Source organism: Poromitra crassiceps (genome assembly GCF_964638095.1).
Source record: "Poromitra crassiceps genome assembly, chromosome: 5".
NCBI lineage: Eukaryota > Metazoa > Chordata > Actinopteri > Beryciformes > Melamphaidae > Poromitra > Poromitra crassiceps.
The window spans coordinates 40,375,938-40,448,026 of record NC_139642.1 but is presented as its reverse complement, the minus strand read 5'-3'; the positions used below and the strand labels follow the sequence as shown (position 1 = coordinate 40,448,026).

The window sequence follows — 72,089 nt, the reverse complement described above, 5'->3', positions numbered from 1 at the left end:
TCACAGAGGCCAGCTTCCAGGACGGTGAGCTGAAATTTCGAGACAGGCTTCAGTTCGAGTGTGCTCTTTTTATGTTAGCACCACAAAATAGAGGCCCACGATCAAAACCCTCCACTCTAAAAACACATCTGGGTCAGCGCCAAGGCCCATTTTGACTCCAATATTAATGAGTAGGGAATAGTTTTGGGCTATGTTGAAAAAGGGCAGGAGGACAAAGAGGCCTTGAGTGAAGGTATTGAAGAAGGTGGAGTGTGCTGGCAGACTGCCCTCTCTCAGACGATGAGATGAGAAACACAGCAGTGTTCCTATACACACTCGTCCTGGACGTGAGAACAAAGTTTCCAAATAACACAAAGTTTCCAAAGAGTGACTGCCCACCACCCCCCACCCCCCACCCCCACCCTCTCCCTTGCTGCATTTGGTTTTTCATTAGTTGATGCTCCCACCATTCAAAATTCATTCAGGAGATTTGTTGAAAATCATATCTGCAGATTGAGCCAGGAGAGAAGTCATCCCTGAGCGCCATCTCAACCATAACAGTCCAGGAGCTCCCGGCTTCCCGGTGCGGTGCCTTGTGCACCGAAGCAGAACCAAGCTGGATCCTGACACACATGACTACACAAAGCTGGGCAGGAAATGTGTGCGCTCGCTCCGAGCAGTTTGGATCTGAGTTTTCAGCACGGGCTTCTTCTACTGCCCTGTAGGAATATGTCACCGATGATGTCACATATATACGCTACCTTTAACAATTTAACATTTCGGAGGCTAGCATGTGTAGTGACTGAGACAGATTTGTGCATCGGTATTTTGACAGGTAGATGTTCGAATACTCCCTAGCACTCCCTAGGCACTCCCTAGGATTGTGCCATGGGTTAATATAATTTAATTAATTTAATTAAGGTGGTCACAACAACTGTGGTTATGGTTAGTGCTAATACTTGTGTTGTTTGTGTGTCTTACAGTAGGAGAGCCGAGCAAATGTAGTTCTGTTCTGATGTACCGCTCGGTCACAATGACTCAAGCCTGTCACTGTAGCAATGATTATTTTAATGGAGATAAGGTTACATTTACTGGTAGTAACTGTAACTGATATGCCAAACTACCAGGAAGATCAAACTTTGTACGTACGTGTTTAAAAGTTCAGTCTCGTACTCATTCATTGTAAACAGAGAAGGTCATGGCTGTTGGGCGATGGGTGTTCATGTTCTCTTCTTTGAAACTTTTAGAAGTTTCCAGGAGGAATGCATTACTTAATCTCCCTATCAATACAGTTTATGGGGTAAATGGAATGGCTTTCATGTAATGGTGGGAGAAATTGTTTAATTCCAAATTCAATTTGTTCAACCCTTGAGAAGAGGAGGTTCAGGTCAACGTATTTGAAGAAAACACTTCTATCAGATCTTACCCAAAGTCCCAAAAAAGGAGCTCGATTAGAGATCAATTGGAAAGCCTTGGAAAAATACTGAACATTCCCATTAAATACTGATTGGACGTTCCTCAGCCATCGAAAAAGCATTCACCAATTGCCTTTGGTCGTTTCACATGCAACACAAAACATTAATGCATTTATTTTCTGGTCTTACATCAAAGCAGAATCCTCAAGGGGAAAACAAAATTCAACATTTTTTGTGAAGGTATATAAAATAATAAACGACAACTGAAGGCTTTGAACAATATTTGCCTTTCAAAATTGTTCCAATGTGGCTTCTCTCACTTGTCAATTGTGAGAATTGGCCTCTGAAAAATGTATTCCTAAGCAAATGGTCAGTGAAAGACAGGACGCCATCATAACTCCAGGTCGACCACGGCAGAACAGACTTTTCCTGACTGATGACCAAATCATAGCACAACTGCCAACAAAAACAAAATGTGGCAGCATAGCTCAGCTCCACATGTTTGCAGTGCGTAAAGTGCATTCAGAGGAAAACAAATTAGCATGTAACCTTAGCAATGATCAGTAAAATGTTCCACATGTGAGCATGTACAAGAGAGGCTGTGTGATTAATTTGTAAGTCATCAAAGAGCGTTTGAAAGTAAGACTGCCAGCCTGATTGTTAATTAATCATCTCTCTCTCTATGCTCCAGTGTCCTAGGTGCTTGAGATAACTGTTCCTTTCATAGATCACACTGCTGCTTTGGGTGTAGCCATGTTGAAATAACCGCGTAATACAACATATCTTACAGGTGAAGTTTTGCACTTACAAACATGAGATATTTTTAAACCAGAACAAAATTAAGCCAGGTGCAGTGGTGTCGCGTGTGAGCGGAAAATAACATGAAACGCTTCTCTGTGTTGCTGCATGTGCTGTCATGCTGAATCTGCCCATAAGTAACTTCTTTATAATAAGCCTAGTATCTGAAAAGACCACCTGATCTCAGATCAACTCCCCTGACTTGCAAAATCGACAATAAAACCTTTGTCAACTCGCAGTGCCTTTTAATTAAGTCAAGCTTATAGAAGACCGTACAAATCAATCTGTGATTAAAAAATAGTCCCTCCTCAGGAGAATAATTTTTTATTAGGTCAATTTGAAACTGGCGACAACATTACCATTGCATGTGATTTTCATGTAACACGTTGGGACAGATTTTTTTTTAACCAGCTTGCTTTTCTGTAGTCATGAGAGCAGCATTGTCGTCAAGCTTTAAAAGCCTGAAAACTGAAGCCAGTGACCTCCAGTCCTGGTAAGCCTATAGGCCGGTCAATACATTTCCATAACTATCACACCAGATGACCATTTCTCACCCTTCTCCCCAACGCGGGCAGACTCCCAACAGGCTTCCAACACAAAGCCCAGATTTTAAATGAACTCGCACATCATATAGTCCCCACCCCCCCCCCCCCCCCCCCCTCTCTCCCCCCTCAGGACATGCTCTGGGAATTCTGCTTGACTTTGACCATCTTTCACATTTGCAATTCATCAATCCCCCTTTCGAGCACCGCAATACCGCCAGCGCCACCACACCGCTGCTTTGTCATTACAACGATGCAGACACAAGCGGTATTGTTTGCGTCTGCCGCTGAATAGCGAGCACTACAATAGCCTCATTGGCCTGCAGTGGTAGGTGAAGTTGTACCATACACAGTGTTACAGGTACCAGCGTGAGGTAGAAACCCCACCCCAAACACGGGGCTGTGAAGACCCCCAGGACATGGTCAGGAGTCACATACACAAAGCATGGAATCATGGGATGAGGGCCAGGAAAATCTAATGGAAATTCATGGGAATGCTGTGTTCATTAAAATAATGAGTTTGTGGGTAAATCCAGAATAAAAGCACAAGAGCTTTAGTTCCATCTTACAGAACTTTTGAAATGTGAAAACTCTACTGCAGCCTGTGCTTGAGGGCCACACATTCCCACTCTGGCCAGTTTGCCTGTTTGGAAGAGACAACATGTGTGAACTGGTCTCATTTAGCACCTCTTTTGGAAGCTAGGCGGTTTCAGTCTGCAGTGGCGAGCCATTTGTCTGCTGCCTCGAACAACACACACAAACAGCCCCAATACACACACAATGTGGCAAACAAGACAAAATACACAGCAGCACACACAATGACTTACCTTACTGGTTAGTGGTTACAACCAAAAAAGACTGTCACTTCTGTTTTGTTTGGTTGTCTTTTTGCAAATAGCCCAGAGAAATTCCAAACAACACTGATGGGGAAAATTGAAGCTCCATACGAAGGGATTATTGATACTCCTCTTTCAAGTCCACAGCAGACTGACTCCTATAGGCAAGGATGAGTTGAGGAACTGAGGGGAGGGAGGGAGGGAGGAGTGTCTGTTTGTAAATCCCCCCTCCCCCTGCTGACTCTCTCACACACTCTGCTCCCTCCCTCCCCTCTTGCTCCCTCCTCCGTTCTCTAATTCCACCCCCCCCCACTAAAAAACCTAGTGCCAGCAGGAATGCGTGTTCCCTCCCTCGTCCCCTCTTTAAATTACATCTTCACTCCCCTATGAGGAGCATCATGTTTACACTACATCTGGCAACCTCTCTACCATTCAAAAAAAGAGAGAAAAAACAGATAAGATCAATGAGTAGTACCTCAATGTTCAGACTCAAGCTGCCTTATCTCAGTTTTCTCTAAATTGATAAAATAATCTTTGTCGCTTTAATATAAACATCACTTTATATTTGGCTTAGAAATAAATTTGTGAGGGGGAAAAAGCATCTCGCAGTTTCCATCTAATTTAGCTTTCTTCATGGTTTTAAAAGAATGGGATTTGCAACAACAATATGATCAAACAAAAAACAAAACAAATATATTCTTCGTCTCAACAGCATGAGGGCGGCAGAAAAGGCAGCCGTTTTAAATGCGCTGCATCTGTAATTGGGAACATTCAGCGATGGTCCAAAATGGACCTGTGAGCGGAGGCGAGGCTGGAGTGTTGTTGTCATAGCACCAGTGATGTCGTGTGGCGATCACGTCAGCAGCTGACAGCAGCAGCGCTGGATTCATTTTGAGATGATGGAGCGTCAGAGGGTGCAGAGAGGAGAGAGGGTGCAGAGAGGAGAGGACAGGACAGAGGGCACCGCGCTGAGTCTGAGTGCTGCAGCCCACATCATGTGCTCCACAAGCAGCTTTGCATACATGCTGCTGACAACGAACACGCCCCGGGCCAGACTGGGATGACACCCTGATAACCAAACAGAGAGGGGGAGACAGCCTGAGCTTAGTCTGTCTGAAAGGAGGCCAGAGATTGTAAGGGTGAATTGCCAACGTCTAGACTTTGTGATTACTACGAGCAATATAAAAAAAGCACTCGGCGCTGTGGTCAGGCTGGCTTCCTTTCAACGTGACTTCATGTGCAGCCAAGGTTGCGACCCCGATGTTAAACTAAACCAGTGGGTTTTTACAGTAAACGTTCGCTTTTCAGTGGCAACCAGGCAATCTGTGTCCTCGTCAACGTACTGGGCTGGATTTCAGACAGGTAAACTGATTGCATAATGTGTATTTTGAGGTTTCTTGGGATGTGTGCCAAATTGACTAGAAACTCCACACACTGTGCCAATCTCTGCTTTTCAGTGAAGGCAACAGTTTGTTGGAACAAGATCCAAGGAAAACAAAAGCATTGGAACTTGGAAGCACTTAGCACATAATACAATTTGAGCACATGGATTACAAAATATCATCATTTACACTGGCTATCCAACACAAGCGTAGAATAAAAACAATGATGTACTTCCTACATGTGTGGGTTGCGATAAGACTGCAGCTGCTGACATTTCATAGCTAAGCTAACCAAATATTAACTTAAAACGGATATGACTGATGTGTGCACAGTCTTCTCACAGGCTTAAGCAGCAGTCTATAAAAAATAAATAAAATAAAATATATATACACCGTATATATATATATATCTCACACAAGTTTATGTTACACGTGATGAGATCTCCTTATCTGTTCCTCTCCTTGAGAATAGTGGGGGAGACACACACAGAGATCAGGCAGCAGCACAATAAAACTGCCTATCAATGAAATGTGGGCTGAATCCACGTCTGCTCCAACCACAGGCATGTCAGAAATGCAGCTCGCTCGCATGGAGATAGAAAGGCAACACTAAACACCTTCTCATCAGCGGCAGCCGCACAGCCATTAAAACCCAACGCTATCCTCACTCAATTTAGGAGTTGATTGAATTGGACATCCAATACATTGACAGGCCATTCAATACCGCCAGAGCTATTTGGCAGGTGAGTGAGTGTACGGTTACAGATCCATGGCAACACCTCGGACTGCTGCTGATGCTGTCCAGGTGTCACAACCCATTGCAATCACTGCCAATCTCCGTCAGCTGAGGGGGGGAGAATGAAGCTTAATTTATACTTATTATAAAGTGTCGCTCAGCACATGGTCGCAGACGAAAAATAAAGTGTCGCTCATGTTGCTGCATTTATGCTTCTCTCCACGGCGCAACGGTCACGTGACGCTAGAGACAGAGGGAGGCAGAGAACTAGTGCAGTGCAGACAGGCAAGAGAGGGAATGCTGTCAGTGAACCCACGTCGCCGCATATAACGACACACAACCACACAATCACTTCCTCTCTCTCTGGGAAGTTGGTCACGGTGTTCTTTGTGATTTTCACGAAGTCATACATCAAGAACAGGCTTATAAAAATACCGGGGACACGCTCATTAATTTCATTTCAGCGAAAACTAAAACAAGGAAGTCGCGCGTGCCCGTCTATATAGCCAATCAGACTTGCGCGACATTATGTGACGTAGTCAGCGACACTAGACATTTCACCAGGTAGCAGACACTGCTCGCAGACACTTGAAAGTGTCGACTCAAGTCCTCATTTCTGTCTGCGACCATTTCAAAAGTGTCGGCAGACGAAGCATAAATTGGGCTTGAGACTCGAGCCATCCGTTTGCCAGGATATGCATGATGCACTAAGTTCCCAAAATGTGACTCCTTACAAAACACACAGCAACCCGGTTAACCTTAAAATAAATGCGGTTTCTATAAATAGTAACAAGACTCTAATGTCCTTTGTTAAGTATAAGTACAGTGCCTTTAGAAAACATCCAAGCCCCTTGACGCACAGTCTGTCTTGTTGCAGCCTGAATTCTATTCAAAATGGATGTAATTGAGTTTTTGTCAAAAATCACCACAAAATACACCATAAAGACAAAGTGAAAACATTTGTACGTAATTTTTTTTTACAAAATGATTGAAAATGAAATGCATAAACATCTCATTTAAATAGTCAATAGTCAGTCAATACTTCCACTACAGTTTATATATAGTCTATGCAGATTTGCTCAAGCCTGGTCGAGTTTGATGGGGAGAGTATGTACATGAACAGCTTTCTAGATGAGCTGTCTATGCCTGGGTTCTGATAGCCATAGCGCTTTACATTACAGCTGAAAAGTTACATTTTCTACACACTTTTCCTTGGACTTCACAATAGTTTCTGCTCTTATATGCATCATTTACGGCAGTGGTTCTCAAACTTTTTCATGCCAAGGACCCCTGAACTGACACAAATTGGACCACGGACCCCCATTTGTTTAGATTTTGTCCCAGGGTCCATCTGATGAGATTTGCGCTTTTAGTTGGTTTTATTAAAGAAAGTGTATGAAACCCATGATCAAAATAGTCACACATTCTGATTCTCTCATTGTGCTACTTGTTATAGATGGAATTATAGCGAAAATAAATGATTACCCTTTTTGCTGGTGACCCCCTGGAACCCCCTCAAGGACCCCGGGGGTCCGCAGATGCCACTTTGAGAACCACTGATTTATGTTCTAATCTAAATCATGTCTGGTATAGTGCTGCACTATTAATCTAATCGCAATGGCAATCGCGATGTCAGCACGTGCGATTACATAACCGCAAAAGTGTGCGATTACTATAATTTTTTCACGTCTTTTTGAGTGTGTGTGTGTGTGTGTGTGAGCCTCCTCTAAACTAACGTTACACGCGACGCAGCAAACACACATTTCTCTGCCATCACACTGGGCATCAACACTAGCGGGAGGCTTCTCCCATGCACTCCCGCAAATAAGTAACGTTATGCGCAGCAAAGTTACATCTTACCGAGAGGGAGAGAGAGAACATCCATGATCGCTAACAGCGAGATAGGCTAATAACTAGCTAGCCATTCAGAAACGCATGTAAACAGCCGTGTGATTAGTGAGAACGTCAGTAAAATAAGGAGAGAGCTGCAGGTGCTTATGCAGAACTAGTGCACGATTAAGTGCACAGTGGGTAATGACCCGCTGTGATGAAGAACATAGCGAGATTAACAAGGGTGATAGCAAAACTATCGCAGCTGCCAGCACCTCCAGGCTTCAACTAGCGTTAGCTAACTGCTAACTGAATCTGGGGTGTCACTGCAAAGAGGCTGATTACTTATTGACTCAAAACATTTCAGCATTTTAACTTTTCATTACTTTGTAAAAAGCCGTAAATAAAAAAATCTCCATCGGCAATATGTTATGCCTAGCGCATGCCTTGTAGGCTATAGTGATTCCCGGAATAGTTGGGCGAACAATAGAATAAAAGTCGGCTAATAACTAACGACACAGACATTGTGTTATTATGGCAGGTCTGAATGGACCATTGGATGAGGCAATATTCAATGTCCAATCCTATATAGCATTAAAATACAACACACACAACCAAGTCGGGTATGTAAATGTCAGACAATTATGACAATGCAATTGAACAAGTCCAGTGAGGTGAAACCATAAAGCGTCTAACAGCATTAGCGACAGCGAGCACATTTCACAAGCTATTACCCGACATGTCGCCTTGTCTTCCACAATTGAATTCACAATAACATACAGAGATGCACATAAAAAGCTGAGATGCAGATGCAATATCATCTGTCTGCTGGTTGAAATGTTACTCACAGAGCCTGAGGCCCAGCTATTGGACTATAAACTATATATACAAATGGCAATCAGACAGAGATCAAGATGAAGCACATGCCGTTATTGAACAAGGGCTCGGCTGTATCCAATGTTTGGTTAGACATAAGGGTCTTTTGAGAAACTGCAACATCGCTCACCACAAGGGTTCAAGTGTTTATTTTCTAGAAGTTCTCCACAACTCTAACAACACGTGTCCCTGCAGTGTCCACCAGAGGAGACAGATGAGACACTGTGCAGAAAAAGAACACGCTGTACGAGGGATCGTCTAAAAGGGAAAAATGCAACTGTTACACCAGAAGATGAAAGCAGTAACCCCAACCTGGTACAGATCATTAGTGGACAAGCCGGTGGTTTGCAGCAGTGGGTTGCCTCTGCAGAGTCGACATCAAAGACACCGGTATGAAGAGTCACATCATTTAGAAGGCGCAGAAAAAAGATGAAACTGACTGGTTAGGACTGAACTACAGCATATTAGTCAATAGCAAAAAAGCCTGTGCAGTACTAGCTCCTGGATAACCTATATACTGAGTTAGCTATACAAAGCACAGCAGAGAGGCCCAATGTGTGAGTTTCCTGAAAAGTATGTACACAACTGTTGGGTTAAAATGACTCATTTGAAATGAGTTTCCATCTCATACTACTAGGGCTGGGTATCGTTCAATTTATCCCCGATATCTGTACTAGGGATGGGCATTTCTAGCAAAAACACTATTCGAAATTCGCTGGCCAAATTCGAATTTAATTCGAATTTCGAAAAAAAAAAAAAAAAATGTAAAAAAAAAAAAAATTTTTTTTTTTTTTTTTTTTTTTACATTTTTAATTTTTTTTACATTGACATTTTCGAAAATAAAAAACAGTTTTGACAATCATGAGTGGTTGTGGTTCATTAAATATTTAGTAGGCTCAGGTCTGAGTGCCAAAGGGGTGCCAAAGTCACCCCCTCTCCCTCTTCATGGGATTTCATCCGCCATTCATTTTTCCATAAACCTTGCTTAAAATGCTTATAGCGATTTGACTATACTTAGAATCAGGGGAGACAATGCAACATTTCACTCAAAAAATTTTTTTTTTTTTTTTTTTTTTTTTTTTTTTTTTCGAATTTCGAATTTCAATAATAAAAGTCGACCTTGATAATAACAACGATTATTCGAAAATTCGAAATTCGATGCCCATCCCTAATCTGTACCTTGACTTCGAATCGATACCGGTTCCTGAACAATACTTTTTTCGATACTTTACTCTCTATAAAAAAAATAATAATAATAATAATAATTTCAGATGTAAAAAAGTAAGTCAAAACTTCTCAATTTCAACATTGTTATTTATTTAGAACATTATTGCTCGTATGCTGCATTCAAGGACAACTCGGAAAAAACTAGATGCGCTCGTAGGTATTGAAATTTGGTGAATCGATACTCTGTAGTATTGACTTAATTCGATCGATACCATAAACGTATCAAAGTTCAATAACCAGCCCTATATAAGTCCCTGGAAATCAAAATCCACAAAAACCTTCTAAGTATTAAATTTAGGGTCTTATGTGAGTAATTGTGTGCCTCAGAAAGTAGTTGACATTAGTTTCAACCCTAACCCCCAAAATCGCCACTTTTCTACAAGGTCTGGATTTCCACTTCCTCATTGAAGAGAGCGGTGCGCGCGGTGCTAAAATGCATGATCTTATCACGTCATAAGATTGAATCGAATCACACACACGCACGCGCGCACACACTCTGACACTGACACACACAGTAGCGCTGTGCACTCGCAGCGGCAGAGATCTCTTCCTCTCTGTCAGTAGACTATGCGCACAACGAGCGAACACACACACACACACACACACACACACACACACAATCCATCTCTCTTTCCTTCTCTCTCTCTCTCCTTCTCTCTCTCCGTTTCCCTCTCTCTCTCTCTCTCTCTCAGAGGAGACCTGCTGCAGACGGGACACGGCCACACAGTCCGCGGGAGAAAAGACGGTGTAAAATCTAATTGATTCTCATGACTTTTGCCATGACTGTCAAACCTAAATTTATATACTTTGCGACGTTCATCATCGTTCAAATTTGGCTGGTGGCTTATTAACATAGGTTCCTGTGATGTGATGAACTCAAAATACTAAATAATAAAGAAATATTTCTGGTTTCCAGGGACTTTAAAAATGTAAATGACTTGAGAAGTTCTTGTTGCTTGTGATCGACGGCATAGTAAGTAAAGTTAGTCTAACTCAAGCCTCCCCAAAGTGACTCCTATAGCCTCAAAGGTTTTTACAGCACTTAGCAGTATGCATTACTCATCCCGACCACAAGGCTCGATCAGCCCCGTGAAGCTGATCATCACCCTGTGCTCATAGGTTCCTGCTTACAGGAGGAGGGACACAGCCAGTGGCGGCCGGCCACTAGAGGGTGCCAGGGCGCCTACATGAAGGAGGGGAAAATAAAATGTTATACTGTATATATATACGGTATATATAGATTTTTTTTTATGAGCGAGGTGAATATTAGATAGTGAGTATATAATCTGCAATAAATATGTAGATTCATAATGATCTACATGTGTACTGTTATGGGTCAACTATTTTCTACAGAAAATTCACATGCTGTGGGAAGTCCTTCTTCCAAAGTGTTTATGCCATGTGCTTTTCAAGTAAATATGGATGCTAAAGCTAATGAGGGAAGTTTGATGTAGAGATCAGAGGGCTGCTGTCCAGGTTACTGTCTATTTCTGTAATCTGCTCCGTGATTGATATGCCTACTCATCTGTTGGCCATATGATTCAGAAGGTACTAGTAGGCTAACGTCCGTTACTACTTGCTTGATTTAGGGCTGGAGTGGATGATAATTCAATAGCCTATTATTGTTTGTTGTCTTTCAGTAGAATCATCGTGATGATATGAAGTTATTTTAATAGTGACATTTCTGCTGTCTAAATTGATGACAAGCAAATGTTACTTAAAACCTGATCAAATGAGGTAGGGCAGGAATATTATTTGAATATGTAAGGTTTGTTTGACATCACCATTCAGTTCAATGAGATGAACACTGATTTTGCATACTTGAAACATATGATATTGATATTGAGAAGAATCCTGAATTATGTTACGTGTGCATTAAACGGTTTTAACGCACACCTGCCAGCCAATCAGAAAAGAGTATTCACCCAGACCATGGAATAAGGCTTTATTACGCTCATCTGTCATGTCTCTCCTAGGCCCCATGACCATTGTGGAGAGCAAGTACCAGAGAGTGCTACCTTAATATCCCAGACACTATTCTCTGTGTGCACACTGGCCTCTCACTCAGGAAGACTAGCCCACTGTAATTGGAAGAGAATCTTTGAAGAAATCACTTTTCCCGAACTACCACAACCTCAAAGGAGCCTTTGAAGCTCAAGTCAATACTCGACTGCTCGGGCAAGTTGACTCAAATTTGCGGGTGCGCATTGTGTTTGTTTCCAGGGCCCGAGCCGCAGCACGGGGGCCTAATTCATTTCTGCTGCGATAAGATTGTTCATGTAGGCGTGTGATAATTTGTGACAAAGCGAACGTCTTTGTTATTATCTGGAAATCAAGCCTGAAGTCATGCAGCAACGCGCTACTGCGGCCGATATCTGCCAGGGTTGTGCCCATAATCTGAGTCACACCTGACAGACAGTGTGAAAGCACTCAGGGTTTTGTCTCGTTTCCCTACGGTCACTGAAACACAAGCCACGCTTTTCTCACATCAGTTAAGTTAAGTTAAGTTAAGTTATCCTTTATTTATCCCCTTGGGGAAATTCATCCTCTGCATTTGACCCATCCTCTACTTGGAACCTTCCTAGAACTAGGAGCAGTGGGCAGCCACTGTGCAGCGCCCGGGGACCAACTCCAGTTCTTTTGCCAGTACCTTGGTCAGGGGCACTGACAGGAGTATTAACCCTAACATACATGTCTTTCTTGACATCAGAGAGTGCATCATAGTCCCTCTAAAGTGTAGCATGCTAGTGGTCTTCGGCCATGCGCCATTTGGATGCTCTTGCAGATTATGTCAGTATGTCATGAATTCACAATGTATGACCTGAATGTGCTATATATAGGCCTACGTGTTAGGACTTCGAATTTGTGATCATGTGATCATCTCCAGTGTTCTGTAATTCTGTAAACGAGAGAAATAGGCAAGGCGATTTCAAATGCTTGTAAGATATTGTATTAGGAAACAATGGCTGCTTTGGGAATCACCTGCTTAGCAGCCCAGGCTACAACCCAATAGGGGTGGGAATCACCAGATGCCCACGATACGATGCTAAAACGATACTTGACTCACGTTACGATAGTATTGCGATATGCTAGTATTGCGATATATTGAATATTGCGATATATTGTCTAACTCCTTTTCCTACCATCTCCTTGACCTCACCGGAAGTAAAACATGCAGTATTTTTTTTGTTTTGTTTTGTTTTGGCCCCACATGTAGGCTACATTATTAAGCTTCTCTGGACTCAATACGCCACTGCAGGCGCAGACTGCAACATCGGGTGCTTCGGGCAGATGCCCGGTGGCCTGGCATGGCATGGCCTGCAAATTATTATTATTATAATTTTTTTATATCTATACTTGGCGTCCAAATATCGATACAATATCGTCAGGCAAAATATCACGATACTATAGTGTATTGATTTTTCCCCCCCACCCCTACAACCCAACCACGCCTTCTGTCCTCATAAGATACATAGCCGATATGTATAATGTGGGTGATAGCGGATACAGATATATTTATAATGTGGCTGATTGTGGAGCACAATGGGATTCCCTTTTTCAAACAGGCCAAGGGCAGTAGAAGACTGACACAGCAGCACATCAATAGTATACTCTAATGGAGACAGATGTCCTGTCAGGCCGAACAAGGGAAGACCCGCTCTACGTCTCAATAGAACATGGATGTAAACAGACGCGCAGAGGAAAGGAAGCGCTCGTCGTTCATCCATCAACGTGGACTGGAAAGAGAAGGAAGCAAACAAAGACGACTAGATTTTCATCGAACATACCAAAGTACTCTTACACATGACATGATGCGATTATCCAATGTACATGTCGGGGAAAAACATACATGATTGAATTAAATCACTTCTTGCATATGGCAGCAGTATAAAGAGACTTGTGGTTTGCTCTAATAATAAGGAATCTCTTGTTCTGCGTGCCGTGGAGGGAAAGCAGATAATTCTCACAAGACAAATTTGGCAATCAGCCTGTGCAGACTGTATTCAACACGAGGGTCTGGACAGAGGAGAGCATTCACAGCAGCAATACCACCACCACCAACAACACCACCACCACCACAACTACTGTTACACAATATGGCTGCTCCATAAGAGAGCTTTGTGTGGATGATGAAGGCCACTTCAACATAAAGAAAGGGTTAAAGTTAGATATTTGGGTTGTAATTTTGACACTGAAATACAGGGTATTTAGTAAAACAAACTCAGTGCAATTGCCTGTCCCAAACAATTAAGCTTAAATAATAGCAGATAACCCGCAGTTAAATATTGTCAGTTTAATATCTCTATAAAAGACAGTCCAATAAACCAACATGGGAAGAATGTAAGCCAGGGCTCTCCTTTCATTTTATAGAGCTATTCAACTTCAGAAAATTCTGAATTAAATGTTAAGAGAGACCCACAAACACCACTGATGCAGAGTTTATTCAAATATTTAAACTTTGCCAGCAGTGTGGGTTTTAGCTAACTGTGGTGGAATGTAGATGATGTGGTCATTTCATTATTTAAATCTGACCAGCTGAGTAATGGCTATTAAGACTTTATCTACCAAATGTTTTTTTTTGTGAAGCTCTGTACAGTGAGGATGAAAGGACCTTAGCTCAGCTCAATACTCGCATTGTAATACCAATACTAATACCAATACCAATACCAATACCAATACCAATACCAATACCAATACCAACAACAGCCACTTTGCCTTGGGGTCAAGTATATACTTTCTATACTATACTTAATATATCTGCACAACACAACTCATCTTACAGTATAATTTGCAGATTTTTCTTTTAACTTATGGTATGACTGTATTTGGCTATATGCAGCATTGGGATGTAGCTGATTAGTTTTGGCAATATAATTTAAAATGCCATTGAGATGATGACATTAACAATACAAATGTCAGATCATACATCTTAAAATGATGGTAAATAATAGTTAGAAATGGCCAATGTTAATTACCCTCTGTATATTAGAATGAATGCATTACTTCATATTGAAGTTTCACATTGGTGAAATAGCCACAGAAAACCGTTACGTATGAAGCTGGGCGCTGGCTATGTTATTTACTTGGCACTAAGCAAAACTGTAGGCTGTCTACAGTATTTACTTTGCACCACTTTCAAATGAATGAGCCGTTATGTGCATGTGGGATGGAAATGAATAATCCACAAAGAGCACTTATAAGGGTTAAATTATGCGCATTTCAAGACATCTGTGCTTGGTAGTACATGTCTGTACACACAGGAAGAACAAAGTCCTGGATTGTGCAAAAAGTCCTCAAATTAGCATATGAATGTGTAGACATTCTTTCATGTGTGGTTAAGACAGCAACTACTACAGCCTCAAGTTGGTCTACATTTGAGATCTTAAGAGATGAGATGACAGAATGGCATCTGAAAGAGTTAAACGAGTATGGACATGAGCCAGAGGGAAGCCTTTCTAGTTCCAACTTGATCCCCAGAAAGAGAGAGAGAAAGAGAGAGAGAGAGAGAGAGAGAGAGAGAGAGAGCCAGACAGACAGAGAGACAGACAGGCAGGCACAGAGTGAGCTCTCTGTATGGGCATGTCACACAGGTGGGCTCAGTTTACAACCCTGAGGACGCGTGTGAACACTGAGCCATTCTGCTGCATGGCTCGCCTCTTTTCTTCCTTGGTTCTCTGCTCCAGGCCAACCCAAGCATCCAGGCTGTTGTTTAGGCCATTTTCCAACTTTCATTCTTCTTAATGCAATCAGCACCTACTGTAGCTCAGTTTGACTCAGATTGTTGCCTCTGCCAGGTACACGTGTGCCTAGCTTTTAGGTGATCCACATAACAATTACTGCAGTATAACAGACAAACCAGATCTAAGATAAAAACAATGTCATAGTGAAAATCTGTTCAGGTAGAGTCAGTGACTGACTTGCAGCTGCACAGATAAGCTATAGGTTGAGTCGATGTCTCGTCATAGACGCTGGGGTAGATGGCTGGGGGCGTGGCCGTGGTGGGGTATATCCCCCCATTCTCCCCATTCAGCAAAGTTAGCATTTAGCTGCTAGCTCAGCCCAGGCAGACAGGATCTTGGATTCAACCACCGCAGTAAACGCACATCTGAACAGCCGTCTATGTACCTGCTCTAGAATCCCCAATACTGTAGTGAGTAGAGCCACAGCACCGTCAATTTGGTGAGTCAGCCCATTGAGATATATGGTTTTTTCTACCCTATTCGAGTGCCAGGCAGCCCAGTACAGCTGTATAACATTTAGTGGGCGTTCCCACACAGACCAACTGTATCTGTGCCTTCTGCACTCTGAAAAGCTTGGTGACCATATAGGGTCACAAGTGCAATTTCACAACAATGTTGCTAATCTTCATCCAATGCCATACAATCGCAATTGCATTTAATAACCACTCTAATGGCTCATTTCCACCACATATAACAGCACAGTACAGCTCTACTCGACCTGGTCTTACTCGTATCTACTTGATATAGACTCTTGTTTCCATAGCAAGTTTACTCGCCTCCGCCCACACCTGGTTGTCATAGCGACCGCATATCTGTCCTCCGCCCATAGCCGAAGTAGCCTATAACGTATAATGTTAAAATTAATTAATTTTATTTCACCAGAGCCGAACGCAGCAACACAAAAGACTGATGGAAATAACAGAAGAGAGGGTAAGCCCCACTAAACTGGTATCCAGCATTGACAGTAGATACAGTAAACACGATTCTGCCTGACCAATCAGTCGTCTGCAGTGTTTTCACGTCACCGTATGGTACCGGGTCCACAGCGCTGGAACCTCAACAAAGCAGGGACCAAAACTAGCACCACTCAACCCCGACTCAACCCGGGCTGTCCACGTTTTTGATCGGTGGAATGAGACAAAAAAGCGAGACGAGCTGGGCGGGGCCGCGCTGATACCAGTGGTGGAAATGGGCCATAACAGGGCTGTAGTACTTACTTGAGTCCAGTCTTGAGACCCATTTCTGACACCTTGGACTTGTCTGTTTTGACTCTGACTTGTCTTGGTCTCGGTCACTGTTGGATGTATGATGCATTCATTTCATTATGGATTTTTAAGGTTTTAGGACAGAACTTCTGCAAATAGATTGACACCTAGTCTTTAATTATGTCTTACATTCAATTCGGAAAGACGCGCACTCTATTTTGGTTTTTGAACTTATAGCACTCTATTTGTTCTTAGCATGATTAGCCTACTTTCCAGTGGAAGTAGGTTACATTGTCAACACAGTTGGCATGGCAGCAAATGCACTGATGTTGACAGTCCAAGAGAATCAAACAAAAACAAATAAATAAAAATCAAGCAAAGAACGTTAGTAAACATTCCCCGCCGGTGATACTAGTTCCACCCTTGGGTCGGTCAGTCACATGCATTGCCGCCCCCTATTGGCACAAAGGCAACGTTACAGTGTGACTAACAAACGAAGAACAGACGGAGACCCAACCCGCCCCCCCTTTTTTGGTGGCCGGTGGGGGGATAATTGCACACACCAACACACCAATACAATCAACTCTACTCACGAAAAGCGAGCAACATCTGCTACAGTTTATTAATGATTTTAAATTAAAAAATACACATTTATTTGGATCGTTGTTACTTTTCTCCAGTAGAACCTGAACGCAGCATAGGCCAGTTAGCCTACCCTTCAGTGCTATTCTCTGCCTGAATACACCTGCGCACTGTCTACCTGTTATCAGGCCACGAAGACTATTATAGCCACAATCCGACAACGATACAACATTTGAGGTCCAACAAAAACGTGATGCTGCAACAAACTTGAGGTCATTTGATTGACATGCAGCTGCACAGATGAGCTACGCCTTTCACTCCAAGCAATATAATGCGCATGCCATGTTTACTGGGTGTGAAGACAGTAATGTTTTTGCTGAATGCACGGCCACAATCGCACGGGGGGACAAATCAAACGCGTTATGCAAGATTCAACTCTGATTCACACAACAATTCACCTAATAGCGCATGTGTTTTATCTCCCGCACACACGCTCTGCAGAAATCACCAGGGAGCACCAACACCTTGACTCGCTGAGGTAGCGCGGATGGACAGGTTAGCATGCCTGTTATTCTCACATGCCTGGTTTAGCCAGCATCATCTACGGTTAACAAGCAGAATATTCGGCAGTGCTGCTGTGCAAGACACGCATTTGCTGTCTTTGGGATGGCATCTGAAATGTCTGGAGAAGCATTCACCCTGCCTGGCCATGTCTACCATCATTCCAATGACATGCTATCTCTATTTGGCCAAATCACCTGGTGTTTGACTGGGGCGAACTACACCAAGCGGTCAGCTGCCAGCCTAGAGAAAAACTAATATAACAATTTGCCTATTCAACAGCAGCTAACGTCTCGGTGCGGCACCGTCTGTCTTCTCTCATAAACTTGTATGATTGAGTGATCCGCTTCACATACGGCGCTAGGACCGCGGGGAAGCCTGATCGGACATCGAGCGAGCTAATCCATCCTTTATATCGGCACAACATGCATGGTTTTCTTCGTTAGTTAACATCATACATACCCATCACCGCGGCCATCGGACTGCTGCTGCTGACGGCCCGGTAACGACGATTTAAACCATGTCTAGTCCGTCACTGTGGCTGAATCCTGCCTGCCTGTGCCCGCCCGGTCTGTCACGGACCATGCGTGTTGTTTCCACAGAGGGGAGGGGGGGAGGAGCACGCGGCCCCTTGGAGACGGCGTGCAAGCGCAAATGGATCACACAGATCACATGCACGAGAATGGCACTTACTTATTGTTTCAGCCAATCAGCTTTCAGCTTACCTTTTCAGCTCGGCATCTGTGATGTGATGTGCACAACTCGATTTATTTTTGAAGTGCGTTATTTATGCTACATTGCCATAATAAGCATGCAACTATTTGAGCACGTAGCAAAACACTTTTCTTTTTGCCTAACCCCAATGTATTCTGAATCTGTAGCTATTTGCTGTTGGTGCAGTGCCAGGCCAGGGTATAAAGTCTGCAGGCAATGCCCCCCCCCCCCCCCACACACACACACACAAACACAGTGATTGATTGGCAAGTCACCTTTTTTAATCAATGTGCACATAAACCATAATAATGAAAATGAGTCATGACTACTGAATTACATTGTAACACCCAAAACAAAAATAAGAATAATCCTGATTTAGCTACGATAAAACTAACATTTGTCACAAAGTAATTTGTATCATATTAAAATGAATGAAAAAACGTTTATCATCACATAGGCAGCCAGGTAGCATACGTTGCAGATGCAGATTAACATTGGTGTGACAGTTCCACTGCAGGTCCCAGAAGATTAGTGATGCTAAATAATTGCTTTTAACCAGTGATGTGCTGCCAGGAGTGTGCAGTCTACACAACATATTAACGCCAAGTTAGCTTTCTTAGAAACATCTGGACAAGATCAATAAAACAACCCGATCTCATTGTGATGTCCTTCATTTTAATTCATAGCACATGAGGCTACAAGGTGTGACATTAACATACAACAGAGGTTTGTGGTGGTAACAAGGTTTACTCTACCCTCTACTGGTAGGATATGAGATCACTTCTCATTGTGTCAAATGCTGATATAAACCAAATGCAAATTATCTGATGAAAACAGGGATGTATGGAAAATCGGCTTAGTCCAAAGGCATTTTACTAAAAACAAATATTGAAATACCAAAAGGTATTAAGTAATATGTTTCAATATTTTTTTCCATACGCAAAACAAGTGTGGTGGGAATAAGCCACAAAAATACAGAATTTGCCTTTTCTTTTCTCCTCCAACTACCAAGTTTACAGACGTAAGCATGAACTACACGACTTCAAATATACAAAAAGATATCAAACAGCTACAAGCATATACAGTATTTACAATCTTATCTCTGGCGTGGACTTCCAAGTCGGAAGAGTTATTACCAGGGACCACATTCAAAACAATGCTTGTTTCTCATAGTTTGATATACTTAAAAAAAAAGTGTTTCCGTGGGTATAAAACAGAATGTTTCTGGAACAGTTTTGTTCACAGCAGTCCTTGTGAAACCAGATCCACTATTAGTATCTGTCATAGTGGTTCATCACCCTCTCTCCCCTCAGGTCCATGGTTCACCCAAGCTCTACCATCTCCCTCTGTGGAAGGGTGGGCACCCGAAGCCCGGCCTCCCGTTTCGGAAATGCCCCCGTCCCATGTTGTCCATGCCCCCTGGTCCCATAGGGTGCCGTGGTGGGAAAGGATGGCCGCGGGGGCCGAAGGGCATGGGCATCCTGAACCGATCCGGTGGAAACATCGGCCCTCTGGGCATCATTTGAGGGGGCATGTGTGACATGTTTGGAGGTGGGAGGAACGGAGGTAGATGAGGATTTGGCATGCCCGGGTTTGACATGCCCGGGGGGTGCTGCAGGGGCGGCATACCCAGTCTGGGACCCACCGGGCCAGGCAGGCTCATCATGGGTGCTCCTGGAGATCCCAGCTGGTTGTCGCTGCCCGTGTCTGAGGACGCACTGTTATTTCCATTAGGGTCTTGGCTGGATTCCTCTGTGGGTTTTCCAGCTAAACCTGCTAAAGGAAAGCACAAGTGTCAAAACATCAAATCAATTACAATCATGGTGAAAATATTGAAATATGGATCTTTTCATATAAATACTGAAATATACATTGTTTCATATACAATACCTCAAGAGTAAACATTTAAACCAAACCTGGTTATAAGCTCCCACATTTTACCTTTAGGTGATACTTGAAAAATTAACCTTTATTTATGCAGGGGGAGGGAGCGCCCTATTCACATTCCCCCAACATTCACACCTGGAAGCTGACCAGTACAACCACAGTCTGATCTGTTGGCCACTGATCAGCTCCACTGGAGCAGTTGGGGTTAAGGGCCTTGCTCAAGGGCACCTCAGTGGTGGTAATGAGCGAGGGGCCATCTTTCCCCACCTAGATTTTTCCTGCCGGGCCCGGGGATTGAACCGACGGCCTTCCGGTCACAAGCTCGCTTCTATAACTTTTAGGCCATCACTGCCCACAATTCCACAATTTCATCCCACATTTCATACATGTCTTACCTGGTGGCAACTTCATGGGGTCAAATCCTGGGGGGATGAAAGGGGCTCCTCTTGGAGGCATGGACGTAGGAGACAGCATAATGGGGCCAGGAAAAGCAGGTAGACCTCCTGCTATGGCTGCTGCCTGTTGAATTGCTGGCACCTGCAAGACAAGCACAAACAGTGGCATCCCAATTTAGATGAAAGTCAAACCAGGAATAAAGCCTTCATGCGATGAACTGCTCAAAAGAGAAACGACATCACCATGTCCTGATTCCACAGTACGAGGGGTGTCTCTGGAAAAATCTGCAATTGTCAGTAAACATTTATTTTAAAAGCTTACTATGTCCAGGATTCATTATTCAAATTGCAAAACATTTATTCCAACTTTGGTGTGATGTTTCTGGTAAGGCCTCCTTCCATGGGTGGCGCTCGTGGCGCTGTAGCAATGGTTCGCATTCTCCACAATCCAAATGTTGTGTAGTTTAGAAAATCTCAAATGGACCCCATAAAAACATGAACAGCGGTGGGAAATGTAATGGAGAGACCAGAGCACTAGGCAGGGGGGACCCCCCAATTGCCACCGGGTATTTTGCATATTGGTGTTAACCCTATATACTGTATATACAGTACAAGTAAATGTTACCTGATATTCTTTATATCTTTCGAACAGATAACACCTCCTATTGCATGACATTGACAATGCATTTTAAAGGGGCTGGATGACCTTGATCCTACAGTACTTTGACAGAGTATAGAATAACTGGTGACTGACTGTTGTTACAAACCAAATGCCTCAAGATATACAAGGTCACTTCAGTACGGAGGTGGTTCATTAGTTTTCCTATGGAATTCTTTACCAACACAAATTGGTGGGGCTAGTGCTACCCTGCTGAAATGACCCTGTATCAGTGTTGTAGTCAAGTCACTATATCTCGAGTCCAAGTCACCAAAGAAGAGTCTGAGTCGAGTCCCCAATACCTGAGCCTGACTCCGGAGTTACTGAACATGAGCGTGAATCCACATGTAGGCGCCTGCCCTTGTAGGAAATGTAATAATGCCACGGTATTAATACAGCTATCAATACCTAATGCCAAATTATTAGGTCCTCTTACAAAAAACTAACAACAAAACAGTCTTTATCACTTAACAAGTCCGAGTCCTCGTCTCCAACTTCCGAGTCCGAATGCATGAATGCTCAAGTCCAAGTCAAAATCATCAGTGCTCAAGTCCAAGTTGAGTCGGAGTCCTGGGGGCCAAATGTATAACCCATGTGTACACACCAAAAGTGTGCTGCACCACTTTCCACACATGGTTTCCCAATGTATAAAAATCCACAGGCCGTGAGAATGTGCATACAGGTACACATCTCTCAAACCATGCCTAGCCTACTGTACGCACTCTTCTGAGGCCCACTAGTCAGATAATGTAAGTGTGAGTTTTGATGACATTTTATTTAGAGCTTTTTTTGGGGCCTACCCAGATTTCGACACCTATCGTTTTATACATTTGTGCCTTGGCTGGACGTGAGTACTACAACACTGCCCTGACAAACCAAAGGATTTGTGGTGGGAGAGAAACAGGTTTTGGCTGGTGCAGCAGCTCAGGATCTATTCATTTATTTAGCCATAAAGACATCCTGTATTCCACCTTGAACATCAAGTGCTGCAAGAAAATATATAGCCTGTTAGCTACAGCCTGGTTACTTACCACATGCATACAATAACTGCAAATCATGCCCCCAGTCAGATGGGTTGTATGATTTCATGCTTAATTGTGTGTGTGTGTGTGTGTGTGTGTGTGTGTCTGTCAAGTCAAGCCTATTTATATAGCCCTAATTCACAGGCAAGTCTCAAAGGGCTTCACAGAAAAGTCTAGCTAAATCTGACAAAACACCTTTAACTGAAACAGAACAATTTATATGGAACAAGCATGGCAGGAGAGGGAGAGGGGCGAAGGAAACAGTAGACAAGAGCAGATTTTAGTGAGGACAACAATCTAACTATTCTACAGCCTAACCTCCTCTACCAGCAGCCCTCAGCCTCGACCCTAACAACTTATATAACACAAGCTACACAACAAGACAATCTAGCTCAGTGGTTCAGACAATTTTCACGCCAAGGCCCCGTAAATTGACACAAGGATCGAATTAGAGCATAAATATTATATATTCCCCTATTGCTGGGGACCCCCTGGAACCCACTCAAGGGCCCCGGGGGTTCCCCCGGACCCCAATTTGAGAACCCCGGATCTAGCTAATCTACAGCCTAACCTGTGAGTGAGACAGAGAGAGAGAGAAACCAGGAGAGAAACAGTTAGGGTTTGTAGCTATGGTTTTCTCAAATTGTAACTGAATTATACTGTCATTTGCCAGTCTTGCATAGTCCCCCTTCTTGTATGGTATAAATGCTTATTTTCAAGTTGCATACAGCACAAACCAACAACTGAAGAATAGTGAATAATGTTAAGAAGCTTGGCATTAGAGGGGAGTTTTATAACTGGAACATTTAGTTCAATTCCTGGTAGTGACAGGAAGGTGGGGCTGTTGATACTGCAGGGGGACTGGTAGCCTAGGTAAACCCAGCCCCCACGTGACCTGCTCTCTCAGTTCCCAGTCAGAACAGGTCTGAGAGCAGGTCACGTGGGGGATGGGTTTACCCAGGCTAGGGGACTGGTGCTGCAGGCTGCAAATTGTTTAACTAGAAGGCTATTGAAGAGTGCAAACCTCTGCCAATGCTGAACAATTCTCCAACTCCCTGTTAAACCAGAAACATCATTCATATCACTTACATTTAAGTGAATAGACTTCTACACCATTAAGACTTGAAATCAAGGCTCGATCTCCACTGGTTCCATAATTGTGACAAAAAAACATCTACCGTAATGGCAGAAACCCCAGATCTGGATCACCATTCAAATCTAATTAATTCTACCTTGGCACAAGACCTGTCTGACAGGACAGGATTTTGATGAAAATTAATTTACAGATTTTATAGGGGAAAATACATTTACGGTCAAAAGTTCTCACGTTACTATAACCAAGCAGTATGTTTGATTAATGATGTAGCTGACAGTTCTATTAGCACAATGTCCATTTCAATGGATGTATTAATATTGCAGGACTTGCAAATGACTTTAATAAGAACAAAATATCAAAACTATCAATAACTGTTTCCATCAATGCATTTTGAAGTATCGCATTAGAAAAGGTTGATGGAAACGACAAGATTAGAAAAAAAGGTCTTACATTAAAATGATGTAATGGCTTTAGAAGCTTCCGATAGCTTTCCCCTCACCCGCTCTATCACCCTTATTTCGCTAGCCACTCCACCTACCCACCCTTCAAATCCCGACTCTCTACCACCTTCCTATCCCTAGCTACGGCCCCTTTCCCTCACCCACCCTCCCCACTCCTCAAATCCTGACTCCTATACCTTACCTAGCCATGGACCTTTTCCTTGTCCCCCCGATATCACTGTGCCACTTCACCTACCCACCATTCAAATCCAGACTCTCTACCACCTTCCTATCGCCAGCTACACCCCGTTTTCCATTACCCCCTACACAACACCCATATGCCCCTAGTCACTCCCCCTACCCACTCTTTGAATCCTGACTCTCTACCACCTTCCTATCCCTAGCTACGGCCCATCCCCCCCCCCATATTCCCCTAGCCACTAGCCCTACCCACCTCTCAAATCCCGACACTCTACCACCTTCCTATCCCTAGCTACGCCCCCCCCCCCCATATGCCCCTAGCCACTAGCCCTACCCACCTCTCAAATCCTGACACTCTACCACCTTCCTATCCCTAGCTACGGCCCATCCCCCCCCCATATTCCCCTAGCCCTACCCACCTCTCAAATCCTGACACTCTACCACCTTCCTATCCCTAGCTACAGCCCCCCCCCCCATATTCCTCTAGCCACTAGCCACCTCTCAAATCCCGACACTCTACCACCTTCCTATCCCTAGCTAAGGCCCCTATCCCCACTAAACATCCATGAGTGAGTGTCCTGACCTTGCATCCCCTCCCCCCAGCGAGGCCTGCTGGACCAGCAACATGGGTAAAAGCTGTCTGTCGGTTGGTTCGTCCACAAAACGTTCACCACCTTCTAGCGGGCAGTTTTCACCCTAGGAGGCTGACATTTGGCATGGAGGTCAAGTGTGTGTATGTGAAGCTTTGTTTGTGTTCATGCCAATAGAGTTCAAAAGTGACAGCCCACTTTTTTTCTCAGCTCCCATTCCAGAGAATTCCCCATTTCACTTTCTCCATAGATGTTTTGAAAAATCCTTATATAAAGAGTTTTAAGACTGGAACCAAACCAACCAGCCACCTACTGAATCGTAAGTGACCATAAAACATTTCACTTGGAGCAAACCTTGGAAACCCTCATTAGTGTTTTGCTTGCACCTGTGTTTATTCTGCCTTTTCCAACCAAAATGGCCCCCGTGAAAAGGCTCTATTGTTGCGCTCTATAGAGCTCAACAGTCACATGGCATTTCTTGCCCCGGAAGTGAGTTTCCCATTCATTTTTTCCATAGACATTTAAAAAAAAAGACAGGTGAAGGGGGAGGGGGTCAAAAAAAAATTGTTTTCCGCAATGTTATTTTAAATTTTTGCTCCAACTGAAATGTTTTATGGTAACTCACGATTCAGTAGGTCATGGGTTGGCTTGGTTCCAGCCTCAAAACTCGTTATATAAGGATTTTTCGAAATGTATATGGAGGAAAGTAATGGAAAACTCACTTCCGGAGCAAAATATGTCACGTGACTGTTCAGCTCTATTGGCTAAAAGGGGGCGGTGGGGGGTAAATTTCAAAATACAGGGTGGCAGAGGCAGAGTAGGGTGGGCTGCTCCTGCATTTCCGGAAATTCGCATATGTGGTCGCAGCTATTGTAAATTCTGTTTTCACTATAATTTCATCCATAAATAACAATTTAATCCATAAGTAATACAATGACAGAATGTGACTAGTTCATGGTTTCATACACTTTCTGTAATAAAACATCTAAAAGCAAAAAGAAATTCTCAGATGGGGACCCTGGGACAAAATCTTATCAAATAGGGGTTCGTGGTCTAATTTGTGTCAGTTTACGGGTCCTTGATGTGAAAAGATTTGAGAACTACTGGTCTAGAACGTGTAGCCTGGGTAAACCCATCCCCCACGTGACCTGCTCTCAGACCTGTTCTCAGTCACTCAGTCGCTAGTGACTGGGAACTGAGAGAGCAGGTCACGTGGGGGCTGGGTTTACCTAGGCTATAGAACGTGTGCCTACCGACACAACTGCTGTTATCCTTCAAAATGTGGAAAGCTCCAACCTCCCATTACAACCAATCAGGACCATGAAAAAATCATGTTGATTAATGATTGCAATGACACACATTTATGTATATAGAAATGAAGCAGAACAGCTATAATAAAACCCATCTGTCTGCATTACAGCCAGATGAATCTCCCCTCTGACGGAAAGCACTATCTCTATTCCAACTGGGATACAAGTCTTAATTGCATTTGTTGGGATGATGAACAGTAACTAAACAAAATGTCACTAATTAACCACAAATGTGTCACTAATTAATCACAAATATAGCATTTTCACAGCACTACACCTTTAGAAAGGTTTGCAGTGATGGAGGGGGGGTGGGGAGAAAACTATTGACATTAAAACTGACATCCATAAAATCTCCCTTATGGTGGCTCACCGAGTAGAGAACCATAAGGCTCAGTCCTTCCCGCAGGGACTCAGGTTTGAATCCAGCCCGTGGTCATTTGCATGAAAATGCTTCATTAGATTACACACATAACAAAATAAATAAAATCCACCTTATTAAACTGACTATAGCATTGTGGAAGAGGTGTCCAATTTAGTTCATTAAACTGCAGCAGGGCAAAAGAAAATTCTGTATTTCTATTCACCTTATGTAGCCCCACCCACTTGACCCATTTATGTTATGACTTCCTGTTCAAAACGGCGGCTGTTTTACCTGGTCAAACCCCAGAGATCGTCTCTGGTCAAAGCTAGTGACTCACTGGAAGCAGGCTGCGGGGATAAGCTCTGCCACAATCGGTACCGATTGAGTTTACACTTCCTGTTAGTCTCTCAAGCCAGACTGTCTCTTCTACATATTAGGTGAATAGAGAGGATTATTCAATAGCAAAAACAATGACATTGCATCAAAATGATTCAAAATCGGGATGTAAAGATCTAGCAACATACTTTCACAACCTACAGAAAAGAAAATGTACACATACCAAACTATAGCAATGAAGCCAAACAAAAAGAGAACATTTAAGTTTAGCATAAAATTGATTAACTAACAGCTATGCCCCCCCCACACACACACGGCTATTCTTATGCATGCTGTTCGACTAGTATAGGGACATACTTCAAGCTCATGGAAAGGAATAGCAGCCCACACTTCACACACAACAGCTCTGGTGCAGTACGGTGGGAGCAGCAAGCAGCTGTTCTTACCCTGGTGTCTGACTCCATCAGCCTGCCGCTCCAATATCCTGCAGGTCAATCCAACTGAGGAAAGCCCACGAGCTGGGGAGACGGCCACTGGATCTTTGATCAGGACAAGTATCTCTGATGCTTACCAACTCAGTGCTGTCACTCTTGTCAACTTAATTTTGCCCTAAGGCAAGAAAATATTTCCAACTGTCTATTTTTATACCCACCACTTATGACATGGGGAGAGAGCTTAATGTGAAGGCACCGCGGGAAGGGGGGAAAAGACCTCTAGTGCCGACAGTTTAAATTATACAGACAGCAAGGATGTAGACATGGATATATTCACAGTCAGGTCCATTTCATTGTGTATTTCATTACTTTTCATCTATTCCTCAGTATTAACATTTGGTTGCAAAAAAAACTATTCCTCAGTATGGTCCAAGAGTGGGAACTCCAATATCCAAACTTAATTTCTATGAACACTCACCTTGGTGAGGCCACATAGGAGACTGGTGTTCTCCACAGATGGATCTACTGCTGTATTAAAGTCTATCCCTGAAGTCTTTCCTTGGTCTAAATCAGCCCAATCAATACGTGTGAACATGAAACGGAGCACCTGTGACATCTTCAAGATGTAAAACGTGGAGCTGCCACGTGTGAATAAAAATGGAAGAGCAACTTTGATTTTAGAAAGAAATACGTTTCATATATTCTAGAGCACCCATATCAGTTCTGAACCAAATCTGTACTACTGTATAATAGGGGTGGGAATCGTGGAGTAACTCACGATACGATATGGTCACGATACTTGGCCCTCGATAACGATATTATCACGATACAGCGATTCTGCGATAATCGATATATTGGAAGAAATTTAACCTACGATACATCACGATATCTGTGTAACTGAAGAGAAAAAAATACCCCTAAAACGCAAGAAGCAGGTATTATGTATTTATTAGCATAATTGACATGAACTCTCTCAGAGTTCACTCACTCATACCATTTTCGATACCACGGAGGAAAAGTTACACATTAAGTATTTTTATTATTATTATTAAAACAAGAAAACCTATATAACCTACCTACCTATATAATTTCTAAAAGTAGATATTAATGATCAAACATTTCCATTCATGTAGCCTACAGTATTTGTTTTTGTTTCAACTACAAACATAAACGTCAACTTGAAACTATGTTTCAACTACCACACACAGCATAATATTTTAGCCTGTTTATTATTTTATTTTTTTAATAAACATATCGATACTTGGTGCCAGTGTATCGATAACGTATCGCAAGTGGAAATATCGCGATACCGTGAGTATCGATATTTTGTCCCACCCCTACTGTATAATATAGCTACTATTCTTTTTCCACAATTTTGCTCCTTTGCCAATTATTTCTCTTGAGAGCAGTTCCAGTTTTTGCTACTTGATGCCATCTTATGAGTCTCAATCTTCTTAGTTCTGTTCCAGATTCTGCCTTGCAGAGAGAGAAGTTGATATTCACAAACATTAACATGGGCTGTAAAATCTTTAAGAAAACCAAAATCCAAATGAGCAGTTTTTTGCCTCATAGTGAAAAACCCATTTCAGCAAACAGAAAATGCAGAAAAAAGGGCTAAAAGAATGTTCTAAACTGGTATCAATGAGTATGATTTAGATTAGAATATTAGTTCTACGGGGGGAAACAGCATATTAGTTTAATAACATGTCTGTTTCAAATCTAAGTACAAATTGTAATACTGGTGATTTTGAAAACTCAACACTCACAGAATGTTAATTTTGACTAAAAAGGATGGGAATGACTTCTGCTTACACATTAAAGTTTTCCTCCATGAGTGTCTTGACTTTTCCACCTTATGACCTCAGCGGGGCCTGCTGGCCCAGCGCCGTGGGAAAAACAAGGCTGTTTTTTCTTATTTCCTGGAAAGTCAGAGATGATAGGTTTTCTCGTGACAGTGAGTTATGTTTCCCACTGACGGAGAGATGTCCTATAACTGATTGCTGCAATTGTTAGGGGTTTTACATGCAAGTGCATCGCAAATTACTTATCCCTATCAACTAGCTCTTTGCATAGCCACAGCAACTGAGGTTTCAGACACATAACTTGTGTTGTAGGAAAGCTTTTTTCACTGTTGGTTGGTATCTATATGGTTTGCTGCACTATACAGTACTCACACATTATGCTCATTCAATAATCTTTGTTTATTTATTTATTTTATCTTTCTAGATTTATTTATTTTACCTAGCTAAATTGTCCAAATGATTTAATGAAAAAAGTGAAGCTCAGATTATGGCATTGCATTCAGTATACTGAATTTACAAGTGCCATCTATCTATAAAGGGAGCATGCGGGCAATGTTTCTCCCTTTACATTTTTGTCCCACTGATGATGTTCTGATGCAGTGATGCAGTGATGTCATAAGTCCCGACATCGTGACATCACTGATGTCATCAGTGATGTCATAAAGTCCCGGAAGTGATGTCATCAGTGATGTCACTTGAGCAATTGTGCATTGTGACATCACTGATGATGTCATAGGCATTGTGACATCATCATTGATGTCATAAGAGCAATTGTAATGACATCAGTGATGCACAGTTGTGACTCGTTGTGACCTCAGCCGCAGGGCGGGGGAGCCCAGGAATCGAGCGGCGTAGCATGCGAGATGTCTAGTTTAAATAGAAGACAAGATCATGTGTTATTTGTAACTTCCTACATAAAGGACACAACATGGTACCTCTACAAAATGACATGTAAGGGGTAATTCTAAATTCATTGACTTTTTAATGCAGTGGTACTCAATCTTGCCCTACTCAGGAGCCACATTGACAAAAACATTTTTTTTTGTAAGAGCCACAATCCAAAAACATCCCTTTCCTCCCTGAAACCAGTTAGGTTCTGTTTGAGCCTCGGCAGCTGTTCAGCCTTTAGCTCTCCATCTTTCGGAAAGTCCGTACTGAAACTTGGGTGCTTTGTTTCGTAATGGCGCTGCAAATCAGACCTTTTGAATTGTAAAATGACATCATCACAAAGCAAACAGATGCGTCTTCTCGAACCCATGGACACAAATAAAAACGCTAGTTCCCAGTCCTCTTTAAATGTTCGATATTCCTCTTCATATTTGCATTTCTTACGTTCTTTAGCCATTTTATTTTCATGCTAAGCTAGTTTCCCAGTGTGATTGAGTTTGCACGTCTCGCGCACCTGCCAGATCAATTGTGATTGGTTGTTCAGACGGTTGAGGCGTAATGCATTGATGTGACTTGAGAATGAGAATGAAATGTTAATGAATTCTGCTGACTTTTTTTTGTAGTACTTAAGAGCCACAACTACCCATAAAGGAGCTGCATGTGGCTCTTCTAGAGCTTCGGGTTGAGTATCACTGTTCTAATGCAATGCTCAGCCCATAGAAATGGGCCTTGATACCCGGTTGCCATGCCAGACTGCAGTTGTGCAGAACGACCTACAGAGTTTTCTGTGAAAAATGGACATGGATGGATGTCATCCCTGATTGGAAGCTAAAGTCCAACGACGTGAAAATCTGTAAGACTACAATTAAACTTTTGATCAACCGTGATATTCATTGTTTCATGACAACATTAAAAGGCTTATACCGGACGAGACAAATGTTGTCGTCAGGTGAAAACCTAGTATCTCCAAAATGTCAACTATTCAGGAAAAAAGCTATGATTCCCCTATGAAGTGTTAAGTTTTTTCTGATTCTTCTCCCATTTTCTCCCCAAGTGTACTTTGCCAATTCCCCCTGCTGCACCTGCTTCCTCCCATACATGTGCAGTCACCAGCCGTTTTCACCTGACAATAAGGAGTTTCACTGGCAGGATGTAGCGTGTGGCAGGATCACGCTATTCCCCCAGTTCCCCTCCCTCCAAACAGGCGTCCCAATTGACCAGAGGCGGCGCTAGTGCAGCGAATAGTCTTCCCACCCGCAGACATGGCCAATTGTGTCTGTAGGAACATCTGACCAAGCCGGAAGTACTGCTGCCGGGAATTGAACCTTGGTCTCCGCGGTGGTAGCTGAGTGCTTTTACGTCTACAGTACCCAGACGCCCCTATGCATTTTTTGTTTATCCAAAGGATTTGAAAAGCCCAAGGGGCCTGGGAATATTCTCAGCCAACAGAGCAACACGTTGTAATCCATTTGTTTTTGTTAAAATATGAAAATCACCAAAATTGGAATTAAAAGGTTTTCACATGACAACAGCAGCAATGTGTTTATCAGACTACTTTGATGTTCTGTCTAGAAATGTCATTATTTCCAAGCTTTTGGCTGGAGCAGAAGCATCCATGTTATTGAGACACCAGCACAAGTTCAATGTGCATGTCTATAATCTAAGTATGTGCTTAGTAGGTAATAAAGCCACATTTTGAGCGCATGGTACTGGCTCATCTCGCCTTTTTTAGTTTTCCATTTGGCAAGTACCACGCTGAAGCGATAATTTTATAGTACCACCTCCATCAAGGTTCCAAGCAAGCTGAGGCGATACCAAAAGGTGTCGTGAAAACACTGCAAACTACTGATTGGTCAGAATAGTCTTGGACATACATAAACGTGAGCTACCAGTTTCGCTTACCCTCTTGTGTGTAGGACTTCCCAAACTCCTGTGTTTTCAGCAGTCTTTTGTCTTGCTGCCTTCCGCCTTTCCTGAAATAAAATTAGCCTCAACAGACGGCCATTTTCAGTTGTTTTGGACAGAAATGAAAGGCTCGGCCTGAACACTGAACCTCCTCCGCTCTCACCAGCGGGCCGACTGAGCCGTGGCACCTCCTAGGCGGCAGGCCGGTCAGGGCTCCTCCGAGCCCGGCCTGAAAGCCGAGCCTCCTCCCTCAGTCCCGACCCGCACACAGACATTTAGAAGAACTATATAGAAATAATTTTCTCGCTGATTGTCTCATTTTCTGATTTACGGTAGGTCATATAGAGGCATCAGACCCATTTACACCTAGAATTAATGTATTTTTGGTGATCAGATTCCAATCTGATAGTGCTTGACCACATGGAAGTGCAGGTGTACATGCACCCAAGACACATTGAGGACGGATTGTGATCCAATCGCCCAAACCACCTCCAGAGGTGATCAGGGACACATTGACCACAAGTGTACATGCAAATGCATTCTCAATCCACATACAACAACAGTCACCACTGTTTTTCTGCTGCTCTGAACTATTGAGCTTGCCTTATCCAATCGCAATCGAATCTCTGTTGTGGACATTGGAGACACATATTAACACCAGATGTAAATGTACTAAATGTATCAAGCACTATTGCAATCTGATCACCCAAAACAATTTTAATGCCAGGTGTAAATGGGGTCAGTATTTCATAACCAGATAAAAGTTCCATGTAGGGGCTTTAATTGTAAATGTATGGATAAGAAGGGTCGCTATTAACTCATTAACTCAAATCAACTCTCAATAACTGTCAAACTATTCATCATTCATCTAGTTTGACAGTTATTGAGAGTTGATTTGAGTTAATGAGTTATTAATTTGAGTTAGTGTGGACCAGTGATGTCACTGGTCCACACTTTAACACTCAATAACTGTCAAATTAAATGACAGACTTCAAAACCGTTTACAGTTTTCTGATATACTACTGATGTTCTAATGATACAAAGCTGGTTGAAAATGGGCGGAGTGTTCCTTTAAAGGGAGCTTCTGAGGGTATCTCCTTGCTGTGACTATTTACAGTTTCACGGGACGGCAGTTTCATGCGGCATCGATGACGAATAGTTGTGGTGGGGGATGGGCACATTAAGAGGGTACTATTTGCGGAGGGAAACCAACAGGTACTACCTAAAAAGTGAGTAGAGTAGCATAGTGGCAATACTATGCAGTATTATTGCAGTCGAAAAGTGCCATAAGTGCGAAAGAAATGCAATGCAAGAAAAAGCAAAACTGACCCAAGAACGAAAGTCCAGGGAGATTGACTATTCCAAAGCAATCTTCTTGGAAGAGGAAGAAATTATATGATAAGAACACTTTAGTTCCTGGTTTCTGTGAAATAGAATCCTCTTCAGAGATACTGGAGAATTATATATCAGTTTCAACGCAGACAGAAACAATTAACATACTTGCCCTCAAGTCCTTGATTAACCTAATGTTAGACACAGAGCTGCTAAAATCGAAAAGTTTCTAGCAAACAAATATGTTTGGTAAAGTGAACGCTTGGGGTCCTCCATGGATTTCTTCTTTTCATTGTTTGTTTTACTTCGTTCTTTGTTATTCTTCCACATGACAAACCAGGGCTGTACTGAATAGCTCGGACATTCGAATATTCATTCCAAATGCTGACATAAATAATACATGACATTCTAATTTATTTACAGTAAGATGTACTTGAAATTTTAAACTTTTGTTGTAACATATTTTAAAGTGGTGCAGCCGCTTCGATAAGTGACTGTGTTTGAGCACGAGATGCGTGTGGATGAGATTTAGCCTAGGACCCTCCCCCCGCCTCTGCAAGGAAGCACAGTGGAGAAAGCGCCGCGCCTCGGTGAAGCATGCACACGCACAGTACCGGGGAGAGGGGGAGAAGTATAGGGTTCGACCTGCACGTACCTGCACTGCTTACTTCCACACCTGGGTGAGATTTTTTTGGTTGAAGCCAGCATTCAGAAGTGAAAAGTAATTTACTATGCTCGTCGTTGCATAAATTGAGTCCAAGTGCAAGATCGTTTATGTCTGGTATAATACTAAGATGATTGCCAGTGCCAAGTTCTGTTAATGTGTGGGTTGTGTGATTATGCTTATATTGTGAATTGTGATGATTGAATGAACAAACAGAAACTACTAGAGCTTAATGTACATGAATCCTACTACAAGATTTGTATTTTGTACTGTGCAATTTTAACTGCAGTTATATTCATTAAAGAAAGTTGATTTAACAAAAAGACTGATGAATCACTTATTCAAATGTAGTCTGTATATATATATATATATATATATATACGGTATATATATATATTCAGGCATTTGAATATTCATGGAAATCTCAATAGAACATTGACATTCTAAAGTGAAAAAATTATATTCGCTACATTACAAAGATTGGCTAGGTAAGATCAATAGTGTCTTGGTACAGCCACATGGAGCAACCCCAACATGGAAAACCTCAATAGAACATTGACATTCTAAAGCGAAAAAATGATATTCGCTACAGTACAAAGATTGGCTAGGTAAGATCAATACCGTCTTGGTATAGCCACATGGAGCAACCCCAACATGTAGAAAGTAAAAACCCACTTGCTACAGAAACTGCAAATGCAGTGTGGTTGCAGCCCTATGCTCCACTTACAGGGAATAAGAAGAACACAATAGACCTCTGATTTGGGTACATCTCAAAATCTAACCACTGTTCTTAACGTCTGCTCTATATGCTATGCTGAAATGAAGGGGGAATGAGTGCTACTGCCACCCCCCCCCCCACACCCACCCACCCATTGTCGTTTCTTAATCAAAACTCAATACATTGTTAGGATAAAATCTGAAATAGGGCAATTTTGTCCAACCAAATATGCAAACAATTACAATATTTCACAAATAAGTCAAAAGTTTGCTGCATGTATTAAGCAGTGACTCCAAAGTTTGCTGCATCTAGCATGTTGCAAACAGTGGCAGAGAAACATCCCTAAAGTCAAAGATGCCATCACCAAAAGTTTATTCTTCCAAAAAGCCATGCTTTTGTAGTCTGTAGTCAATATCTATATCAATTGGTTTTTAGCTTTATTTTAATGTGTTGCCTATTTAAACTTTTGACATACGTAGGAGCTGTTCACATATAGCTTTTTTCCCATGGAAAAAGCACTGCCTAGAGCACTTTTTATGAGCACAAATGAATAAAGCACATCAGATATTGTCATGTGACGACGCTGAACAGCTGTTATAGCTCAGTAATCAGCTGGTTAGCACTTGGAGCAAACAACAGTGTTGTGGAACAAGCAAAGGCTTACCAGATATTTTAGGGTACATGTCTGGTACAATCCATACAGCCTTTAAGATCACTGTTATAGTAACGTACGCACAATAGCACTGTCACCTCACAGCAAGAAGATCCTGGGTTCGATTCCTGCGTGGGTGCTGTGGGTGTGGTCCCTATGTCCTCAAGTGCCTATGGTGCCCAGGTGGGTTATCTCATGAAAATGGCCTTTCTGCCTTGAGTTTGCATGTTCTCCCCGTGCTCCCCTCCCCATATATGAAACCCCACTAAAAATATGCAAGAAGATCGTGGGTTCGACTCCCGCCTGGGTGCTGGGGGTGTGGTCCCCCTATGTCCTCAAGTGCCTATGGTGCCCAGGTGGGTTATCTCATGAAAATGGCCTTTCTGCCTGGAGTTTGCATGTTCTCCCCGTGCTCCCCTCCCCATATATGAACCCCCACTAAAAATATGCAAGAAGATTGCCACCTGACCAGTGACGACAAAAGATGATACGCAGGCAGCGTGTATACTTTTCCCAACCAAGTTTAGATGAATCCACGCCCGAACTCATTTGATTGGTCGCCGCAACTGTGCCTTCCTGAAAACGTGCGGCAATTAAAAAAAACAACAACAATAGTTAAGATTAGGGTTAGGGGGTGAAAAAAGTTCCGTTCAGGTTGTGCTTGGGCTTGTGGCTTAATGCGTAAGGTGCTTGCCTTCCAATCTGATGACTGCAGTTTAATTCCCGGTCAAAGCACACATTTTTAACAAGCATTTTTCATATTTTCAAATATTAGGGTTAGGCAAATACACCAATTTGGTTAGGGTGTGGGTATGCTGGTTGTGGTTAAATAAGAAAACCTTAACCCTAATCTTAACATCTTTACTTGCCGCACTTTTTCAGGAAGAAGCTGGCGCAGCGACCAATCAAATGAGTTTGGGGCGTGGTTTCATCTAAACTTTGTTCGCCCCGGCATCTGTACACTGGAGCTGCCCTGCCCCTCGGAGGAAGGGCATGTCATGTCTGGGTCAAAATGAGCAGACTATTTCACCACTCACCAGCCACCATCGGCATGAGTGTGTGTGCTGTAACGGGTGTTGTGTGACAAATAAAGCTGGGTTTGTCCATCTGGTAACTTCCCTGATTTATCCACCAGCACTTCTGCATACTTCTTGTTGCTATGGGAAATGGCCAGTGCCTCTGTCATTGTGATTGGTTGGCTGGAAAAAGCAGTTCACCTCACCCGGCACTTTTCTGAAAGGTTGAACATTTCTCAACTTTTGAAAGTGTTCTGCTCTGACGGGGAAGAAATGGTGGCAGCAGCGCTGCTCAGGAGCAGTTCCCTTTACTTTTAATGAGAAAAGGGTGCTGGCAGTTGGAGGGAAAACGCTATATTATGTGAACAGCCCCTTAGAGAGGAATTCTGATATGAGATATGAGAGAAAAGAAAACATAAATGATGACCACAAACATTGCCGATTTATTGTTCATCATTGTGAAAAGTTGATGGCTGTAGAAAGTGTTTTTTCAAACACCATGTCTTGGAGCCACAGAAATAAATGTGTATAAAAGGGCATTCCCTTTTAAATCAAGATTTTTGGATCTTCATTTAGCTGGCACATGACCAGAAAGATGGGTAAGGTGGACACCAAGGAGGATCCCCATTAATTCTAAATTCACATTTTCTACCTTTTCCTACAGAAGCTGTCATAACTTTTGTATTTGGACAATAAATACAACATCTTTGTGTTATCCTCTGCATATCCTATGAAAAACGCACTATTTCTATGTGAACATCCCTTCATTTTATAAATGTAAATCAAGGAATAATAGAAGATTGCCCAATTGATTAATTGAGACTCTGCACCCTATTTGCAAAAATTGAATTGTGGTGTGTGGGACAGTCACAGGCCAGAAATCTTCTGTGTACAGGAAGTGACAAATCCAAGCTCAAGAGTAAAATAAAACAGGGCTGTCTCTACAGCAACAAGCAAGCGCTCCATTGAGAGAAATCTGAACTCAATGTTGGATTATTTTTTTTGCCTGGCTTGTCTCTTTTGTATGCGTTAGTATAAAGCAGGGGTGGCAAGTAAATTTGGCCTTGGGCCAATTTTGTCTGAGCCATTAGATGGCGGGCCAGAACATAACAAAGACTAATTAGATTTTTGTGTCAGGTTAGTTTAGTTGTTACACATCCCGGATTAAAGACAGATACTGTCCTCTAACGGGTTGAGAGTTTTTTTTTATTTTTTTTTATACTTTTTCTTACTCATTGGTATCTTCATCCCTCATAATAGGTACCAACATTTCATTCTTACTCAGAACTTTAACCCCTCAAATGCCAGTTTGTTTACATCTTGGCACTGGCTGTTTATAGTGTAAAGAAAACACAAAAAGTGAATTATTAATTTTGATATGTCAAAGATTGGCTGGATTTTTCTTTTTTTGCAGGGTTAGATTGAAGGATAATTCCCATTGAAAAGCATATAAAAAGGCCTTTTTACATGCAAAACAGAAAAAAAAAGTGCAGATTTTGGACTCCCATCCATTGCCCCCCCAAAACATGAATTATCTGATTTTAGGCATTCATTGTGGAGTTAAGGCTTCGAATTAGTAGTCTTCACAGGGTTTCACTCTCTTCCAAGTTTTGGCTTGGGGGGTCATCTAGTGATGAGATATGGCAACTACATGCAGTTGCTATATGTGAAAGTGAAAGTAAAAGTGAAACTGAAACTGAAAACGACCAATTTGAAGCCTTTACTCCAGAATGAATGCCTCATGTTGCATTCCAGACAACTGGGACTTTCCGGATTTTCTGACCTCCTATTAAGAAAAGTGCGCTGGAACGGCACTCAAAGTAGGGGCTCCGACTTGAAAACTGGGAGAAAAAATCTACCCCCACTAGGCTGGGAATCAGTTGTCTGACATCACACAACAATGGCCGCAACCATGGAGTATGTAGTGCAAAGTATGAAGTGCCAAAATAAAATGTATAATGGAATCTGTTACCTTATGTGCCGTTGCCGCTCCTCATTTTCATTTAAATATGCAAGGAGGGTGCTCCGCTCGTTAAACTGTCTTGCTATTTGCCAAAAGCATAAACACAATATGAGTGCATTTTTTTGAATGCCTGGAAGGGCAAAAATAGCAAAACATAGCCCTTTTGAATGGAAGTCAATGGAGGACAGAAAATGTCCTTAACCCGGGATATGTAACAATTTTGACTACAGGGTGAGAGGAAGTGTCCCTAGCATTTTGTAAAACACCAAAAAAATAAGACCTGGGCCGAATTTCAGACCCATAGGATTGCAGACATCTAAACAGTCGATACGCAAATTTGCAAAAGGACGAAATCTGTCCTTAACCCTAAATGTATTAATAAAAAAGAAATGCAACTGTCGTATGTGACAGGCCGCCTCATAGCCTAAGACACGCATGCATGTGTGGGAGATGCAGATGGATAGGCCAAGTAAAGGCCTATTTCAGCCATGAAATGCTCTTAACGAATAATATAAATAAATGTGTGTGTCATTTTAATATTGACTACTTCTTTGGACTGACCATGTAGGTAGTGGAGCCTATCTTATTCTAATACTTATTTGACATGCTTTTACTCTCAGAATTATTGTCATCAGCAACATTTAACCTGCTAGCAAGAGAAAAATATCACTATCAAAAAGTCTAAAGAGGAAAGTTGAAAAGAATGCAAAGACAACTAATGTTATGCATTCATCCTACCTGATTTGATGAATGCAAATGCAGTCGCTGCTTACAAGGAATATAATTAATATTTGAGGGCACCATGAGATGAAGCATAGCAACTAAGTGGTCTTTCTGCTCCAGACAGCAGCAGCAGCAGGCACTGTCGTCTACTACAGAATAAAATGATTTAGCAGTTTTTCGGTGAAGTTCTCCTTACGTAACTGGCCCTGCGTCACTTTGCTCACTGTGTAACCAACCATTACCCCCCCTCACCTGTGACTGGAATGTTTTATTTCTAATATAGTTTGTTAAGATGGGGGGAAAACAAACCTGTACGCGTTCCACGGCAGATGTGCCAAAACTCTTTCTCCAGTAGAAAATACAGAAACTGGAATACACAGGTCGATAGGAGGGAAGTGAGAGCGAGCCCTGCTCTTCCAGTGTTGCCAACTCTTTTCCAAGGAAAGTTGCTATTGGCTGTTCAGTCACTAGATGATGTCACATGCTAATTTGCATAACCAATTATGCACTCTGCCGTTGTGATATAAAGTCCTGACTCCGCCCACCCGGGCCAAATTCGGTACACGCCATTATACATGACAAGCAAACCCGATGCGCTGTGTGTATCTGTGTGAAGCGCTGACAGGGAGAGAGAAAGAGAGAGAAACCCCAGCAGTAGCCGCACCAATTTATTGGCAAATGTAGTGGATTCAACACATTGACATTGCTTCCCATGGTCAGTGGGGAAAAAGTCGGCAGATTTGTCGCTAGTCCCTTTTGAGAAATAAAATCACCAGGGGGGTCTGAAAAGAAGCTCAATATATCGACGACAAAGTCGCCAAGTTGGCAACACTGTGCTCGTCCACAAGTCGCCTCAGCGATAGCAGACACCGAAAGCTCCTTCAAAGCGGAGAGAATGAGGTGATGGAAGATAGGGCCCTAACTCGTTATGGGGGTCATACAGTGTTTCCCTTTGACATTTTCTCAGGCCTGGTGTTATGCACTGAAATAGACGAGGCATATTGGCGTGATTGGCTTCGGACAAATGGCACAGCAGCTGCAATTTCTATGACTGCATTCAAATGTTTGTTCGCTCGGTATATTCAAGACTTAAAGCAAAGTGCTCAGAAGGTGATGACTTAATAAGCTGCATTTATTGCATAAAAATAAGATGTGTAACCTATGACCTTTGCACAACAATAGCAGCACATGATGAACACAGTGAACATTGCTGCACTTTATCTTCCTTGGCTTATAGAAAGATTTCACCATGGCATCATGATATGGAAATTTTGACACAGGAGGCCCATTTATTGAAATCTTCATGCAGGCCCCAAAGTGCTCTCCTGGCAGCCGGTCAGGAGTCAAAACCTCCCACAATGAACCCATGAAATTATCAAACATGTCAAGAACCCATGAAAACCTGTCTAACAATTGAAACCAGCAACCATAGACAAAATGAATATTCTTTAAACAAAATCACCACATGCACACACAGAGGCTGACATTGTCCACGTTTGTATTAGAATATACTTTAGTTCCAGGTTAGATTATTAGATTAGATTATTCTTTAGTTAAAGAAAAAAGTCCAAAACTCAATAAAAAGGCCTTATGACCAAAAATAAAATAGATGCAAGTTCCTTTAGAATACAAAAATAAATCTTCACAAGTAATCCCCAAAATAATTCCACTTCCCCAAATAAACTAGCTTTGATGAAAGCTCCAGCCAAACCAGAGTTACCTCAAGTCTAGGACACATCACTTTATTCAGCCAGCACAGAGTTGAGGCCGGTGCAGCTGAGAAGATGGTGCTTTAGCAGCGATGCGGATGGCATGTAATCCCATTTTTCCCTCGGAACTGGAGGATGTTGGCTTCGTAGGACGAGTGGCTATGGTAATCGCAGACTTAACTCGGCGCAAGGGTATAACACGGACACTGCGGGAGGGACACTGCGGGACGGACACTGCGGGGCGGCCTTTGTCTCTTCTTTGTGGTGAGTTGCCATCTTAGCTTTTGGCTCTGCCATAGTTACTTGGTTGGACCAGGATCAGGAGAGGTGAATGCTAGCTATCGGGTGGATAAGTGGGTCTGTAAAGGGTGCTCCAGTTAGAACACAGTAGCCATTTCTAAACATGAAGTCTGGACCATGCCCAGTATATCAGGGCAGGGTATTTACCGGTTTTACCCTTGTAGACACGAGTGATCGTTGTTTCTATACTGTAGATAAGGAAGAGGTCTGTTGTTTGGCTGAGTAGAGCGGGTGGGGATGTGTGCTGCACAGCAGTGGTGCGGTGCTGCTGCAGGACGAGAGAGCGCATAGGATCAGAATTGGCACCCAATGCCCAAAATGCGCGCACAGGTCTCCATACACTGCATCCACAACAGGAGATCTCTGCCCAACACTTTTCTCCACTACTCCATACAGCACATGTCTCACTGCGAAGTTCCCGATGCATTCTGATGCATTCAGGCGATAACGTGAGGTGGCAATGTGCCAAAAAGTGAGCGCTTGCCTTGTTACATCGCCCAAAAGCCGCCAGTCAAAATAGTGGTCGCAGTAACGTTAAACGGTGGATGATTTTACAAGTGGCATTTAAGTCCTATCTGACTAGTTTTCAATTTATTTATAGGCTGTATGTCTCGAATATATAATGCAACACTATCACGCTCTTGCATTTTCACATACAAGACAGGTCAGGAGGAAAAGAAACCATTCAAGCCGTTTTTGCAGCACTTGAGGAAACCGTGAGTTTGCTCGTTGAATTCATTGATATGCGTGATTGCGCGGACGATTAATTAATACGTGAACGTTAATAGGGGCACTTATCACCCAATAGCCTAATGCAGTAGGCGATCATCTCCTTGTTGCATTTTTAAACTGGCAGATGGGGGAAAAGAAAACTATTCAACTTTTACTTGTTTACTCACCAATTTGGCTCTCTTCCAAATAATCCAGCCACGTAACTACGTCGATTCATGAAATTAGCACAGGGACATTAATGGTTTTGTAAAGTGCCATTTAACAATGCGCCCCACTCACGGCATGTTCCGGAACATGAGCTGAGAGGGGCTAAACTACGGTCGCTCTGCCAGCGATGCAGATCTTGTACTAGAGGCTCGGGTGGTATTTGATCCGCACTCGTTCGAGCAACGGATATTTGGTGCTAAACATGCAGCCGATTCGAGTAAGGTCTGGTTATGATCAGGAGTTCACTGCATGTTTAGAAATGGCTAGTGATAGTAGTGGCATTTGCATCGCGAGTCCCAGGCAGCGACACAGAGGGTCTCAAACGCTTTTTTTTTTTTTTTTAATGAATGGATTTTTGGCCTTATTTTTGGCCTGGTGGGGGTTCTCGCTGCACAATAGGCCCTTTTCACGGTGGGCATTTTGTGTCTCAAAGACAGGATAAACACAGGTGTACCAAAACATGAATTAGTGTTTCCAACTTCCAGTCCATTTAGGTGTTCCAGACAGTGCTGGGGCCCTAATTAGTGAGTTGGTTGCACCTGTGTTTATCCTGCCTTTTATACACACAAAATGGCAGCTGTGAAAGGGGTCTATTATTCACCTTATGTTCAGACCTTACAGTGGGCCAAATTCTTCCGGGTCCTTTTAACATTTCCGGCGGTCACTGTGCAAAATAAGAGAGTTGTTTTTGGAGCGGACAGTGAAGGGGTACTGTAAAATAAAGAACGTAGCCTACTACTTTGAGCCGGTACACAGCAAGCAAGCGAGTATTCACTGTTAGCCAGGTCAGATAACGTTATCGTCGACAATGACGAGCACTTTCTTGTAAAACATACCTGGACTCCAACAAAGAAAGCTTCAGATAGTTGTCTCTACTCCGAGGCAGCACGAGCCACTAACGTCAATAAGACCCACAGATGTTAACGTAATTCCCTGGAATGCGAGACTTAACCAGTTACATGGCGTTGCATTCTTAGACATTGCCGTTTGCTTTTATTTGGTATGTTACATACAATTGGCTAAATTATTAGTTAATTCAGAGTTAGATGATATTGGAGCAGCGCAGCCATTTTTTTTTTTTATTATTATTATTTTTAGCCGGAAGTTTTGATACGGCCACACAACCGGGTCAAATGGGCATGGCTACATAAGGTGAATAGGGGGAACACTGCTCAACTGTACATACAGAGACAGAGAGCATTAGAAAACTAACAGTTTTTATTTTATATTAATTTTTTTATATTTATTTTATGGCTTAATATTTTTATCATCTGTTCAGAGAAAATCTAATTTTAAATGTATGATTATTACCCTAATTGTCATTATTTCATGGTCTTAAACATCTTTGTCTAAAGGCTCTCTGTGTTTTCAGGCCCTGTCCTAGCATGCAGGAAGTTGCTTTTAAGGAGGTATGAAAATGCTAATGCTAACACTCCATCTTATATATTGTATTACATGGCCAACCACCCTTTCCGGTGCCCACTTTGCAGACATCCCTGAGCACCACTCTGTTCAGTCTGTTGAAAGGTTTCTGAGGAGAACCCTGACATGATCACAGACATTACACTTTCCCTCTTTGTGTGTGTTGCAAGTTGCCATTCACCCCATCCTAAACAATGACACAGGTAATATCTTGGCCTTGTATGCTGTACCATTAGTGAGACACCATTTAGTGAGACACTATCCTCTTACCCAAAAAAGCTCAAACCCATCAATCAAAATGCATATCTGCGGTGCAGATTCCATCAACAGGAGGCTGCAACACGTTGCTGTAGTTGCTAGCAGTATTGTAGGCTTACCTTGTCTCCCACTTAGCAACTCTTCCTCCAAATGCGAGCCAAAGTCCCACCAGCTGGCCATGATCAGACACTCACGACGCCAAGACATGTAAGCAACCTTTCTTCCAAGTAAAGTGCTTAGGTTCGCTGGCCTGCTCAGCATGGTAGACAGTCTCAATTGGACCATACTGTTTATGCTAGTTTATGTCTCAACTTCTTGACAAGCCTGATTTTTACCTTTTCCTTGATACGTTGATTTTAATAATACATTACATAGCCGATTCAAGCCGATTCTCTTGCAGATTTTGACTTGACAATATTACATTATGACGAATTGACGCAAATACTTCATTAATTTCATGCAAGTCACTATTGACTTGCATATTCATGATTTCAGGGTTCACACCTACCACAGTTGGACAGATGCTTTTCCTCAACAAGAAATTGTTTCACTTATAGCAAAGTATGGTCCTTGTCTGCACTGATGGATGATTAACAAGAATGTCATTTGTGATAGAACGTGGAAATAAGCATTTAATATAAAGCTTTCTATGACTTTGAACACAGGGCTACTGTGGCCATGGCAAGATAAAAAAAAAAAGGTTCTGGCTTCTGGGTAACATAACTTGCTACTGAAAATGGAGAAAGGATGAACAAAAAGCATCCCTCTTCACATACGACAGTAATAGTTTTTTTGGATTCCCACTTTATTGGAATAATTTAAGACTGCACAGCGCAAGACTACTGAGTGAAGTTTCAAAGACTTTTTCAAAGGAGAATTGAAAGAGAAGCATTCATGAATACAATGCCTATCAGTAGAGGAGCTTATCTGAATCATTGTGGCACACTGGATGAGAAGCACCAAATGTGATATACATGCTTACTGGGTGACGGAGAGATGTGGAACAGTTAAGTGACATCATGTAAATGCCTTCTTACATAGTACCGTAAATACCCGGATTTTCATTAAAAGCAGAACAGCAGTGGGGGAGAAATAAGAAAAACGACTGTATCGGTGGGCAAGTAATGTATTCGGTGTATGCCCAACCACCGTGTAACACAGGGAACATCGACTAACGCAGCAAGCCTAGTCTACACTAGGGGTTGCACGACTCCTGATTTTTTTAAGTTGACCTTTCTACCAATAAAGTCGAGTCGACATCGACTAGTCGTCACATGGTGCAGTGCTGGTAAAAAAAAGTCTTGGTCACTGAGTTGATGACGGCAGCTCGTGATGAACGGGAGGAATGTAAACACACACACACACTAAAACTCACAATGGTTTGGGAACACTCTCTGGGCAAGTAATATGAACGTATTGGGAATGGAGACTTACTGCTAACAGTTCAATGTACCAGCTGCACTCACGTTGACTGTAATGTGTCCAGAGCCAGAGCTGCACCATCCTAGCTCTGGTCCAGGGTGCTCTCAAAAGATTCCTCTCCCTAGTGCCCTGTCGACCATTGAGCCTTTTCCCTCTGCACAAGTAATGCCTAGAGAAGTGGTCGGCAACCTTTTTGATATTAAGTGCCATTTTCAAATTTGCTTGTCACTCAGTGACCCGAGGTTTTTTACCTGGAGGACCTGACTAGTGCTGGGTATCGTTAAAAAATTCTCGACATCGATACCTTGACTTTGATACCGGTTCCTGAACAATACTTTTTTTCGATACTTTACTCTCTATTTTAAATATATATAATTTCAGTTGTAAAAAATAAGTCAAAACTTCTCAATTTAAACATTATTTATTTAGAAGATTATTTCGTAATCTCGCACTCATATGCTACATTCAAGGACAACTGGGGAAAAAATCTGGTGCGCTCCGTAGCTATTGAAATTTGGTGAATCGATACTCGATAATATTGACGTACTTCGGTCCATACCATAAACATATCAAAGTTCGATAGAATAAATAGAAATTAACGAAAAAGACATACTAGAAGAGCAGCTCTGCAAGGCTGCTGCCTAGTGCGGCGCAAGTCTCAAACCACGTGACGACTAGTCCCAGTCCCGGAGGCGTCGACTTGTGGTAGTTATGTCGATGCGTCTATGCAACCCCGAGTATACACACACTTTGACAGATGAAAAGATATCCTAGCAGGGATGCTGTGGACAGAAAGTCCACAATTTGGTCAATATTGACCAAGTTATTCAAGTCAAATTCAGCAGGAACAATCTGCAGTCTTGCAAGCACAAGTTAATTTGTCCTCGCAGTATGCCCAGACAAGAGCTTCATATACCCTGATTTACAGATCATCACTCCCTCATGGGACAGTAGTCTATCCTACTATAGAATGAGGAAAACTCTTGTCTGTCTGTCTCTCTGCATTCATTTATCTCACCAACGTGTTGGTCACTAAGCTGTATATGAGGATTTTTGGCTAGTCTGTGAAGAGCTGTGCCGCACGCATCCCTGGCGGGTATGGACTAGTAAGCCCAAATCTCTGAATTTCTGACTTTTTATTTAAGACTATCAGATTTTCTGATTTGATGAACGATTTTTTCTTTTGCTTAGATCACTTTTTTGTGAGTTTACACCTCCAGAAAAGTGACGTGACTTTTGAATAGCAGAAAAACAGTGTGGTTCAGTCGTCGTTTTTGTTTTTTGATAAGCTCCGCTACTCATATGCAACAATCAATCATTTTCATTATAGCCTCCGCAAAAAGGATTAGTGAAACAATCTTCCAAAGAGTAAGGCAATTTAACAAAACACAACAACAAAAGATAAAAGCACACACCGGCTATTAAAGAGGAGTTTTATATAATAAAACTGTATTAGCATTACCTGAATTTGAGCAGCGACGGATCCATCTTCCGGTACACTTTTCATGGCTCCATTTACAGCTGCCAGCTTAGTGAGGTCCTGCACGTAATTCCACTCTGTCCACAAATGAACAATCACAAGATGTGGAAAACTGTAACCATCAAGCCACAGTAAGTCAATAGCCAAACTCTAACCATCAAGCCACAGTAACTGAATAGCCAAACTGTAACCATCAAGCCACAGTAAGTGAATAGCCAAACTGTAACCATCAAGCCACAGTAACTGAATAGCCAAACTGTAACCATCAAGCCATAGTAACTGAATAGCCAATCTGTAAGCATCAAGCCACAGTAAGTGAATAGCCAAACTGTAAGCATCAAGCCACAGTAACTGAATAGCCAAACTGTAAGCATCAAGCCACAGTAAGTGAATAGCCAAACTGTAAGCATCAAGCCACAGTAACTGAATAGACAAACTGTAACCATCAAGCCACAGTAAGTGAATAGCCAAACTGTAAGCATCAAGCCACAGTAAGTGAATAGCCAAACTGTAACCATCAAGCCACAGTAACTGAATAGCCAAACTGTAAGCATCAAGCCACAGTAACTGAATAGCCAAACTGTAAGCATCAAGCCACAGTAACTGAATAGCCAAACTGTAACCATCAAGCCACAGTAAGTGAATAGCCAAACTGTAACCATCAAGCCACAGTAAGTGAATAGCCAAACTGTAACCATCAAGCCACAGTAAGTGAATAGCCAAACTGTAACCATCAAGCCACAGTAACTGAATAGCCAAACTAAGTATCAAGCCACAGTAACTGAATAGCCAAACTGTAAGCATCAAGCCACAGTAAGTGAATAGCCAAACTGTAAGCATCAAGCCACAGTAAGTGAATAGTAGGGGTGGGGGAAAAAATCGATTCACCTAAGTATCGCGATTTTTAATGTCACGATTTTTTGGATCGATCTTTTATTCCAGAATCGATAATCGCAAAAAAAAAAAAAAAAAAAAAAAAAAAAAAAAATTGGGTGCTTGCAGTCAGGCCACTCACTGAACAGCAGGCCAGGCGCCGCCTACTGGTTTACTAGTGGTTTTATTACTTTATTAGTTAGTCTGAAGTAATAATTACACTTCAGGGTTAAAGTGGGTGCATCTCATTGTAAAATTGGACTTCAAACGGCCCAAATCTGGCTTCAAACGGCCCAAATTTCACGCGCGTTGGCCCATATCGGCCTGGCCTGCTTGGTATCTAATGCCCGGCCTGAATTATGATCCCAGTCCGCCCCTGTTTTTAACTATATCGCCCAGCCCTACTCATGATATATAATATACAGTCTCTAGTGTATGATTCAACTTTTCCCATGTTCTAATCTAGTGTAAAAAAGCAAACAAACTGAAAAAATAAAAGAAAAAAATAAACAAAAATCGCAATAAATCGCAATATCGAATCGCAATAATCGTAGAATCGCAATACTTAAGAATCGCAATATAAATCGAATCGGCACCCAAGAATCGTGATAGTATCGAATCGGGAGATAAGTGAATCGCCACAGCCCTAGTGAATAGCCAAACTGTAACCATCAAGCCACAGTAAGTGAATAGCCAAACTAAGTATCAAGCCACAGTAACTGAATAGCCAAACTGTAAGCATCAAGCCACAGTACCTGAATAGCCAAACTGTAAGCATCAAGCCACAGTACCTGAATAGCCAAACTGTAACCATCAAGCCACAGTAAGTGAATAGCCAAACTGTAAGCATCAAGCCACAGTAACTGAATAGCCAAACTGTAACCATCAAGCCACAGTAAGTGAATAGCCAAACTGTAAGCATCAAGCCACAGTAACTGAATAGCCAAACTGTAAGCATCAAGCCACAGTAAGTGAATAGCCAAACTGTAACCATCAAGCCACAGTAACTGAATAGCCAAACTGTAAGCATCAAGCCACAGTAACTGAATAGCCAAACTGTAAGCATCAAGCCACAGTAAGTGAATAGCCAAACTGTAACCATCAAGCCACAGTAACTGAATAGCCAAACTGTAAGCATCAAGCCACAGTAACTGAATAGACAAACTGTAAGCATCAAGCCACAGTAAGTGAATAGCCAAACTGTAACCATCAAGCCACAGTAACTGAATAGCCAAACTGTAACCATCAAGCCACAGTAACTGAATAGCCAAACTGTAACCATCAAGCCACAGTAAGTGAATAGCCAAACTGTAACCATCAAGCCACAGTAAGTGAATAGTCAAACTGTAACCATCAAGCCACAGTAAGTGAATAGTCAAACCGTAAGCATCAAGCCACAGTAACTGAATAGCCAAACTGTAACCATCAAGCCACAGTAAGTGAATAGCCAAACTGTAACCATCAAGCCACAGTAACTGAATAGCCAAACTGTAAGCATCAAGCCACAGTAAGTGAATAGCCAAACTGTAACCATCAAGCCACAGTAACTGAATAGCCAAACTGTAACCATCAAGCCACAGTAACTGAATAGCCAAACTGTAGCATCAAGCCACAGTAAGTGAATAGTCAAACTGTAACCATCAAGCCACAGTAAGTGAATAGCCAAACTGTAAGCATCAAGTCACAGTAACTGAATAGCCAGCTCTACCAAATCAACACGTTGTAATGAGTGGATGGGTTGAGTGTTTACCTGGATTCAGTGTGTCTGTGTCCAGCATGCCCCCTTCTCGATAGCTCTCCAGCTCCTCTACTTTGACTTTGGTCCAGGGGATGTAGGTAACGCCACGCTCCACATCCCAGAACTTCTTGTGTGCTGACTTCAGACCTTTGTTCGGAGCCCAAGCAATCTAGGCAAGAATGAAATGTCAGTATGATCAGAAAGTTAACAATCGCCCCCAAAACATGGTCTAGTGTCGCACGCTATACCAGTGCCAACAGTCTACCGCAGTGCCAACACCTCGCAATGCCTACTATACCAGCTGCTTTACACAACGCAACTACAGTCAGTACCGTGGAATTACAGCACCAGGCTCAGTGGGACCATTTTACATCTGTTGCCAAATTCACTGGTTTCGGCAGTCACGTTGGCGCACCCTCTTTTGGAAGCAACTAGTAGCGCGGTGACGCGTGTGTGTTTATGTGTGAGCCCTTCTTGTTGTCATCAGCGTCACATCGTGCCAGAAGCTTCCCCTAATGCTGAAAAAGTTTGATCTTGATCTTTTTACCAAACGAGGAAGACAAAGCTGTAACGTTATCGTTAGATGGGCAGCCGATTTGCAGGCGTTGCAATAAACACACAGGCAAAAGGAGGCACCACAACTAATCTGCTGATGCATCTCCAATGCTGGGACAGCTGATCACGCGGGCGGAGCGTGTTTCAGCGGACTGTCACACTGACCAGGTAGGGATGTCAGCCATTGTTTCAATACATAAACTGTGGGGCAGCGCAGTAAATCAATGTATAGATATTTATTTAAATCACTCTGTAATGCGTCTGTGTGCATCATATCATGTCTTTCATTTGGCCATCTCCCATTCTGAAAATGTTCGTAAAAATATATAATTTATATAAAATCCCACAATTTCTCCAAAACATCACGATCATTGTGGCTGGCTGCAGCATAGGTCATACAGTAAGTCCACTGATAGTATTAATCCATGTTAGATCACGAGTCTTCAACCTTTTTCAGCCAAAGGACCTGCTCTGTTGATAGAGAAACAGGGCAGGGACCCCTTATGATTTAAAAATAAATAAAATAGTGTTGCATTTTAAGCATGGCCTATAATAACATTTATAATCCAGCGCACACCCGGATATCAGGATTGACACTTTAATTCATAAAACCAAAAAAATATATAGATTTCTCTGCGGTAATGCGACACTACTTGGTATCATGATACTTTGTCTGGTATAGTATCGCAGGGTAAAATATTGTATTGTGACGACAATAGACATGAAACTGGACATGAATACAATCTGCTTAAAGGGCCACTTTGCTGATTTTCAACCAGCTTTGTATCATTCCAAATCAGTAGTATATCAGAAGAAAACTGTAGACAGGTTTGCAGGCATTTCTTTAGTTCGACAGTTATTAACACATTCACTGCCAGCCGTTTTTTTTTCACTGTAGGTAGGTTCTGCCAGAGGGTTTCCTTGAGGATTCTGGCTCATCTTTCAAGACCCGAGGATTCTTTTCTGCTAAGATTTTGTGAACACACAATATCTCAAAAGAACTAATAGAATGTGTGCTTTCTCTGTCTAAAAGAGTTAGTTTGTAGAGTTAGCAGTCATGTAAGCATTAGCAGTTGAATACAGCATGGTTTCAGCGTCAGAAAAATTATTCAGAGATAAACGGCTTTTTGTGAAATTCGATAGAACAGTCACTTCAACCATTCATCCCTGGCATCAGTAAGACGTCAGACATCCAAACAATAGTTCTGAACAGCAACCTCCTCCATAACAGCAGGAAACCCCCCTCCGCTTCCAACTCCTCCCTCCGTGTGTGTCCTCTTGGCCGCAGCGGCCGTGCCACAAGCTCGTTGCTGCTGCTGTAACCTCGCGTCACCAGTCTCATTGCTTTGCTGCTGCTGTGCCTGTCTGCGCGGCCGCTGTTTGAGGAAGTCTGGATGGACTCGCTCGCTTCTTGGAGTTTTGGCTGAGAGCTTTGATGAAGCTTTTGCGATTCTGGTCATATTTATGCTGCGTGTTTCAAAGTGTGTCCCACCCGCAATCCACTATGCAAATCTGCAATCCCGCACCGCCAGCAATCAGCGCGAAAACGAAAGCGCCTTCGCCAATCCACCTTCATGAGAATGGCTTCAGTCACACTGCTTTTTGCTTGCCTTCCTCTAGTCAGGAAAGCACTGTCGCCACTTAGTGGGTCGGTGGAATGGGTTGTACACGTTGTACACGTCCAATACCTATATAAGAGATGTAAAAGGGCTAGATGCACATCCCACCGTCAAAAAAACAAAAAAAAATTGACGTAAAAACACGTCATTGGCAGTGAACGGTTGGATCCTGTTTGACGTAAAAACACGTCATTGGCAGTGAACGTGTTAAGAGATGATTTGGAGTTAAGTTCCACAACTTAACTCAAATCCATCTCTCAATAACTGTCAAACTAAATGAATGCCTGCAAAACGGTTTACAGTTGTCTGATATACTGATTTGGAATGATACAAAGCTGGTTGAAAATTGGCAGACTGTTTCTTTAAGGTTGTATGTACCTTGATGGGTTTCTGATTGACTTTATATGACCCACTACAGAGTTTTTGCAAGGCTGTATAGGCATCTTGTCTGTGAACCATAACAATGTAGGCACAACCCCTCGGAGGAATCATCTGGACAGAGAAGGGCGAGAGACCACAGTGAAAACATTAGCTCAAGATCATACAGGCTTACACGTTTCTTTGACATCATGATTTTTATTTTTTTACTCAAACTTACATTGATGGACTCGATCTGGCCAAACTCTTCCAGGAGGGACATCACATCGGCCTGCTGAGTTCTCTTGTCAAGTTGTCCCACCCACAACGTGGTGCTGCAAACTACAGGTAAAACATGATGGATTATTTATTATTGTTTTATTTCCATTCACTTACTATTGTGTTTCATGGGGATTAGGAAAATCTCTTCATCTCTTAATCATCATTAAATCATCGTGATGTTGCGCTCAACTTTCGATCTTACTGCACTTTTTTGTCATGGATGTCAATATCAGCGTTTTCTTGCCCAAGGTGCAGCAGCGTCAAATTTGTTACTGGTATGCATTATTTTAATGCAGCTTTATAAACTTTATAAAAGTTATGTTAACTTCATAACCCAGACAATTTAAGACCTGGCAAAATTATATTTAAAGTCCCTGGAAACCTTTTTTTTTTTTGTCACACCACAGAACAATTTGTTATTAACTCATTGAGTGCCAATGACGACAGTTGTCGTCAATTCGAATACTAACGTAGAGTGCCAAAGACGATGATTGTCGTCAATTGCCTTTTTTGACGGTGGGACGTGGATCAAAGCCTTATGTATGTCCTGTACAAATATTGTAGCTATTGAAGCTGTATAACCTATTTTACGGACTCATCAGGTGGCGACAGTGCTCTCCAGATTAGAGAAATGTCCGAAATATAGCCTGAAAAAGCCCCCTGATCAAAGAGAAAGCGCTCATGCTGCAGCCCAGAGCCATGTAGATTGCTCTGGCTGCAACTGACGGTGCCTGGCAACAGCAGTCAATCCGCGCACACAACTGAGCTCCTCTGCCTCTGTCTGTCTGTCTGCATAGTTTCTTCACACGATTAGCCGCCAGAAAGGCAGCACCCGACGCCGAAGTGCCAACCCTTTCCCTGCAGTCCGGGTTGCCATTTCCTTGTCGCGCTCATGGATGTATTGTCGCGCTGCCTGGGAGGCGGCGCACAAAAAGCACTCCGAAAATAGACGCTGGGTGCGTGAGGCTGTGTGTTACTAGTGTGGGGAGGAGTTTGTAGCTGAGGGGAGGAGAGGGGGGTGGGGCACCCAGGGCAGCACACAACTACACCACGTCACTACATCAGAAAATATTAGCTAGAGTCAGTGAATGTGCTTGAAATGCTGCATTTCACAAAAGGCTGAATATCTCAGCTTCTAGATAGAAATGCCTGTATTTGCTGTTTTTGACCTATCTTCTCCAGCTGATAACTAAAGAACGGAAAATGGTATCAATAAACTTTTTTTTGCTGATGATACAATAGAGTCTCCTTGTTCTTTTTGCGTGTTCGGTGTTTACATAGTAATATCACACAATATTCTGTGGGCCTCGAGAAATCACTGAAAACGCTCTGAAACTCTGGCACTGGGAGCGTCCGTTCTCCAAAAGTGGCTGGCACTCAATGAGTTAACCACCACCCAGTCAAATCTGAAATTAATTGAATGTCTCCAAGCACATCAAATGAGGAGCAGCATTATGCTCTCAATGCTATTCTCTGCTGTGAGACTGTGGGGGCGTATGATGGCTGCAGCTTGCTCGCCAAGGATTAACACATTCAGTGCCACAGCGCTTCAGTAAAATTGTCTGGAGCCTGTGCCAGATTCACTTCCATTCAGTTGAAAACAGCTATAGAATTTTTTCTATTATGGCTATATTAACGGGGCTGGACTTTAATGAAACATTGAACACTCCTGCTTCTTCCAAAGAAGAAATTTTGTTTCTAGACAGTTCCATTATGAAATTACAGCCTCTCAAAAAAAAAAACGCGACTGAACGAAAAGGCTTGGCCCGTTCGGCTTTGGATGCTGGCTTTCTAGGAAATCGTGTGGAGATAGATAGAAGCATAAGAGCTCAGTTGTGAGCGCGGATGCAGCCGAGCCCACTCTCGCTGTAGACGGAGCAATATATACGGCTCTGGCAGAAAGCATGCATCGGTTTCCACGGCTTTCTCCGCTGTCTCCTGTACAAAGTAAAGGATCTGAGGTGGGTGGAGCAGCTCCTGTGACGATGTTTAAGGTGGCGCCGTGTGATCCCTTGAAGGGATTCATGCTCACTGGCTGGGTACGACCTTAAACAGCAGAATTATGGAATAATATGAATTATGATTTTAGGACGTCCACAGACGTCCTTGGCACTGAACGTTACTTTTTTTTAGGACGTGCACAGACGTCCTTGGCACTGAATGTGTTAAAGGAGAACTTCACCAAAAAACAATGCTGATTTATTTTGCCCATAATCTCACACATATCTATTAGCTTGTTAGTGAGAGTTGATTTGAGTAAATTGTGGACCAGTGATGTAATTTGTGCATGAATTACATCATCACTGGTCCACAATTTACTCAAATCAACTCTCAAACTAAATGAATCCCTGCAAAACTGTCTAAGGTTTTTGAATGTGCGAGATCATGTGCAAAATAAATCAGCATTCTTTTTTGGTGAAGTTCTCCTTTAATCCTTGTTCAGACTATAGTACTTTTAGTTCTTGTTGCCAGCTGTTACGTAGACTTCTGCTGCTCATGTCTCCTAATTTTGCTATGTTTTTTTCCTCTGATGTGTTGTTTGCAAATGAGCAAATTATTTTGTAGACTATTAAGAAACAAAGCACTCTCACTCACAACAGCCGCAGCATGCACCAAAACATTAGGTTACTGCTTGACTGTGTGTTGGATTTGTTGACAAATAAGCATTGGTGTAGTACAGGGTATACGCAAGTATACAGAGTATACCCACTTATTTTTCAGTTGGCATTGAGTATAGACGGTTTTCACCAGAGTGCAACCCCACAGCACTTCCTTTTTCTCAGCATTCGGCAAACTGCAGAAATATTCACTCGACATCATTACTTTTGTTTTCGCTGCTCAGCTGTATAGACGGTTTTCACGGAATGGTCAGTCCTGCACTTGAATGTTTTTTTTTCTTTTATGTCCATAGCAAACACTGCAACAGGAAGTGAGCAGGGGTTCAATTTAGAATGTTTTTGTTGTCAAGTTAAAACCGGCTATACCCACTTCTAAATCCCCTCTATAGCATATGGTAACTATTGCTACTATAACTATTGCTACCTAGCAGGGCAATGAGAGTGATGTAACTATCTGTTGCTGTTTGATTAAAGGACGGCTTTACCGTGGGGAATATGAATATATATTAAATCTCACGCCCCTAGTCTGGGCACCTTCCACCCCGCTTTTTGTCATGGGGGCGTAAACCCCGGACCCAGAATTAACACCGGATGGCAATGCGCCTAACAACGTCTTTGTTGCCGTTAGCTTGACGCGGTGATGTTACCTAAACTAGAGTCTGATCAAAACAAAGCTAGCGTTACATAAAACAAAACGTTTATGCAATATGGCATCTCCGCCACCACCGCCTGACACACCGGTCAAAACGGTGAAAGAGGATTCTGATACTTGGGTCAAATTGTCAAGTTAACGTGAAAGTTGACGAGCTAGAAACGCTGCCATCCGGTCTAGGGCGGGCTCTAGGCGGGAACCAGTAGGGTGACAAAATCAATTGTGGGCGGGAGCCAGGCTCTTTCTCGCCGAGAAGAGCCTGGTGACGCGAGGTTATCACGCCCCTAAGGTTTTCGAATCCGTTGAAATTTTTGAAATTGGTGCTTCCCTGCCTGACCTATCAACCATCTCTCACATATTTTTCGGGCCAGTCGACGCGTTACACGTCATCTGGCCCGAGTCCGCCTTGCGGAAGTCGAGCGCCTATGAACTACAAGTGTTGTGAGCCATGGTCCCGCCTCTAGAGGTCCTCCACGCCCCTTCAGAGGTCTCGAAGAAAAGCAAAAGGCAGCCATCTTGTTCAACCGCCTAGCCTATGGTAGCTAGGTTAGCTTTCCATAGCTCCTTGCAAAGAGACGATTTTCTCTGGAACGGAAGCACGGACAGACACGGGACTGGCGGCATTGGAAAGCTCGTCAAATTTTACATCTAGTAGTAGGTGCGTTGAAGTAACGAAATCAACGCTGAGCAATGTACCCGATTTTACACATTTTTACATGAATTAGTCACAACATCAAACTCCTACAAAAATGCCTTAAAATGCATGAAATTATTTTTATGAAGACATCTCCGGACATATATACTACCATTTTTTTTTTGATGTTTTGTAATTTTTTCTTCTTCTACTAAATCTTTTTATGTCGAAGCCTTCTTCTTCTTCGACTTTTATGGCAGTTGGCAAGCATATATGTGCATTACCGCCACCTACTGGAGTTTGATATCAGCCAAATGCCTGAGGGGTGGGCCTGGAAACGAAGGCCACGCGAGCCCAGTGCATTGTGGGAAATGTAGTATTTCGGGTGCCCGCACCCGCCCCCCCCCCACACACAGAGTGCATTTCTGGTGATATCTCTGGCGGGAAACAACCAATTTCAAAAATTTCAACGGATTCGAAAACCTTAGGGGCGTGAGATTGAATATATATTCATATTCCCCACGGTAAAGCCGGCCTTTAACCAACTAAATATAGCTTTAGCCAAATAAGTTGCAGTGTGGTGCAGTGCAGCCTATCATACATTATCTTTGGGTTAAACTGAATAGTAATTAAAAAAATCTCCTGTAGACAGGCATCAGTCCTGTAACTTCTTAATACATGCACTGACCTGTTTAACAGAGCCAAATTGAGGCGGCAGTCACAGATTGACTTTTGATGTTCCTTTAATGAACAGTCAACTTATCATAAAAAAGCCAGGGCGACCTAATAATGCCAGAAACTAAACAAAACTCAAATGCCTCGCCACCCACGCACACCCCCGCACACACACACACACACACACACAGAGAGACACAGCAGGGATTAAAAAACCATGCCACCAACAAAACCCCACAGATGCAAACGAAAGCCAGGTTAACAAAAACACACCGGCTACTCACACTCAAATACAAATCTCTAGGCCCTCCTCCCCCACAATGCAGACTGCCCCCCTCAGCCCCAAACACTGTTAAAAGCCTCCACATCATTGTTCATTACATAGTACATGTACTCAATCCTGAGACGAGCTGTGACCATCCCCCTGACCATAGCCACAGGATCTGAGTGGGCCCAGCACCTCTCACCTTGTTCCTGCGTGTTAGCCAAATGGCTAGCTTAGCCTGCCCAAACAGGAAATTCATCAAAGTGCACACGTTTCCTTCTGAATGAATACACAGGCCCCAAAATGAAAGCTTCAACACTAAACACCTCACCCAGCTTCACACACAAACCATTCAGAACAGTAAAAACATGTACCAAACGGCGGCATCCATGAAAAACATGTACAACAGTTTCATTGGCATCACAGAAAGGACATTCGCTGCCGACCCCTGGAGTAACCCGGGCTAGAAACCTATTGGTCGCCAGGGCGCCATGAAGCACCCTCCACTGTAAGTCACCAGACCTTTTGGGGAGAGGAAGCTTGTAGAGCACTCTCCACCTAAACTTTACAGGGCTCTGGTCCTCTTATCACATCCTCCCACGGCAGTCACAGATTAGAGGAGACAGACTAGCAGAGTTCAGCGACTCAATGTATACAAATAAATTAAGCTAAAATAAGTGTATCCCTGGTTTTGATAAAGATGTTTATCTCATAAAAGTGATGTAGAAGAAAGTAGAACGTGCAAATCCACTCAGTAGTCAGGTGCTGGACAAATAAATTATAAACTAGAGTGAAGAAATAAAGGCTGCAGACTGAAAGGTCAGAAAATTGTTTCGGGCATAAAACATAAAAGCGATAAAGAACACTACGTTTTTGTTGGCTTTGCAGCACCTATGTTCAGTTTGGGATCGAGTTGTGCTCGCACTTGGTGAGTTTGGACAAAAAAGTGATGCCCATCTTCTTCTGACTGGCATCCTTGTGATAAGGAGCTACTGTATGTCAGAGCCATGTGGTTATCTGAAATGACCAACACCCCTCCAGGTGAGGTAATGATCCTTACTCCCTGAAGTCAAGCAGTAGACGTTAGGTGACAATGTGCAAAAATACTACTGGTCCATTTTTGGGGGAACTAAAATGCAAGATTAGTCCCTGTTTATAACACAGTGCATTTATCCTTTACTAGACCTGCCGCTTAAAAAAATGGGGGGCATAAATTAAGAGTATAATGTGAGTGAAAATGTATTTGATTGGTTGCTGATCATTATTGACTCTGTTCAATGTTGATGTATGGTTCTCTCTCTCAAAGAACATCTCTCAAGTGAACTATAACATTGAACAGAGTCAATAATGATCAGCAACCAATCAATAAACAACCAATCAATACATTTTCACTCACAATACCCACTCTCCAGGCACCACTACACCACTGTAAATAATTATACATTTTGAATCTTTGTATGTGAATAGTAGAGTGCATAGTCAATGACAAGAGATTAAAAGAAAGAGCAAGTAAAATAAATTAATAATGAGAGTCCAGGTGTGGATGCACAGCAATGTGGTCTCAAAATATTAAATCTTAATGGTCATACATGGAACAAAGTGGCTATTTTCTCTGTCCGGTCTGTTTGGGGAGATAATCCAGCTGCAGCTCAAATGAAGTACTGTAGTCATTGCACAATTCCATGAAAGAGGCTAATATGTAACAATCCTACAGTAGGCGTGTTTCTTTATAAGTACATACCACTGAGTGTCTGGCTCTTTATGGTGGGGAGACCTTTCTGTCTGCGCTCTCTGTCCTTCTGTCTTTCGTTCCTGTCCTGAGAACGAGAGCGGGACCTCCGCCGCTGATCTCTGGAGTGAGAATCAGAGCGCCGATGTCGTGGCCTCCTCGAGCGGGACGTCGACCTAGATCTTCTCCTCCTGGGAGATCTTAATAATGGATACACAAATATGACTGAGACACAAAACCTTACTAATTACTTGGATACATTTCTCTTGTAGCATGTAACTGGGACCCACAACATTGTATCTGCCATGAGCATGGCCTCTTACCTGGAGCCAGATCTGGATCTTGATCTCCTGCCATAGGATTTGTGCCTGCCTTCCCTCCTCATAGACAAATCTTCTCTTGAACTTCCCTACAAAGACAATGGTGAGAAAGGAACTATGTTAATACCATATACACTATGTAAAGCTAACAAAGTCTTCAGAAGTCAATTGAGTCTTAATTCCCATTTCAAAAAGCTTAAATCAAAAGTTAAGTCCTCCTCAAATCAATGTGTCTCATGAAATAGAAATTTAGCAGGTATTGGTAGGTTTGGGACTTTACCCTTGATTGTGAATATGACTCATTTTGGGATGGGTATCCATCGGGCATTATCATCGGCTCACAATGACTCGTTCCTCCACCATACTGAGGGAACAATAATAATAACTATTTATATAGCACTTTAAAAAACTATTTACAAAGTGCTTTACTGTAAAGACAGCCACAGGAAAAAGCTGGAATCCTATATTAATAATATTAATATTGATATACAGTACAACAGCACTCCATCTCGTGTGATATTGCTTTAAATGACAGATTAGGTCCAGTGAGACATTGTGATAAGGGGGTGATAATTTGGATACCTTGTTGCCGCCAGTCTCTCCCATCATATGCGAGTGAACATTCTCCATGTTGGGCATCTGACCAGGAAACTGGTTAAATGGGTGTTCTGGACCGCCTCTGTGTGATCAAAAAAATAAAATAAAAAAAGGGGGGGGGGGGGGGGGGGGACATGCCTGGGTATTACAAAAAATGACACACAAAACCATTTTCACTGGTGGGTAAGAATAAAGCTATGGATGTAGCAAATATGTTTTCAGGGGCTGAGGTGATCACAGATCTGATTGCCAATTTAAACAATGGATTTTACTCAGACTTTCTACTAACTATGGCACAACGGTATAGAAAGCATAATAGTAAAATTCCAATATAGTAATATAGCAGTGGTTCTCGCCCAGGGGTGGGGAGGGTCAATAATGAATATTAATACATTTAATTTGTAATGCACTTTTCATTAGTAGTAAATCTGAAAGTGTTACAGAGTTAAAGAAAAACAGGAGCATAACAACCGATAAAATCAACCAAAAACAAAGCCACACAAAGTAACAAAGAAAAAGGCCTGATTAAAAAGGAAAAGTTTTTAGACAATGCATGAAGACAGGAAAAAACAGCACAAAGTTAAGAAAAGGATGTGTTAAAATGGAAGGTTTTTAGGTCCCTTTTAAAAGCATTGATAGTCTGTGGTGCCCTCAGGTGGTCAGGGAGAGTATTGCACAGATGAGGTGCAGCCAAGCAGAAGGCCCGAAGGCCCGACCCCCCACTTCTGGCCTGAACAGAACAGGATTCAAGTGCATTTTCATGAACTCACAGAGAGTGGGCACTGCCTTCTTTATTCTTCCGGTCCTCTGGTTCATCATCGTAATCAAAACGGTCGAGGAGTTGCTGCGAAAGTGGATGAACAAATTATGAAGAAAAAAAGAGCTGATAAAACAAATCAAAGTTAACAAAATAAATAAGAACAGTAATTTGCATAATGGTCATAGTAGGCTTTGCTGGGCTATATCACTACCTTGGCTAATGAGCTTTTCTGCTCTGTGTGTGCGCTGTATGGGTTGAGCTGGGGCACGGGCATCTGGAGTTGGGCTGGTACCTTGTCTGCAATGCTGGTCGCCAGGGTTTTCTCCTCCTGCTGGAGATTCTGCAGCAGCTTCTGCAACTAGTGGAGGGAGAGGGTAATTCAAGGGGTGAACCCTGCTTTTTATTCTTTCTTTTTTCTTTTTTTTTCTTTATTAGTCCTGTTAAGATTGATCATTAGTAGAACTGATGTGGAGCGTTTCAATTGATTTCTGGCTTACCTCCTGACCCTGTGATGTCTTAAACAGCTGAGCGACAGCAGCTAAGGCATCAGGATTGCTCAGCTGGGGCACAGCAGCTGCAATTGAGGCAGTAGTGACAGGAGGAGGCTGTGGCTCTGCTTGGGGGACAGTGGGGCCTGTTGGGACACAAGAGGACGTATGCACCATATCAGCACGTCATCGCTATCAGCTGATAAAGGCTTTCAAATTAAGTATCGGCATGGCCCGAAACAAACATTTCTGCCGATAAAATGAGCTTTAATTATGCCCAAAGTAGGATGAATCTTAGTTTTGTTTTAAAGAAAATGTTACATAAGTAGTTTTCTTATTTTGCCCAGTAGCCACATTAGCAAATACCATGCGATTTGCAAGCTATGTTTCGCAAGCCATGCATTTTGCAAGCTATGTCGGGCAATGTCGTTTTGCAAGCTATGTATGTTCCCCATGGTAGAACACAGTGGGGGAAATGACATCAGCAAACATGCTAAACAATGATGCCAAACACAAACAAGCGCCCCCCCCCCCCCCCCCCCTTACTTCCGGGACAAATTACGTCATGCAAAGTCACATGCCTGTTGAGCTCTATTTAGGAGACCAGCAGAGTACCATTTGTTACTATTGGCGGAGCCTGAAATGCACCGTCTCTAGATTATCCATTTCTGAAACTCTTACTCTTCCAAGTGGCATGGTTGTATCACGTCTTCTTTCTTTATCTGTTCTTTAGTGCAAATGACAGGATAATATTTTATGTTCTTTACCTTCCAGTGAGGGAGCAGGCACAAAGGCCCCAGTTGCCATATCCAACAGAGGCTGAATGATGTCCATCTCAAACACACCGTTCTTCTGCCACAGGTTGAGGACACGGACTATTTTGCTCTGAAAAGAGGCAATACCATGCTTGAGACATTTCTAATTACTGTTCACTTATCCTTCAATTTCTTCAACATGAGAAGCATACACAGTACACACACAGAGTACCTACCTTATCATCCTCAGGACAGTGGTAAAGATTTAGGAAGGTTTCTGTGAAGTTCTTCAAGAACCTGGCCGCAAACACGTCCTTCTCAACACCAAACTGATGGCGCGACTGTCGGACAATGGAGTCGACCACATACAAACCAGGCACTTTCAATTCTGGCTTGCACTAATGGAAACAACAAAAAATTTAAACAATGATAGTTTATTACCATTGTCTCATGAGATCTTGCATTTGAACACTGCATGTTGAACTCAAAAGTGTAGGGCTATACAACAGGTCTTATGATGCATACCTTCTTGATGAACTTTTCGACAATCTGGACAACATGTTTGTAGAGCTAATAAAATAGAAAAATTAAGATCAGTCACAACACTTGGCATCTTTCCCTTCAACCTATTTACATGCATTTCGGATGAAAACCGTGAGCTCTGAAGGTCTTCAAAATGTCTCCTACTCTGAGTCCTACCCCATTCCCACAATCTTTCTCAGCTCATTATTGCCAACTCTGGAAATGTCACTTCCAAAAACATCCAATAATGAGATCAGATTCCACTGAGACCAGGTACTGTGTTTTAACTGCCTAGTCATTCCATGCTGTTCAAAGGTCTTTCTAGGGAAGGCTGTGGCATTTCTGAATCAGCAAGCTAGAGAAGGCTTACAGCAGCAAGTTGATCTAGGCTTGTCCTTTGGGTGCTCCCCCAGGTCCAGCGTAGCTGACATGCATACACGTCTCACGTGGCTTACCGTTGAGCAACGGCTATTAGCCAACCTACTTCTATACTTTCAGTTATTCATACCTAAACTCCTAAATTTATTTTTAACAATACAACTTATAGTTCAAGTATTCACACACACTCTACCAGAGGGGCGAGTGGAGGTCAGATGACTTTGCCCAGACCAAAAACCAACTACATGAAGAAAACTGTCATATATACAGGTCTATAGGGTCTTGGAATTGTCTACCAAGTGGTGTTTGTTCCATCAAAGGGAGACCTTGTTTTAAACGGAAGCTCAGAACCCATTTACACTCATATATGCTATCACACACACGTTGATCTTGGTCACATCACTTTGAAATTGTTCTCAATGTGTGTTTTCTAATGTACAGAGAGTTGTACTGATCCTACAACATTAGGGCTATAGGTCAGCTAGAGGACTAGCTGATCATGCTATTGTCTGTCTTGATTTGTATTACCTTTTATTCCGTCTTCTGTGATTTTCTTTTGTGCCCTTCATTTGAGGGGTGTTTTAGTTTTAACAACAAACAAATCCAAAATAGGAACACTTTGTTGTATGGTAATGTTAAGTTTGAGCTTAAAGGGGAACTTCACCAAAAAACAATGTTGATTTATTTTGCACATGATCTGACACATCATCAGCATCATCATCAGTATACAAATGGCTCCGTCCGTCTGTCTGTTTCTCTGTCTGTGACACTGATGACATGATCAGTGATGTCATAATCCCACTGATGACATCATCAGTGATGTCATAAATTCACTCACATGCACAAGGCTATAGTTCAGTGATGTCACTGATTACATCATCAGTGATGTTATAAATTCCACTGATGACATCATCAGAGATGCGGCGTAAATTCACTCACACACAAAGCTATAGTTCAGTGATGTCAGTGATGACATCATCAGTGATGTCATAAATTCACTCACACACAAGGCTATATTTCAGTGCTGATGTCATCAGTGATGTCATCAGTCTGAGGCTCACGAGAGAGACTGAGGGAGATAGACTGAGGGAGAGGGAGAGAGAGGAGAAGAGGGAGAGCGCCTGAGGGGGAGACATTGAGCTGCAGGGCCCGGCGAGCTGCAGGACGGGCGAGGCTGCGCAGCAGGCAAGCCTAGGAAATTAAGCGAGCGTCGCGTGTGAGCCTAGTATCTGAAAACTGTAAACATTTTTGCAGGCATCATTTAGTTTGACAGTAATTGTGAGTTGATTTGAGTTAAGTTGTGGACCAGTGTTCACTCACAATGCAGTGACATCACCACTGGTCCAGACCACTGGTCAAATCAACTCCAGTGTTTCCCACAGGATTTTGAGTATTTGTGGTGGGGGACCGCAGACCCCCTAGGGGGGTGCGGGGGCATGGCCGCCCGCAAGATTTAAAAGTGAAAGATTTAAGTAAAATGCATGAATTTGGTGTACTTTGAGAAAGCTTAAGAGCAAAATTAAAAGGCTAGATCTATGAAGAACATGTCATCATTACCGTGCTGTGGGTTTACAATGACAAACTAAATTTCTCCCTATAGGTCAGGGATACTCAACTTGCTTTGCCACTTTCGTGAAATGATAGAAGGAGTTTAGGCTGACAATGTTGTGCACACCGGATAGTTACGATAGGTTAAGTTAGTTAGGTTAAGTACATACATAAGTGCCTGGGTAGCGAGCAGATGGCGGTATTTGACAATTTAGCAGCTAAATCATAGATTATTGAAAGATATTCCATATTCCAGACTGAAATGCTATAACAGAAGTATTGGCCAGAATGACATGAACATTTATTGGACACTTATTCAGCGGGTATCTTGCATGTTGCGTTCAGGTGCACTGTAAAAAAAAAAAAAAAAAAAAAAAAATTGGGGGTCATCTTTTTGTGGCGGTCAAAATCCTTTTGTGGCGGCCCGCCACAAATTCCTTTATGTATGGGAAACACTGCAACTCTCAGTAACTGTCAAACTAAATAATTTGATATTGATTGATACCGACCTCTGACCTATCCCTGCCTCTTTCTCCCGTTTCCACTGCTCTGTCCACCCTCTGGTCACAGCCTAGCTCTGTTCCCCTCCTGACTACCTCTTTTTTACTGTGCTGTGTTATGTGTGATATTGGCTACTGTCATGTGTGCTAGCATATGTGCAGGTATGCTGCTATCTGTACTACTGAATGTGTTCTCTACTGTGTTGGGATTGTCTGCTCATGTGATTTGTTGCCACATGTTTCTGCTGCTCTCGTATTTTTAGCATTGTGTATCTCTGTGTCTAACCTGTTAGTTTTAACTTTTTTCTCGCCCTCCCCAAACCCTGTTCCTTCAGGATGTCTTTTGCCTCCTGCCAGGTCGTTATTGCAAATAATAATTTGTTCTTAACTATCCTGCCTGGTAAAATCAATATTGATGATATGTGATATAGAAAATTTAAATCACATTAGCCTTTTTATAGACAATCAATAGTTGAATATACAGTTATATATATGGTCATATATATAGTTATTAATACTAGTAACAAACACAAACACAATTCAATGATATAGCCTATAACCCACATCAATAGCTATCTTTGTCTCCATGTCAGCATATTGCAGGGTGACAGATAAACTAGGCCAAAGTCACCTGCCCTCATGAATGATGCTCTGTATGTATGACAAACCATGTCTAATCTAAAACCTGATGATGCTTTGTGTCTTGGGTATAAATATCCCTGACTGTCAGTGTCTGTACATCCGTGTGTAAGCCTGTATATGCATTTGTGGATGTACAAAATTGCTCCTCTTGATCAAGATTGTTTATGTATATTGTGTGTATTTATGTAAGACGACTTCCAAGACTCCTAGCTCATATTTGATTTCAAGTGGCTATTTCTTCACCTTGGCTTAATTTCCATTCTGCATCAATATGTGTGAGATCATGTGCAAAATAAATCAGCATTGTTTTTGGTGAAGTTCTTCTTTAAGAGAACAGCTCACCCTAAAATCCAAAATACATATTTTTCCTCTCAACTGAGTGACCTGTGGTGCTATTTATCCATCTAGATCGCTTTGTGTTAGTTGCCTAGGTTTTGGAGGTATTGGCCATAGAAATGTCTGCCTTCTCTCCATCTGCCTTCTTCCGAATACAATGGAACTGGATGGCACTCTGCACCGTACTTACCTGCTAGCTAGCTGCTAGCTACAGTTTCATGTAGGAACTACAGTAGCTAGCAGGTGAAGTTCAGTCAAACGAAACTAGTTGAAACTGCTCACAATAAGGTCTGTGGATATCTGGAGTAACCAGGGCATGATTTCTGGAAAGAGACATTGCTGTTGAGTTTTCCAAATGTATTTTTTGGGCGCCACTTGGGGGACCACAAGCTGAGTGCCATCCAGTTCCATTGTATTCGAGAGGAGGCAGACATCTCTAGGGCCGGTATCTGCAAAACCCAGGCAACCAACACAAAACGACCTCGATGGATAAATAGCACTACAGGTGAGAGGGACAATTTGTATTTTAGGGTGAACTGTCCCTTTAATCATCTTTAAAATTAAAACCTGCACAAGCTCAGCCATGACTCTTCCACCAATAACAGACCAATAACAACAACAAAACACAGTGGCAAATAATTTCAAGGGGTATGCCATTTTATACTGCATACTATAAAAAAAGTCTGTCAAATAAAATAAAATAAATTCCAAAGTATTCATTGTGAACCATGACGACCACATGTTCGAGTAGAGAAAGTGGCAGCAAGCAAGCTCAAAGTCAAGTAGAATACAAAAGTGAAAAAAGGAGCTTACTGGTTACTTTTTTACGAGAAATTTAATCCAGAAGTGTTGGTACACATGTAACCTCAGGTTTACATACAATGTACAACTTCATACAAAATAAGAGACATGGGCAGATACAAAATAAGAGACACGGGCAGGAAAAAGTGAAGGACCCGTCGCCAAAAGAGAAGCAATGTCTCCTGCCCGTGTCTCTTATTTTGTATGAAGTTGTACATTGTATGTAAACCTGAGGTTACCTGTGTACCAACACTTCTGGATTAAATTTCTCGTAAAAAAGTAACCAGTAAGCTCCTTTTTTCACTTTTGTAGACCACATGTTCGAGCCAGTGGTTCCCAACCTAGGGATCGGCAGAGCGCCACAGGAGGTCGCCAACCCCTCTTGATTTTAAGGGTGCCCCCCACCCCCCAGACTATTAAAATGTATAGTGAACTTTAGAGAAAATCACAATACAGACATAGAGATGTGTTCCTAAAAATATAAGGAATAATCGTCTGATACTTCCTGCAGGTATTGAGTTTAGGGATGCACTATATATATCGAACTGATAAATTATTGGCCGATAATGGGAAATGTAACTTTATCGGCTATATATAGCAGATATATATCGGCTATAATAATATCTACGTATACAAAATTAGTTGTTTAAAAGGAAAACTGCTTTGGATACCTTTAAGCATAAAATGCCATCGGGCCAGTCTACTATGCCTTTTTTCATTGCCTTTTATCTGCAGACTAAGCAGGTTTTCGCTTCTATAAAAGCCTTTATTCTTGTATTGACTGATGCACTTTACGAAAAATAATAACCTGTATTTAACGCATTGACATGTCTGATTTGACAGATTATGTCAAAGCATTTAATTTAGATTCTGAGGCTAAATTCTCTATAAAAGCTAAAGTCTGTGATGTTTTTTTATGTACTTTATTAGGGGGGGAAATGAACATTTGAGGAGTCAAGTGTTCTTTGTTTTGTTTTAACAATAGTGATGTCAGTTACATTTGGTTAGGTCAGAGCTATGGAATATTACATCATCCATCTTTGCTCACTACATCTTAGCCTTTCTCACCCTCAGCTGTGCATAAACTACAGGTTATTATATGAACTTATTTTTAAAATACGAAAACGTTAAATTATCGACCATGAGAAGCAGGAAATTATCGGTTATTGTATCGGCTGAAAAAATCCATATTGTGCATCCCTAATTGAGTTCACTATTTAAGTTGATGTACAGTTAATTGTTCTGTTCTTATGAATGGATATAATAAAATATACTATAAAGATTTTTCAAAAGGAGGCTACTTTTCCTCTTTTGTATGTGGGTGTGGAGCAGTGGGGATCGACAGTGATATACAATGGTAAAATTTAGGTCTCCTAAGAAAAAGGTTGGGAACAACTGTTCTACGCCATACAATCACAATAAAAATGATACAGCATTGACTTTACCTTGATAGCTTTTATGGCCGATTTTGTTACAGACATCATCTTTGCACGGGATATTGGAGGCTTCATATCAAGCATGGAGAACAACTGATGAATTTTGTGGGAGGAAAATGATTTCAGTTTTCATTGTAAAACATTTTAGCATGCAACAACCTGGAAAAACAACACTTGTGATCTTATTACATCTTATTTTAAACAGAAAATAGTCCAAATGGATACTAGATTGAACTAGCCAACTACAGCCACACACAGCCCTGTTCCAAGAACTTCCATCATGAGGTCACTCAGTAATAGCAAAGACTTGTCAGAGAAATTTGCCTATTGATAAAATACTGTTGACTGTGTTTTTTCTTTTATATTAACAATTAAGTGTGACCTAAAGGTTTGATGCCATTGATAAGGCAAAGTGAGTTTATTTGTATAGCACATTTCATACACAGAGGCAATTCAAAGTGCTTTACATAAAATGGATAAAATAAAAATGAAAGACCACTGTTACAAGATAAAATATAGGATCCAAAAGATCACAGTGCAAAATTAACGTTACACTAATTAATACAGGAATACAGATTATAACACCTGAATCAAGGATGAAACTGCAAATTCATGTCACAACACTAGCAGTACGAAGTTGTGAGAACAACGTAGGTATTTCTCCAAGTGAACACAAGGCAAAATGTTTAAGCGTCCCCAACAACGTGTAAATAAACCATGCTGGGTTAGTTAATGCAAATTACTTTCAGAGAAAAACTACCACCAACTGCAGTTGTTGGATGATGTTTGATTGGTGTGCCATGGGCTAAACACAGACAAACAAGGATGGAACTTGTGGAAGCTGACCAAACATCAACAAGGACAGACAGCCATTGCACACCAAACAAACATGTTTGTTGCAGAACAGACGTTTTGTGGGAGGTGAAGTGGGAGGCGGGCCTCCCCAGGGGGGGCTCCAAACCGTTTCAGGGGAGACTTAGTGAATGAAAGTGAAAAAAATATGACAGTTATTATTTGTTATCAAAAGGAGATTACATAGAATAGAATAGCCTAAATGTGTGTGATTTGGTTAAAGAAATACATAAAGTAGTTTTGGGTAATCTCACTGATTTTCCCATTTAGAAATAAATAAATGAATTTCAGACAGCCCCCCCCATTTTTAAGTATTTGGTGTAATATGAAGTAGGCATATGTCAAACAGTAATTTCAGGTTATATAGGCTCAATTACTGAGTGTCTAAGGGATCAAATAACATAATCATAATCCCATAGGCAGGCATCCAGGAATTGAGTGAAACTAAGCAAGTACCGGTAAACTGTCTGAGGGGAGGCCCACAGCCTCAGACTTTGAAAGCCCCTGTTGTAGTCTGTAGAATGTTTGATTGGTGTGCTATGGGCTTTAGGTTACACACTTTCAAAACAAGCCAAACAATCTTAGCAGCAGCCGACATACTGTAGGTAATTCTTACAGAACATTTTATGTCCAATTATTGATAGTATTCTGTTACATCATCACACTGCCATATTTGTAGGAAAATAACTTGCGACTGTGATAAATTAACAGGTGATTCCAATCTGATAGCCAATGAGCCGTGGGTACTGTAAAACGCCATATTGGTAGCAAATTCATGTGACATCATGGGAATACTATGGAGGGCATGACAACTGTTTTTTGCAGGCCTGAGCTAATTAACGTTAGCTAACGTTAACGTTACATCCCGTAGAATGCATTTGACAGCGACAGTCCTTCATGAGGTCCCTCCCTCCTGAGGTCAACAACAATTTTTGTGTTATATGAGCGGACCATAGAAGGCCTGGGCCCTGCGTTGACCGCGACTCACTGGCTAGCAACAGCCCAACCACACCTGCTTTTAAAATCAATCTTATCTACTGCGGCAGGATGAACTGTCAAAAGATGCAAGCCCACTCACAAATGCTATTACTAGCTATTACATATTACTAGCTAAACTAAAGGACATTTAGCAGCGCGTTAGCAATTCGAGCTAAGTACATGTTAGCAAACTTTACCTCCATGTTGAACGCGTTTACGGCATCCATAATTGTTCGTTATGATACTGAGGGGGGAAATCCGCGAATTTGTCAATTTCGTTATCTCCAAAGCATAACTTTATGTAGCTATTTAGCTACATAGTAACTTACACCAGCTAGGTTGAAACTAGCTAACGAAATTTTGATTTTAATGCAGGTTACGTTCGTTGCTACAAGCAGCTCTGCTATGCTACTGGTTGCTAGTTCTCCACCCCTTGCGCGCGTGCGTGCCCGCCAACGTCACATGCGTCATAATGCTGCCTTCAGTTACTGCCGGAAATATGAAAAGAACCAGCAGAAAACATACCTAAACGACCCAACAAACTGGTACGAAAGAGGGGGGGTTCTACACTACAGGAATTGCAGGTATATGTGTGTCTTGATGGAAGACAGGAGCATAGAAGCCGTGTCAACAGCTGATGGCATGTATTCCAACGACTGCCTTTGTTATTTACTAAACAAGTGCCGCCCCCACCCCCCCACCGATTTTAGCGGAATGACCCGCCCTACTCTGTATCTGATTGGCTTACCCTGATAGTTTACCTCTGCCCTCGGAAGTCCCGCGCGCCATATTTAAATTAGCCAAGCTACTGTAGTAGCAAGCATACAAGGATACACAAGCTGTCGTTAAGCCCCAAAGAAGCGATCGCATTTTTTCCTATTGTAATTTGTTAGTAAAATGGCAGACCGCAAAACCTGGCCGTGGTCAAATGAGGAGGTGCGGACGTTCCTCAATTTGGTTGGCGGCGAAAGGATCCGCCGAGAGCTGGATGGGGCGACGCGTAACGAGAAGGTCTTCAGAGAAGTCGCTCAACAGATGGCCGCACACGGCTACCAAAGAACCTCCCAACAGTGTAGGGAGAAGCTAAAGAAACTTAGAAGTGACTACCGAGGTATCAGGAACAACGACGGCAGGAGTCGTTCTAACAGAACGAGTTGGAAGTGGTATGACCAGATGGACGCTATTTGCGGCAATAGACCGCCGCCGCCGGTGAGCATTGGTGGGAGAGAGGGCGACCAGCAGATGGGGACTATTTGCGACCAGACGGTCAAGAAGGACGTGAAAAAGAATTTTCCCTTTTTCGAGTTAATGGACAGTGTGCTTGGAGGTCGAGGAGGGGGTCAGCTGGAGGCAGAGACCGGCGAGATCCCCACATCCCGGCGAGATCCCCAAATGCCTGAACAGGTCTTTGACTCAGCCACCAGAGAGGGCGACCAGATGGACACTAGACCGCCGCCTCCGAGCGTTGGTGGGAGAGAGGGCGGTCTCGACTCGGCGGAGTCCCTAATGGAGGTTGGTAAGTTGTTGTTTTTATGTTAACGTGCTCTGCTTGAAAGCTTTGTTTTCTTTTTGTTGGTTGGCTAGTAGTTGACTGAAAACCGAGCCTATTTAACTCTAAACGTCATGTAAAATAAAATCAACATGTCGTCGACGACTGCTTTAGTTCAACACAAAGGCATTTTGTTGTTATTTCCCATCAAATTCACTTGAATGCGCGACAAGTTGTGTGAGTTATTGGGAAGGAGAGCTTACGAGGAGCACTTGAAGGCAGCATCAATGCGTGCTAGTGCGTGCCTGTGCTGTGCCTTCTGGAGCATTTCCACTGCTCAAGCTAAGAGCTAGCCACAGATACTTGTCAATATCTTTTGCTTTTTCCGGGCGCGTGGAGTTCAGACAATCGGGCTTCCTCGGTTATTTCGGGCAGACCTTGACCATGGCCGCTAACAGCCGTCAGTATTGGTCTATGGGTGATACAAAAGCCTTGCTAAACATATGGGCTGACGATAACGTACAGCAACAAATGGAGGGCGCCTGTCGTAATGAAGAAGTCATTCAGTTCATGGTAGAGGAGTTGGCCAAGTTGGGGATTCAACGCACAACTAGCCAGGTTAGGGAGAAACTGAAAAAGATGAGGCACCTGTATAAGGCGGTCAAGAAGGACGGAAGGCAGAATTTCCCCTTTTTCGAGTTAATGGACAGTGTGCTTGGAGGGCGAGGAGGGGGTCAGCTGGAGGCAGAGACCGGCGAGGTCCCCAAACGCCTGAACAGGTCTTTGAACCAGCCAGGAGGTAGGCTAAGCGGTGAATTGGTTCTCCACAGCTGCGTGGGCTTATAGCACAGTTTGGCCTGTCGGTGCTTTTAGCCTCGTACTGGGGCCAGAAGAACCCCTGTGAGAACAAAGTGGCATCATTTCACATAAGGTTGTGTCTGCATCACAGCTGGTTTGATTTTAACCAACGGCATTATGCTTTGTGTATTAATATTACAGAGAAAACACAATCCATAGAGAGCAGCGCATCGCCTGCAGGTAGAAGAGCAACACTACTTCCTAAGGCCAGATCTGGTAAGTCAAACACACACCAAGGCTACGTTCACACAGCCATCCTTAGTGCTTGAATCTAATCTTTCCCCCCTAAGTGACTCAGATCAGTCTTTTTCATGACTGTGTGAACAGTACAAGTCACATTGAAAGTTACTTTTTTAAAGACGACCTGGGCTACTTTCAAATGTGGTAAAACATCAGATTCGAATCTGATGTTTTTGAAAGTGACTCCGGTGTGAACAGACATCTGGCCCATATCTGACTTAATGCTTCAATGTGACTACTTCTTC

General features: G+C 42.4%; 1 protein-coding gene across 3 annotated transcripts; it reads right to left on the bottom strand.

Annotated features, from left to right (window-relative positions):
• Positions 1–18,720: 18,720 nt before the first annotated feature.
• Positions 18,721–69,673, bottom strand: LOC310777197 (SR-related and CTD-associated factor 4-like). Of its 3 annotated transcripts, none has more exons than XM_083637472.1 (18): positions 69,455–69,673; positions 67,437–67,520; positions 61,790–61,834; positions 61,501–61,662; positions 61,277–61,394; positions 60,519–60,655; positions 60,233–60,379; positions 60,032–60,105; positions 59,247–59,343; positions 58,945–59,028; positions 58,668–58,753; positions 58,357–58,544; positions 51,731–51,831; positions 51,511–51,624; positions 48,971–49,127; positions 46,330–46,424; positions 20,707–20,848; positions 18,721–20,200 (listed from the first exon to the last, which is right to left on the bottom strand). In XM_083637472.1, the coding sequence occupies exons 1-18, from the start codon at positions 69,482–69,484 to the stop codon at positions 19,758–19,760; spliced, it is 2,304 nt and encodes a 767-aa protein (XP_083493598.1). In that variant the 5' UTR covers positions 69,485–69,673; the 3' UTR covers positions 18,721–19,757. The 3 variants fall into 3 exon arrangements, with proteins under 3 accessions (XP_083493598.1, XP_083493599.1, XP_083493600.1); XM_083637473.1 differs by having other exon boundaries at positions 18,721–20,197; XM_083637474.1 differs by lacking the exon at positions 58,945–59,028.
• Between the last annotated feature and the right edge of the window lie 2,416 nt (positions 69,674–72,089).

Coding starts and splice junctions, on each gene's coding strand:
- LOC310777197 (XM_083637472.1), bottom strand. CDS start 69,484: ATGGATGCCGTAAACGCGTTCAACATGGAG. Junction 61,663..61,789: donor TCGAAAAGTTCATCAAGAAG/GTATGCATCATA, acceptor TGTTTCCATTAG/TGCAAGCCAGAATTGAAAGT. Junction 46,425..48,970: donor CACAGACACACTGAATCCAG/GTAAACACTCAA, acceptor ATTTGTGGACAG/AGTGGAATTACGTGCAGGAC.